General features: G+C 43.0%; 7 protein-coding genes across 25 annotated transcripts in view; 2 read left to right on the forward strand and 5 right to left on the reverse strand.

Annotated features, from left to right (window-relative positions):
• LOC306705173 (phosphatidylinositol-binding clathrin assembly protein-like) overlaps window positions 1–19090 on the forward strand; it is a gene marked incomplete at both ends in the record, with an annotated part of 22338 nt that extends 3248 nt beyond the window's left edge. Inside the window, 18 exons of the mRNA XM_079171875.1 lie at window positions 4242–4384; window positions 5687–5762; window positions 6166–6268; window positions 6579–6672; window positions 6759–6870; window positions 7590–7696; window positions 9034–9075; window positions 10880–10965; window positions 14204–14306; window positions 14821–14954; window positions 15156–15253; window positions 15446–15559; window positions 15679–15709; window positions 15925–16066; window positions 17235–17258; window positions 17610–17666; window positions 17804–17923; window positions 19013–19090. Of these exons, the coding sequence (XP_079028001.1) occupies window positions 4242–4384; window positions 5687–5762; window positions 6166–6268; window positions 6579–6672; window positions 6759–6870; window positions 7590–7696; window positions 9034–9075; window positions 10880–10965; window positions 14204–14306; window positions 14821–14954; window positions 15156–15253; window positions 15446–15559; window positions 15679–15709; window positions 15925–16066; window positions 17235–17258; window positions 17610–17666; window positions 17804–17923; window positions 19013–19090 (1664 nt within the window). The remainder of the gene's footprint in view (window positions 1–4241; window positions 4385–5686; window positions 5763–6165; window positions 6269–6578; window positions 6673–6758; window positions 6871–7589; window positions 7697–9033; window positions 9076–10879; window positions 10966–14203; window positions 14307–14820; window positions 14955–15155; window positions 15254–15445; window positions 15560–15678; window positions 15710–15924; window positions 16067–17234; window positions 17259–17609; window positions 17667–17803; window positions 17924–19012) is intronic.
• Window positions 19091–24775: 5685 nt separating this feature from the next.
• rbm14a (RNA binding motif protein 14a) lies at window positions 24776–30720 on the reverse strand. Of its 2 annotated transcripts, none has more exons than XM_079172100.1 (8): window positions 30687–30720; window positions 29839–30018; window positions 28561–28745; window positions 28161–28352; window positions 27955–28061; window positions 27451–27732; window positions 27153–27358; window positions 24776–26817 (listed from the first exon to the last, which is right to left on the reverse strand). In XM_079172100.1, exons 2-8 carry the CDS (start codon window positions 29997–29999, stop codon window positions 26343–26345), a joined length of 1608 nt encoding a protein of 535 aa, XP_079028226.1. In that variant the 5' UTR covers window positions 30000–30018; window positions 30687–30720; the 3' UTR covers window positions 24776–26342. The 2 variants fall into 2 exon arrangements, with proteins under 2 accessions (XP_079028226.1, XP_079028225.1); XM_079172099.1 differs by having other exon boundaries at window positions 27135–27358.
• A 702-nt stretch (window positions 30721–31422) lies between these two features.
• On the forward strand, window positions 31423–35942 carry LOC306705279 (uncharacterized protein). Its single transcript, XM_079171994.1, has 6 exons — window positions 31423–31543; window positions 32101–32301; window positions 32446–32566; window positions 32778–32850; window positions 33044–33135; window positions 33582–35942. The coding sequence occupies exons 2-6, from the start codon at window positions 32101–32103 to the stop codon at window positions 34907–34909; spliced, it is 1815 nt and encodes a 604-aa protein (XP_079028120.1). The 5' UTR covers window positions 31423–31543; the 3' UTR covers window positions 34910–35942.
• A 115-nt stretch (window positions 35943–36057) lies between these two features.
• Window positions 36058–45356, reverse strand: dpp3 (dipeptidyl-peptidase 3). 3 transcript variants are annotated; one of them, XM_079170966.1, is made up of 19 exons: window positions 45231–45356; window positions 43659–43817; window positions 43427–43571; window positions 43252–43341; window positions 43012–43149; window positions 42626–42700; window positions 42299–42389; window positions 41951–42081; window positions 41476–41606; window positions 41160–41218; window positions 40104–40298; window positions 39878–39990; window positions 39683–39775; window positions 39506–39568; window positions 39284–39408; window positions 38352–38472; window positions 37864–38043; window positions 37133–37295; window positions 36058–36902 (listed from the first exon to the last, which is right to left on the reverse strand). In XM_079170966.1, exons 1-19 carry the CDS (start codon window positions 45329–45331, stop codon window positions 36760–36762), a joined length of 2316 nt encoding a protein of 771 aa, XP_079027092.1. In that variant the 5' UTR covers window positions 45332–45356; the 3' UTR covers window positions 36058–36759. The 3 variants fall into 3 exon arrangements, with proteins under 3 accessions (XP_079027092.1, XP_079027093.1, XP_079027094.1); XM_079170967.1 differs by lacking the exon at window positions 45231–45356 and adding an exon at window positions 44932–44975; XM_079170968.1 differs by lacking the exon at window positions 45231–45356 and adding an exon at window positions 44917–44936.
• Window positions 45357–45755: 399 nt separating this feature from the next.
• On the reverse strand, window positions 45756–49737 carry LOC306704620 (uncharacterized protein). Its single transcript, XM_079171050.1, has 2 exons — window positions 48736–49737; window positions 45756–47586 (listed from the first exon to the last, which is right to left on the reverse strand). The coding sequence occupies exons 1-2, from the start codon at window positions 49190–49192 to the stop codon at window positions 45851–45853; spliced, it is 2193 nt and encodes a 730-aa protein (XP_079027176.1). The 5' UTR covers window positions 49193–49737; the 3' UTR covers window positions 45756–45850.
• A 6049-nt stretch (window positions 49738–55786) lies between these two features.
• Window positions 55787–58715, reverse strand: LOC306705174 (CAAX prenyl protease 2-like; the record flags this gene model as incomplete). Its single annotated transcript, XM_079171876.1, has 8 exons — window positions 55787–56007; window positions 56095–56157; window positions 56298–56369; window positions 56483–56650; window positions 56738–56816; window positions 57399–57482; window positions 58423–58525; window positions 58606–58715. 8 exons carry the CDS (start codon window positions 58713–58715, stop codon window positions 55787–55789), a joined length of 900 nt encoding a protein of 299 aa, XP_079028002.1.
• Window positions 58716–59218: 503 nt separating this feature from the next.
• LOC306704692 (EH domain-binding protein 1-like protein 1) overlaps window positions 59219–68290 on the reverse strand; it is a 26355-nt gene continuing 17283 nt past the window's right edge. For 10 of the 16 annotated variants that reach the window (XM_079171169.1, XM_079171166.1, XM_079171175.1 and 7 more), the window contains 14 exons: window positions 67422–68290; window positions 65090–65917; window positions 63871–64108; window positions 63624–63772; window positions 63170–63218; window positions 62719–63043; window positions 62339–62409; window positions 62136–62172; window positions 61971–62017; window positions 61458–61578; window positions 61204–61303; window positions 61039–61112; window positions 60564–60678; window positions 59219–60275 (listed from right to left, as the gene is read on the reverse strand). The exon at window positions 67422–68290 is cut by the window's right edge and continues 214 nt beyond it. In XM_079171169.1, the coding sequence (XP_079027295.1) occupies window positions 60188–60275; window positions 60564–60678; window positions 61039–61112; window positions 61204–61303; window positions 61458–61578; window positions 61971–62017; window positions 62136–62172; window positions 62339–62409; window positions 62719–63043; window positions 63170–63218; window positions 63624–63772; window positions 63871–64108; window positions 65090–65917; window positions 67422–68290 (3111 nt within the window). In that variant the 3' untranslated portion in view covers window positions 59219–60187. The remainder of the gene's footprint in view (window positions 60276–60563; window positions 60679–61038; window positions 61113–61203; window positions 61304–61457; window positions 61579–61970; window positions 62018–62135; window positions 62173–62338; window positions 62410–62718; window positions 63044–63169; window positions 63219–63623; window positions 63773–63870; window positions 64109–65089; window positions 65918–67421) is intronic. The other 6 variants (XM_079171168.1, XM_079171167.1, XM_079171171.1 and 3 more) reach the window with 4 other exon arrangements.

The raw sequence follows: 68290 nt of genomic DNA on the forward strand, positions 1-68290 counted from the left end.
TGTCAGTATAATGACCCCATCTTGCAATGCATTTTCATGTCGCGAAAATGACTCACTTTATCTAAAGCCAAGGTCTTGAAACATCTTTAAAAAAAAGTTTTTATTACATTTAAAGCAGTCACTCATACTTTAAGACACTGGTTTTACATCTGATCCTAACTAGCATTACAAATGCCGTGAATTTAACTTGACTACACCGTGTTGTCATCTTCTTCTTCTAATTAATGTTTGCACAACGTTATCCTTAATCCTATTTATAAATGTGTTATTGATGTACATTCTATCCTATGTACCGCAGCTTATCAATAATCCCAGTTGGCAGTCGATATTTCATCACATTCTTCTGGCAATCTGTCACACGTCTATGATTAAATCCTAGCTGATGTATTATCACCCAAAGGAATGCGTGCAGGTGGACCCAGCATTTGACTGAATGGCTTCGGCGTAATTGTATTTAAGTAGAAGCATGTGTGCTTTGCTATTACTCTGTGAAAAGTTAAATAATATATTTAAACAAGTTGTGATAGCTGCTCTGTAGGCTGTCCTTAGCCACAGCGGTCCTTTGTGCTAAATGCTAACATCAGCGTTCAAGACAGCTGGCCAACAGTGTCCAAAAAAAGACTTAATTCTGGAGTTTTTCACTCTTAACCGAATTTCTTGCATCTAATTGAACAAACTGTCACAACAAAAATAAAACGTGCCACATAAATACAGTCTGAATGCTAAATAAAAAAGGTAGCCATTTTTACAGTCCAGTCCTCACAAGCGTACATAATGTCATGACCGCAAAAACAATATTGCATGTTGGTGAGGATTTAAACTTAAACATAAAATACTGCAGCTAACATGTGAAGCTAGCCAATTTGTTGAGCGAGCTAGCATGAGCTGTTAATTAGCTCATGCGCTATACTATTCTCCATTAAAACAAAAAAATACAGCACAAAAAATAGACACGGATTTGTCAAACCACCCTAAACCAGACAAACAAACTAATATTTAGCAGATATAATATAATGCTAACCATGTTCACCTTTTTTAGTTTAGCGTGTTAGCATGCTAGCATTTGCAAACTAAACATAAAGTACAACTGAAGCTGGTGGGAGCGTCATTCGTTTTTCAGGTACTCTGGTCACAAAGCAAAGGAGCGGACAAGTTAAACTGATGATGGCGCACTGTGAAAAGTTAACATACATGTTTGCACCAAATTTCATTGGGATACATCCAATAGTTGTTGAGATATTGACATTGACATTCACACAGCGATGACGCTACAGGGGCTAAAAAGTGTGAAGCAGGTCCACCTTACTGGTGTGTCTGTTCACTTGTGACAGGAAACATTAATTAGCCAAAATCAATATGGACCCATTAATTATTAAGCCAGGAAGGAAATTCTCAAACAAACCATTAACAATGAGTAAAGAATGGCTGAACACTATATGTACCGTTTTGATATTAATGCCCTGAAATTTTATTCGGAGATGAAAAAAAAAAGTCCTTATTTATTTTTAGAGGGGATTCCAGGGTACTACAGAAGTAAAGCTTCATCGCGGTCGGGTATAAATCATGCTCCTTTTTTTATGTTAGCATTTCTGTATATGGATATTTACTAACAACGTGTTTGAGAATCATTTGGTGATGCTTAAATATTGTTTTCTACAGGCTTCACTTTCCACTTTCAGATATTGGAAGACCTTTATATTTGTCCTTCATGCAGGGAAGCAAATGACGTTAATGCAGCAGAGTGAGAGAGCCAGTCATGGCAGGCAAAGTTGGACGAGTCGATGAAGACTATAATCAATATTGTAGGAGTTATTATCGTCTGTGTTGTTGCCCCTGAGGTTTTCACACTACTGAATAACATAAGAAGTGAAGATGAACAGGATTGAAGCATTAGCTGCAGTGAAACTGCCGGTGCAACGGCTGCCTTTGACATGCATCAAAAACTTAACCGTAGTATCAACTGGCACTCTTTTGTATCCAGCGTTTCAGTGGGCGCAGAAAACATCAGAGAGCTTCCAAATAAACCCTGATAACCTCTGATCCTGTGGAAGAAGGATTTGCCTCAGAAACCAAACCTTGCTTGAAGTTTTCTCAGCACGCAAATGTCTCTCTCCGCCTCTCTTTGAATACAAGTTCACTTCCTCTCACTCCCCCAGTGGTTTCACTTACTGAATCTGTCTTTTTAAATCTAGTTTATTTATTTGTCATAATATATGTTGATGTGTTGTTCTTTTCCATGTTGTGCTCTGCTGTCAAATTCAAGTAAAATTGCTTCTCATCTTTAAGTTTTCCATCTCATCTGGTCATATTCCTGATTTATTCCTATTGTTGTTTGGTCACTTGGTTCCGTCACTAAATGAGGCATTTATTTTACACGAACATTAGTATTAGAGCCTGTTCCTGACCGGGTTTTAAATAATCTGCTCAGCCTCAAGTTTTTACAGTACTGCAGAGTCTAAACAGGGATTTTCAGAGCAGAATAGTGAAATAAATGTAATTGGTTTATCCAGAAAAAGATCTTTAACGTCACTGAACAGATTGTATGAAGCAGCTCTACAAGTGCACAATACGGTCCATTTACAATACAGTCCAAGGGTTTTTCTGTAAAACACACAAGGTCAGGTTTCAGAGAATAAATAATCTTTGTAATTGGAGATTTGAATCTTTAATTTTTAGTAATCCAACTGAATCACAGCTAAATAAGCTATGCAGAATATGCAGCATACAGGGCACATAAACATGTTTCTGCTGTTTAAGAGCTTGGTTCTTTAACGAGGGAGTCAGTAAATCTTTGAGATTAAACAGAGGCCGAACATATTTCACATTTTGATCTTTTGCCAGAGAAATCCTTGAAGAATTTAGGGCATTGTTCCACCAATCTGACCTCATTGTGTGTTTAGTGTTCACAGCTGAATTCTGAATGACATACCATTGTTCACATAAAACTGAAAACTTCTCGCTTTTGCATTTAAAATTGATCCTGTTCCTGAGTTAACTTGGCAGTTCTTCATTAAAAATACACGTCAGCTATCAGCCTGCCATCTTGTCGGACATTTTAAATCCAACAAACAGCAGAACGTTGAGCTATTTTACTTTTCAAATGTGTTCCACATTTGCTTTGAACAGATAATTTACACTCTAAATGAGAGTCCCCATTCGGTAAACATTTGAGTCAACTCAGTCTTTGTGACATGAGTTCATTGTGAACATGAGTTCATGGTCTCAATAACTAGTTTCAAGTCTTTATCAATACAGCATGATGTTCATTTCGTACATTATTGTCCCATTTAGTCTAAAATAAAGCAGAGTATGCTTTAGGGCGGGCTGCCTTGTGACTGACAGCTCGTTACCACGGCATTGTCCGGTCTGCTAGTTTCCTGTGTTTTCATCTTACAACTTTAACCCTTTCACAGTGTGTTTCATGAAAGTCATGTCTAAGTCAGCGTTGGTTGTCCTTAGCTCCACCCTCTCGTTTTTTTACTTCTGGTTGTAAAAAAACAAAATGGCGACGGTCAAAGATCAAGATGGCGACAGACAAAAATGCCGAAATGACTACGTCCAATACAGTCTATGGTTTTATTCCATTATTGTTAATGGAATAAAACTGTGACTCATTATTCATCATGGGGCTATTCATTTCACCGTTTTAGTTTTTTTCAAAGTATGCATCCATTGTTGATGTTGAGTTGACCTTGTAACATCATTTTCCATCTTCTTAGTTTCTTCTTTTTGGGCATTTTGGTGGATAGTAGGCGTCACTGTTGAATAGAAGCCACACAATTTGATTTTGTGATACAGTAGGTTCTGATTCATCTGTCTATTCAGGCTCTATCATTATTTAATCATTTATTCATTATACGAGTGCTGATATTGAGAGAGTCAAAATGAATGCACCATTCGATAAGACTGCCTTCATCGTGGAGGTTCATTCATTCCATTGATTCTCAATAACTCAACCTGTAAGCTCTCTAAGGTAATAAATTATGATGTTGGCATGTGGCTGGTGCTTTTATTCACAGTGACTTACAGTAAGTGAAAAATGCAGCGGTCTGAGTTGAAGGACACGTGAATGTTCATAGCAGTCAAACCTGCGACTTTACAGATGACCTCTAACCTCTTGGCCACACGCCTGTTTTCTATAACCTTTGTTTATCATAAACCAATACAATTATTGGTTTATTCGTTTACAGCTTTCTCTGTATGTCCAGAATAGTTTATGTTATTTGTTTTGTGTCCTCCAGACCTGATCCACTGCACCAATGAGCTGAACGTCAGCATCCCCCACCTGGCAGACACACTGCTGGAGCGCACGGCCAGCAACAGCTGGATAGTGGTTTTCAAAGCGCTCATCACCACACACCACCTCATGATGTACGGCAACGAGGTGAGCAAAAATTCTCAGGACGACAAGAAAGTAGTTTGGCATCTTGAATTAAAAAGCTTGTTTCAATGTGATCAAAGATGTTACGTGGCCTCAACAGAAAAAAAAAAAAGCTCTAAAAATGTTCTCATAGCAGTGATTTTAATGTTTTCATCAATATTGCTGTCATAATCCTGGGTGTTAGCTTGATTTATTGCTCAATACAATAGGATACACAGTCGTGAAGAAGAAACTGCCGTGCCCTGCCACAAGCTTGATGGTCAACTCCAATAGCGATCTATGCCGGGATCGTTCGTCCAGCTAGTTGTAACAGTGGGAAGCTGCAGAATATCAGCTTCAGGACGAGCTCACTAGTGCTGAATTGATTTGTCAATTTTCCATTAGTCAATGGACAGAAAACCAATCAAAAACAATTTAGATAGTCTATTAATTGTTGGGAACACTTTATACAGATTTATTGATAATGCAATTGTTAGTTGCAGGCCAACACAAGATGATGAACTATTAATGAAGCATTAGAAAAGTGCACATGGGAGTCAATGAAACAAAAGATATTTCCTGTTCAATCTAATGCTCCCTGAGCCCCCCGCCTCCATACACACAGACTGATTGCCAATCGGCTAGCTCGAGTCATTGATGTGTCCGGAATCTGACATTTTGCTCACAAGGCTGTAGCAATTTCTCTCCAACTCTTGCGGCGACTTTCTCTGAAGCGGGTATCTTCCACACGTGCAACAAGGACTGATGATGTATACCGCTGACATTTCAATGGCCAGTGTGACAAATCACCTCGCTCCGCTCGCTCACACTACAGGAGCAACATCCAAAACATCAAACATGTTAAACGATGAGCGTGTCAGACTAGAGAGAGGGATTACAGCGGGTACACTGACCCTCTCAAAAGTTTTCAAACAACAAAGTTTTCGCAGCACAAATAGTGACGGTATGTTCTGAGTTTACCTGCCCAGAAAAACCCATTAATTGGCACCTTTACTTCCTTCATGTGATGCTTTTGTTGTCAAAACAGGATGCTGGAATGGGATCATTGTTCAATTTTACACTGACCTTTAAAAACAAGGGCAGCTACAGTTTTGAAGGAAGTCAAAGTGTCCATTTCATGACTTTAAGCTGACAAACTCTCTGTGAAATGCTTTTAAAGCCGCAACTCCTGTCTAGAAACAAACCCTTCGCTTTGCGTGACATAGACACCGTTATTGTGTCTGAGTGGACTTGACTAGATGTTGTCAGGAAACAGCATCAGATAAGTCACTAACTCTTTCCTCTCTTTTTTTTTCCCCCCATCAGAGATTGATGCAGTACCTTGCCTCCAGAAACACGCTCTTCAACCTCAACAACTTTCTAGATAAGGCTGCACTACAAGGTGATTTAATGCTATTTGGCTGTTTGTAAACTCAGCAGTGCTGCACATCTAACATAATGACTTTATGTCAGACTCTCGCTGGCTCTGCAACACTATCAATAAGCCCATTTCAGAGCTGATTTCAAAGGAAAGCTACGGTCCGGGACTGAAACACTACAGATAAATGTGCCTGTTGTTGGACACAAGAAGCTGCTGAATGATACTGAAAATGGAAACACATGACTTTGTAATTAATTATACTATATACATAAACCTGAAGGTAAAATTGTGCAAAGGCCAGTTTGCTCGTGGAGAAGTTAGTCCACTTCTTATGAGGGGGGATTATAGCTTCTTAACACGGTTTTGAAAATATAGGCCAAGGTGATCCGTCTCTAACTGCAGCGCCCCCTCTGTGCCCCCGCAGGATATAACATGTCAACTTTCATCAGACGCTACAGCCGCTACCTGAATGAAAAAGCCATGTCTTACAGACTAGCAGCAGTGGACTTCACCAAGATGAAGAGAGGGTAACAGACTCAACACACACGTCACATATATGGAGAGGCATGGGCTTTTTTTTTACCAAAAAAAGTGTTTTTATTTTAATGTTTTACTTCAGTGGGTTGGTAGACACAGCAGATACCCAGTTGTATGTGCAGAGGCACTGAAACAGTGACTGCTTTGTGATATGTCCCCTTTAAAGTGTGTTTTTTTATGCTAATCCACAACAGTGTATATCTGAGGAACTTCCTTACACACCTTAGGTCTCCAGGCCTGATAAATCCTGTGTGTGTGTTGCATGCGTGTTTGTGTGCATGTATTCTTGTCTGCTACCAGAGCTGATGGCGTGATGCGCACCATGACCACAGAGAAGCTGATCAAGACTCTGCCAATCATCCAAAACCAGCTGGACGCACTGCTGGATTTCCAGGTAAAACATCTGACTCAAAAGACTCAACACTTGATGGTAAAATAGCGTAATATCTTGATCTCTCATTCATTTTCTCTTTCCTCCAGCCTAACTCCAACGAGCTCACCAATGGAGTGATCAACACAGCTTTCATGTTGCTGTTTAAAGACTCCATACGGTTGTTTGCTGCTTACAACGAAGGGGTCATCAACATGCTGGGTAAACCACACACACACACACACACAATACAGCAGATACAGTAGTATTTATGCAGTAATCTGCCTCTGATGATGAGATCACAAGACTGTAGTCTGACTCACTGGATGTAGACCGCAGGTATGAGCCTGCCATTGGCAGCCTATTTCAGCAGGCATTGTCCTTCCCACTCCGCTATCTATTTTGCGAGGATACCCAGGACTATTGTGATTGCTTTAAACAGCGCTGTTTGGAGATAGGTCTGGCTATGCGAGACTAACAAGACTCAATCTTTCTTTAAAAAGGGGAAAATCAATTTTTCCTCCGACTGCATCTAAAGGTCCAATTGAAGATCACCTTCTGTTCTTCCATTAATTACTGAGCCAGTGAGGAGTCAGGGGCTGAGAACAGACCATCAGACCTTTCAATGAGGAGTTCATGAAATGATTCATTACTTAATTGACTTGATCTACGGCTCTTCAACTATGGTTAAATAGTAACTGGGACTCTATGAGGAATATACTTTAGCTTTAATCTGCACCAGATGTGCGGGATTATCAGGAGAAATCAGTATCAGGTTGATTTTGAAGTCGTTTTTTTTTATTGTATACACTTTCTAACATCATCTAGCAACTCAATGGGCTAAAATAAGGTATTTACTGATGGCGAATATGTGGTTTTCCCTGATTTGTGAATAAACAGTGATTTTGTGCTGATTTTGGAATGTTTTTTCTGATACACAGAGAAATACTTTGACATGAAGAAGAACCAGTGCAAAGAAGCTTTGGAGATCTACAAGACTTTCCTCAACAGGATGACCAAACTGTCTGAGTTTCTCAAAGTGGCAGAGGTAACGTTCGTTTGTCCTGCTGCTCCTCCACGGAGGAAACAGAGTTATACGCCACTGGAGAGAGCGAGAATATCTGTCTGGGGCGAATCTCGACAGCCTCCTATGAAGGAACATCCATGTTCAATTATAATTTGATCCCGTTTCTCAGACGAATTTCACCTGCAGAGAAAATCCACTTAAACCTGTTGAGATTCGCTCCAAACTTCTGTTTCCCTTTGGATCTGATTTACGGTTGCTATTTTCGAACCTAAAACTGACCGTAGATCAGTGTCCAGGGGCTCTCCTTAATCTTCCCAAGTCTTTTTTTGCCTCTAGATTTTCCTCCTGTTTCTGTCCTTCTCTTGTCCTGACCAGGGGAGGGGGTGACTCCATGACAAGTGATTAATGGCTGAGTCTTAGCCTATCAGGGAGTCACTCGTGTAGAGCTTCCAGTTGAGGGACCCCTCGCGTGCTGCCTGTTCACATGCCTGCACTGCATGCCCAAGCAAGCTCTTTTTCTATCCCTATCTCTGTCCTCTTCCTCTTATTTTATTTCCTCTCTTTTCTTAAAAAACAACAACGTTATAATGGCTGTTATCCAATGAACAGTTGCAGTTCTTCCTAGACTGCACAGTGAAGATAAACAGTGTTATCCTGCGTTGTGTTATCCCGTGCGCCATCTTCAAAAGCTTTCTCTCTGCTTGGTTTCGTTCCTATTTGGAAGGTTTGGGGTGCAGCCACTCGATCCAAAGAAAAAAAACAACAACAGACTAACGTTGACTTTAAGGACCCATTCATTTTATCTGTCTAACAAAATGTGTGTTTGTCTGTTTGTGTGTCATCTGTGCCCCCCCCTTTTCTCTTTCTGTTCAAAGTCAACATTAGTTGAGTGTCTTCCTTTTGGATGTTTCTTACCTCGCAGTCACGTGACCTGTTGTCTGCCCTCTCTGCCCTGCCTGTTCAATCAGTCGGTGTGCTCAGCATTCATTTCAAACCAGTCTCCAGATCTCAGTGTGTGTGTGTTTGTGTGTATTTATAAGTGTGTGTACATAAACTGTGTATATATATATATAGGTGTTTGTATGCGTGTGCATGCTCCCTCCTCCTCTGTTGTCTTTTATTTGTTTTCCTTTCCAGCCACTGCATGAAGTAATGAATGCTTGAGTTTGATTCTTCTTTCTCCCTCCTCCTCCTCCTCTTCCTCCTTCACACGCCTCTTCCCTTTTTTTTCCTTCTTTTTTTTTTAACTCTGTTGGATTTTTTTGGTTTATTTCTTGTTTTATTATTACATTTGGTTTATTTTTTATTTTGCCTCCCTCCTCCCTCCCTTACCCCTCCCCTCCTTTTTTGTGACACAGCGAGTTGGGATAGATCAGGGCGACAGCCCCGATCTCACACAGGTCAGTCTACATCTCATCTCAATCAGTCAATCAACCAATCAGTCAACCAGTATTTAAATCCGTCAAGTCAATGCTTCATTCTAAACGCTCCCGTTCCCTACTCACCCTACAGACCTGCCCACACTGCAGCTGCCATGTCCTCCTCTCTTCTTCACTCTCCTTAACTTCTTCGCCTTTTTTCCTTTTCTCTAGAATAGAGAGGAAACAATAAATGAAGACCTGCATATAGCCTTGAAGCACATTTAGTTTTTCACAATTTCTAAGCATTAGCGCAGAGAATTTCATTTTTTTTCCATTATCTAAATCATTGCAAAACAAATTTTACTCTTCGGTGCGATGTTTTGAAAGCAGCTGTATGCAGCTGAATATCAAAAGTTTTTAGCCATTTCTATTTTAGACATCCATGACCGGGGCTTATTATTTCCACAGCCGTATTTCTGGCATTTGTACCCAGTGTAAATATCAAGGCTTGTCTCTTCATTCAAAGGCTTATCATATAAATAAGTCAGCACAGCTTTATGAAATAGGTTTTTGCCCACATAAGCAGTGTTCAAATCATTTCCCTGAAAAGATTATGTCCCTTTGCATTAGCTGTGGGGAGAGCAGCGAATGGTTTTTAATAAATAGGTCTCTGCAAATATGACTTGGATAGGTGTACATAATGCCATCATAAGCACTGCATATCATGGTGAAGGCCACACAAATGTAAAGTATCCTTTTCAATGGAACCATAATTGGATGTTTCCAATGTGAGAAATCAGGTAACACACTGACAAGGGAAGACTTTTTTAAATTATTGCCATGTCTGTAGTGCTTAAGAAGACCTTATATGCCCTTATTCAACAACATAGTGACCCATGCCTTTACTGAGCTCTAGATATGTGTCTGTTTTACTTTTTAAACCTTCAGCATATTCTAGATTTCTCTGAAGAAGGATATCCAGAATTCGCATTTTACTCTCTTTCCCCCTTAAAATAAGTATATGAGAAATCTTTTCTTTGCTTGTTGTGTTTTCGTTGTGATCTCTGGTACTGAAATGTAAGACTCTAGATGAAAAACATGGTATCACATAGTGGTTCAAATGAACCCATCCATCCTTTTTGTTTTACTATGAAGAGTGCTGGCCAGCTGCTCGATGTGTATACCTGGTTTTTCACCAGATGTTTACATTTCACTGAGTTAACTTCCCTGGCTTCCAGTGGGATACAATTGTTGTACTTAGCTTTAGCTGCTGCCTAATTTCCAAACTAAATAAATGAATAATAAATCAATTTGACTGTTAACCACCTAACGTGGAATCCACCAGTTAACTCTCAATTTTTGGACTGTGATTTTCTTTACCCGTGTGCGTGTGTAAGTGTGTGTGTTTACGATAGCGTTTGTGCACTGCTGGCCTCTGCATGGGCTCGTTAGACGGTTCAGAGACGTGTTTGTTGTGTTTCTACTCTGGAGCCCTGCAGATACAACGCTCCGCTGCTCTGTCCTGACCCGTCAGTCCCGCTGTGGACTCGCTTGCATGATCCAAAGGCTGATGTTTGCATGCCGGTGAACCAAACCTGATGAAACCAAATGCAAAAAAAAATAAATAAAAAAAAAGAGCAAACAGCTGTTGTAGAGTAGATAATGAATCTGAGGGTAATGTCTTAATTTTTTGCTGCCGCTTTGTGCGCGTATGTGGGTGAGTGGGATAAAATGAGGAGGTGAGGAGATGGGAGTGAGAGAAAGCGGTTTGTCCCATTGTGTCCACTTGGCTGTGGTTCTAATGAACCCCATCAACTCCCCTCCCATTTACACCCCCCTTCAGGCTCCCAGCTCTCTCCTGGAGGCTCTGGAGCAGCATCTAGCCTCTCTGGAGGGCAGGAAGCTTAAGGACCTCTCCGCAGCAAGCAGGTATGATCAGACCGCAAACAAGTTACTCAGATCTGCTGCAACAGCCACCTAATACTGCTGCTATTCCTACAGCAATTACTCTTGGTACTACTTGGTACTACTGCCGTCAGGGGGCTACTTCTGTAAAACTACTGGTTCTACTTTTATCACAAGACAAACAATGAACAAGACTTGGGCTGCGGCCCTTTTTGCTGGAAGGTTCCTAACTGGGGGAAATGACCCGGAAGTATCCAAGTGGCCACCATGATAAGAGATGTTTGAATTCCTTAAATGCCAAGGAAAGGTGCTTCCATGCTTCCTTTATTAGCTCCTTTAGCATAGGAGACACTGGACCTTCCTTTACGAAAGGAAAGTAGATAATTCCTCCCCACAATTCAATGCAGCAGCAACATTTAAAATGACGCACCATTCGGCCGTCCATGATAAACAATATGCTTATCTTACAAAAGGTATAACAATTATACTCAGTCATAAAGTAATGGAATTCATGTTGATGAATAGACAGTGACAATCCTTACAGTTCATATATGTATTTATTTACTTCGAACATGTAACAAATACGTGAATAAAATGAACAGTAAGTATAGCAAACTGTCAATGAACAAATTCTCAATAACAAGAAGCATCAGTAAAATACAAAAGCTAGGCCTATGATAGATTATTAAATTGTTAAAAAACTAAATATAGCCGCACCGTTGAATCAAAATTATTGCACAAAGGAAATATTGATATTGAACACGAGTGAATTGTCAGTTTCTACTGAAGCAGTGTTGATCTTTAAGCGTAACAGCAGCAGGAAGGAAGGAGCTCTGGTTCTCTCCTTCACACCACGAGTGAAGCAGCCTCTCACAAAAGAAGCTCTTTATAAAGCCTGCATGCATTGGGGGGAATACATTTCACGCGGTTGTGTTTTAGTAGAGCTTTTTTGTAGTCCTTGGTTGTAGTTTCGCCATGGCAGACCTACGTCAGTGACGTCCGCCGTTGCATCATAATTACGTAGCTTAGTGAAAGTGGAGTTGGATTCTCTAAACACCACGGTTGACTTTTCCGAACTCCTCATAAATTATCCTTCACATCTTTCCTTGACCCCGTGACATTTTCCGTAGAGGTCAAGGAAAAGCGGTTAGGAATAGACGTTAGGTCATTTCTTGACTTTTCGACCGCAGCCTATGTGTCTACAGCCATGTTAGGAGTTCTGTGTTGGCGTATTTAGACACAGTGGTGCTGTGAGCTAAATGCGAATTCAGCATGTTCACAGTGAAATTACTAACAGGTTGATGTTTTGCAGGTAAAGTTGACCATTTTAGTGTAGTGTGTTTATTAGCTCTGCAGGGATTTCATCAGACTTGTTTATGGCACTAGATGGAAACTCACTGAAGTGTTTCACTTGATTCTGAATGGGTCAGGGTTTAAGGCACAAATGGTAGCAGGGGATGGACCCAAACGCAGAGAGACAGGGGGGAACAGAGGGCTCAACGGATGATTTTAACAATAACGAAAATGTTCAGAACAAAACTTGCAGAGCAGGGGAGTCAAAAAATGTGTAACAAAAAAATCTAAGAAAAAACTGAACAGCCAAAAACAGGAACCGGTAAATTAGGAAAAAGGGATGGATACATACAGCGTAGCAGGGAACATCCAGGGACACAGAGCAAGTAGCATGAAAGACGAACTGACGTTGAGACACACAGGGTTTAAATACACTGCGGAGGTGCAGGTGATTAGACACAGGAGGATTCAATCAGGGGCGGGGCAGATAATCACACAGGCGGAAAAACATACAAAGGCAGGAAGTGAAGTGAACACGGGACACAAGAGGCAGGGAAATTCAAAATAAAACAGGATACCAACTAAACAAAACCCAAGATCGTGACAGAAGGGAACATGAATGTCTGTACTAAATTTTACTCCAAATTTTACTCCAAATTGAATTATACAGTACTAAAGTAAAGTACTTAATACTAAGAAGTTATATTTCTATAAACGGAACTCTGTGCAGCCTGTGCATACAACTGATAATCAATAACTGGTAATCAGAATTACCTAGAAAAGAGTCATACAATGAAACAAACCGACAATACATCAAAAGGCTATGGACACCAAGGAGGGTGCAAGAAGAAGAATTTAATAGAATGAAAAAGGCAAGGCCACACACACACACACACACACACACACACACATTCAAAGCAAAAATAGCCTCAGTATGTGTCCACTCAACCTCTTTAGGCTACATGAGAAGTTAGAAGTTTTGCGAGCGACGCAAAATCCCAGCTGGAGGACCACCTTGGATATTTTCAGCATTCAGGGCTTAGTTAGCCACACACAGCATTCACGCAGAAACGTGGGCGTGTTTGATTTGCATCGCTTCGCGTGCTCGCCTGGTTCATTAAAAAAAGGTCTCTCAACCTTTTGTAGGGCCCACTTGTGATAGTTACTTTTTTTTTTCGAGGATCACCTTTTCAAAGAAATGAGAAAAAACACAACATGACAAAAGAAAGGAGAACAAATAAACTGGGCTTTAAATCAGCTGCAAAGACCATAAATATTCTGCTCACCCATCACTGCCTCCCATTATGAATCCAAATGTAATGTCTTCAGGGTCATACTTCTTTGGAGCTTTTACTGGCACAAGGTTCTCTCTCGCATCACTTTTTCGTTTTAAAAAATGGATCCATTTTGTGTGACTGCATCAGAACATTCGCTCGCTAACAGTGAAAACAGATATGTCGTGATTGTCGCGGTGATATTCAAACGTAACTGGTCATTGAAATCATGCTTTGTTTGAATCACTATGTGTTTTATTTATGTGGATATTTGAGCACATATACAAATAACTAGCTTTGTAAAATAGCTACAAATACATTAAATAATTTCATCCAAAACATTTGTCAGTAACTCTGCGAACCACGAGACGCTCTGAGGCTCAAATAGGTTTAAAATAGCTGCATTGAATCACTGCTTTATTCAGGTTGATGCAACCTTTTGCTACCTACCAGAGGTAGCCTACCATAACACTAACCATGACTATATCTATCATCTAGTCATGATGTTTGGTTTTCTTAACAATGAGCATAACAGCCTCACAGAGCTGCAGGATTCTATCGCCTTATTCAAATAAAGTTAAGGTCACAAAGCATTATAGAGTGGAACTCAGTAAAAAGAGCAAAGACAAACAAAACAAAGCAATGTAGCAACCAGCATTCCAAAAAAAAAATATGTGTTTGTATATCAACTTTAGATCCAACACCTTGTCCAGTGCCGTGTCCTCTCTCTCCAGCACTGGGATCTCTCTCAGCCGCATGGACGACAAGACAGAAGACAACAGACTGCAGCAACACAAGGTGAGACATTTTCAAGACTCATCCATATACATAGAGACAGGCTGAGACAGCTACATACCAACAATACTGTACTCAATGAAACCACACTGTGATCGCGGTGAGTTCGCATACCTTTTCACAAATGGAACAGTTTTTGCTTTCATGTGAGAAAAGCACACTGAAACCATTTTAGATTGTGTGAAGTGTACATCAAGGCTTTTTGTCCTCCACACTGTTGTTGAAGTCGCATGGACAGGTGCATTAGTCCTGCAGTACAGTGAATTACACTGTCTGTGTTTGGCTGCTGGCCCGTAGCGTAGAGCTGCACAGAGAATGACAATGAAGTCACAATCTCAAGACCCTCTGCAGTGGATTTCTCACTCAAATAAAGAAGCACCCAGGAATAGACGTGTTTTAGATACATTTTTTTATCATTAGATTATTTTTCCAGAGGTTAACACGATTCTTATGTACTGCAGGGATATTTGCAAACCACAGGAATATCATATTATACTGATGATGCTTCCCATTGCAGGAGGACAGTCATAAGGGGATCGATATTCAGACACCCAATGTGTCACCCAGCACCCAGTCAGTGGGCAGTGCCAACAGCAGCGGAGGGGCCACAGATCTCTTCTCCAATTCATCAATCGTACCAGTCAGCAACCAGTGAGTCTAACATCTGCAGTGTCAAACTGCTTCAAAGGGAAAGTCATCTGTATGTTGCAGAAAGACTCCAGCTCTTCAACAATAGGCCGTTCGCCTGGTTGTCATTATAGATCAGGTTTTCTATTAACGGTTTATTCTGGTTACATAAAAATAAAATGGAAAAACAAAACTGTGCTCTCTTTCACATTTTCCTTCCTGCAGTGTGCCAAACCTGACCAGTGAGCTGTTCACCCTGCAGCCTAACTACACCCCGATCCAGACCACACACACTGTGCCCAACAACAACAATGCCTGGGGAGGTAGGACTCACACACACACACACACACACACACACATATAGAATCATGCAAACATACAAGGAAGCATGCAAATAAACACACACGACTCGGAGCTGGATATGCTGTGACAGATACGTCCAGTTGCTTCATGGCTCTTGACTCACTTCCCCTCTTTTCTCCTTTCATGTTACCGCGGTAACCTTTGGATGTCAGGCGACCTGCTAAAGCCAGCCCAACCCGCTCACATTCACAGCCCTGGAGTCCAGTTGCACTCTGGGAAAATGCTGCCCAATGATTTGGACTCTTCATTGGCTAACCTCGTTGGTAGTGAGTGTGCAGAATCTATTGAAATATTCAGTTATTATATTATATATTCATCTTTTATCTGTTATTCTTCTCCGGCTCTGTTGCTTCCAGCTGATATGTTTCTTTTTTCTTTCTCTCAGATCTGCAGTTTGGGGGGATGCAAGCTAAAAAGTGAGTGGGTTTTTCTGACATCTAAGACTTCGCCACAAGCAAATGATTCAGCTGTCTATCCAACTTTATCACAAACTCTTTTATGATTCATTAATTTCCTCTGGGATTTTGCATAAGCTGTGCACCTAAAAATGCTGTGTGTGTGTGTGTGTGTGTGTGTGTGTGTGCGTGTGTGTGTGTGTGTGTGTGTGTGTGTGTGTGTGTGTGCCCATCAGGCCGGAGCTCCAGTGGAGTCAGCTGGTGGAGAAGAAGCCAACAGGAGGAGGCGGCTGGCAGTCAAAGACCATGTGCACCAGCACCAACTGGACTCACACCACCCATCCCATGGCACCTGCACCCATGCAAGTCCCTCAGATGGTAAATTAAAAGCTGCATTTGCACAGTTCTCAATTTTAAAAAAATTGTTTGTCTGGCATCACGGATTAATTCACAACTCACTCATTCTCCTGTTAGTTATGAGCAGGACAATTTGCACTATTATCATTGGGTGTGCAACACTTTAAAAGCTGTGAAAGAATAAATTAAAGAATAAAAGATATTCAGTTCACGATGACGTAAAATAGAGAAAAACTCAAATCAGAGAATATTTGGCAGTTTTATTGATTATCACGATAGTTGCAAATTAATTTTCTGTCTCTCATGTCATGATACTACAAACATCAGCGACAGATGTCTTTTTAGTTTAGAGGGTATGATTTAAATTTTGTTTCATATGTATTCTCATAATCTACCCAAGATCTTCCTCGCTGCCAGTGTTTTGGTACATTTTGTAAAATGAAACAAAAAAGTTTCATGAAATCTTACGTAAAGAGGTAAAAATGAAACACCGACATATGGTTTACATTTTGTACTACCTCATCATTTGCAAGTGCCTTCATCATTTCAAGTGTTGATTCTAAAAATGAATGTAGAACTGCAACGTTTATTTTTACAGTCGTACCTCGAGGAGTTACAAAATAACTTTTGAAAATTAAAAATTAAATCAAACTGACAATAAAGTCTCTATATTATATAGGGTCAAGTCTGTAAATGTGGCCTTTTTTGTCAGGGAATCACTACTGCACTACTCTAGCTAAAGTTTTTTTTAAGAAGTATGGTATTGTGTATTAATTTGGTGCCATCCATCATTCTGTCAGAGAAGTCAGCTTCTCCTAATGGTCATATATCTCATTCTGAAATGAAACTCATTAAATGTACCTGTTTTGTAAATGTAACTTTCCGCTGCACTCAGGGCTTTTTAAAGGAGCTCCCAAATGTGTGTCTGTCCTTTGTGCTCCACTCTAATTATCCGCAAGTCTCTTCCATTCAATCTGGTTTCATCTTTTAATTTTCGTCTGATTGACCTCTCGACTCAAACTGCTCATTTATTCAGCAAATGGCTCGGAAAGCCGGTGTGGCACGACAGGAATTTAAAGTAGAAGAGTTTTGAGCATGAGGAATGGGCAAAGGTCTGGTTTATCTTCTCTGCTCATTTAGAGAAAAGGCTTTTATTGTTGTAACTCTCTTTCTCTGTATCTCTCCACAGAATGGGATGATCTATACTGGCTACGTAAGTGCATTTATTCACTTCACCTTCCCTTCCTTCCTCTTTATGCACTGGATTTAATCCTGACATCCTCCAAAAACCTCTCTGCTTTTTTTTTTTTTTAATGCTTGTCACACTTTTATAATTAGGCTCTTTGTGTTGTGGATGATACATGAATTATCAGAGGAAAAGGGAATTATTGGGCTTATTGTGCTGCCACGGCATTGTGTTTCATCCCTTGTGGCTGCCAATCTTCTACCTCAAGTCTACGTTGTAAAATATTGCACCTCTTTGTAATCAACTTTCAGGTCAAGATTAAGACTGTACCTCAGCCAGAAAGTCACTGTATTGTGATCCTCATCTTTTTCCATACAGGCTCCCGCACCAGTGGCTTATCCTATGACGACACCCCAAGTGCCTATGTATGGAATGGTAAAGAACAGCTTTAACCTCACAGTCATATATTCATACTCAGCTGGCATGAATCTACTCTAAATCTGAAACATTTTGCTGTCTCCTGTCCACTCCCCATCTATTGCCATTCCTTCTGCCACCTGTCCTCTGAGCAGCTCCCTCCTCAGATGAGTCATCAGATGGGGGGCGTTCCCATGATGGCCCCGCAAACTGTCATGTACAACCAGCCTGTCCTGAGACCCACCAACCCCTTTGGACCCATGCCGGGGACACAGGTAACACACACACACACACAAACATATATATATATATATCAGCTATTAAGCTATCTCTCAGGAAATCAGTTTATCTCTCAATATATGTAAACATGTTTAGGAGAAAATAAAGAAGGTGTGAGGCGAAACAATCCAAACCTAAACTTGACTGAACATGCTTTGGAGTGTGTACCTTAAAGGAAAGTAGTAGCTATGGAGCTATCGGCAGTTATCTCGGGGGTATTGAACACTTTTCTGGGAAGTGTAGGAAATAACTAACTTCAGCAGAAGCAGGCAAGGCGCAAAGAGTAGGACATCCTAATCTGATATATAACTAGAGCAGCAGAACAACAACCAAGATTGGATTTTTCCTTTAACTCTATGTGCTTCCTGTCTTCTGGCATAATTGAGGCCCTCGTTCATAGCTAGTTTTAACGACTGATAAGTAAAGCCAAGGAGCGGACACTCCCGAGCAGCAACAGGAATCACGTTGTCAGATAATTGAACAGAAAGTGGGAAGATAGTGCTTTGCACAGCGAGTAACCATCAGTTGGTACGTCTCTCAGGAGAACAAACAAGTATATTTTGACCAATTATTCAAAACATAACAGAGGAAAAATAATTGCCTACTGAGCACTCACGCCCATGTAAAGCTGTTTTCCTGGCACTGCGGCAGGTAATGTGCTCGTCAGGCGATGCCTGAACACTTGACGAGGTGTTTTGTCAAACTAAATTACTCTCCATTCTCCTCCCGTCCTCTGCAGATGCACTTCATGTAGGGATGATGTTGTAACCATGGCAGCAAAGCCAAGAGAGAGAAGGCGAGAGGAAAGAGATGGAAAGAGAAAGAGCTGAAGAAAACTAATCCAGAACCAAATCCAGTGCTGGAGGAAGAAAGAGGAAGACGGAGACGAAAAGGGGAGGGGAGAGGAAGAAGGAGAGAGGACCAGAGGATGGATAAAAGATGAAATGCTGTATCAGTTTCCATGTAGCCTCAACATCTAATCTCCTCTCCTCTCTCCATGTGGCTACTGATCTCTCTGTCTTTTAATGGGGTACCAGAGGCTCCGCATCAATCCCACTCATCCTCTGTTTGATTTGCCAATTCAGACGGCGATTATGACCTGCGATGACAGCTCTGTGGAAGTGCAGAGGCTCTACTGCCACTTCCCGACCTCCTCATCCTGATGATTTCCTGTATAAAAACGTACCCACTTCAAACTCGGAGGACACGCGCCTCTTTCTCTGATTGGATTGTTTGCTGGCACTTTACTCAATGTGAACTTTGCCAAGGGTGTATGTCCGTGTAGGTGATGTTAGCGTCTTGTTCAGATTGGTTCCCCGTTGTGTGTCATTCATCACCTGATGTCAGAAGTAATCGATTTGAATGTGTGTGTGTGTGTGCGTGTGTGTGCGTGCGTGCGTGTTTTCCTTTTTCTACATTTCAACGTGCTGCATCAACATTACCGTTTTGAGTCTTTTTATGAGCTCCATTTGTTCTTAATTGCCAACTTCACATCCAAAATCCGACGTGGAGCGATACTTTGTGGGTGCGCTTGAGAGTGTGTGGATGCACGTGGCTGTGTAGGGTGTGTACTGTATGTGTTTCTCTTTTGGTACCTGATGTCATTGCTGTGTTGCCAGGTACCAACGTGTTACTGCACTGGAACTAACTGATGAAAGCACTGAGCCAGATCCAGGCATCGCATTTGGATGTAAACAAACCTCTTACACTAACTTTGCTACTTGGGGTCGGGCTGTACACACTGTGTATTTTGTTCATTTACCCCCAACCCCCCCCCCCCCCCCCTACAGCTGTGCAATATCATGCAATCTCGTTACCGTCTTTCCCACCACATCTGTAGGCTGTTTAGAAAGCTGTTTCCTGCTGTAGTGTTGTTGTGTGTCCACATCAGGTTCCTGTACAGAATGCCGTTTTACTAACCTGTTCTGTTTTACACGTACTGCTCTAAAAGTAGTGACAAATGCACTGAGAGCCAGACAGAGAGTTGACTGGATGTTAGGAAGGCGGTGTTTCTCGACTCCCCAACTGTATGATTTCCTCCCTGTCCTGTATTCGTCCTGTTCAAAATGAGTCTCCCGTGATGTCCTTCACACTCCAGAAAAACTGGATAAGGGGAATTACTGCAGCGGATGTCTCACCTCCAAGTAATCAAAGACGCTGCAACCACAGAGAGGGCTTTGCTAATGTAGTGTTAACGTTTGTGGACAGGACAGCTAAAGGTCAGGCGGAGGAGTCAAACGAGGAACGGGCCGTCGTAAAGCGACCGAGGGCAATGTCTGTTGATCACGACCCGAGTAATGCAGTGACGACACACAGATTAATTCAGACAGCCAGACACGGGAGGCTCTAATGAGATGTTAAATGTTAATGTGGCTTTTCTGGCAGACCCAAGGTCAAGTTAGACCCACAGACAGACGGTATATACATTTATATATATATAGCACAAACCTTCGAAGAGGGGACCACGCTCTGCTGCACAAAAACCTAAAATCATTGCTGGGATGTACAGTTGAAAGGGGCAATAATCGATTGGGGATGAAGTCGTTTTCTATTGATTGTGTCTGTTCTATGTACATGTACTGTATGTGTGTTTGTGTGCACATGCCTTCCCGTAGAGATAAACAGGGTCGAGCTCCTCGGTAAGAGACGAAAGGTCTCTAGTGAGCTGGTAGTGTGCACAACTTAGCAGTGAGTGTTATTGTGGCCGTGTCTCAGTCTGTACAACCCCACATCAAATTACGGTGGTTCCAAGGATCACTCATCTGATGAAAACAACGCAAAAAAAAAGAAAAAAAAAGCCCCGAAGTCATCGGCCCTGGAATCTCAAAAGTGAATCAGAGAGCCGGAGCTTGCACACACGCTTGTGATTCCTAACAAAAATCGGCAGAGAATTGCAACTGTATGGTGGCGACGTGGCGTATGGTTCGGATTCAACCTTGAACTGTAACTGCTGGCTACGCAAAAACCAATCACCCTGCAGCTGCGACTCTACGACCAGCAGAGAGAGAGACTTCAGTTAGAAATCGTCACCAAGCAGGCAGATATTCTCTGAGCTTTCTCAACAAGAGGCCAGCTGACAAAAAAAAAATAGTCGTTTCACTCTCCACCGTTACTCCTCATCCCAGTGGTTTGTCTTTCTCAAGTCAGCTGAATGCTCTTTTCACTGTGCACTTCACTCGACGCAGCTCCATCCATCCTGGGCCAACCTCTGACTGTTACTGTGTCCTCTGTATATAGGAAATGCCGTTCATGTGTTTTTAGACGTGCTCTCTCTGTAAGTGATCGAAGCCCCATTGGATGACGTACTGTACGTGGGACAATTTATTGCTGTATCTGTGTTTGAATGGTTGTATTTTGAAGGTGTCATCATCCAGGGATGTGCGGGAGGGTGGGTTTGATGTTTGTGATGTTTGTGTCCATCTCGAAGGAGGAAGTGGGTCGAGGGGAGATGGGAGGTCATGGGTAAACTATCACAACTGGTCTATACCAAGAGTGTCTTCATCGAGGAAGTGGACAGGACAGGGTCTGTCCTCTTCGAAACAGGAACATTTTTTTGCACCAAAGTCATCATCAAAGCGCAGCTTCTTCTTATTCAAGGCCACTACGGATGGATGATATCAGAACTCAAAAGATTTTTTGTGTTCTTTTATTTTTTAGAGACAAAGAACTTGTCTTCTTTTGCATGATTAAGTGTCGTCTTTTTATTGGCTTGTGTGCCCGGTAAAAGCATGACCATTGTGTGAACTCTCACTTACCGGTGTGTTTGGAAAACGTTAAGGAAATTTCTCCATGAGATTTTTTACTTACCTCTTGACATGAACGTTCATTGACATTCATAGTCAACTGTTTTACAATGTAGGGTCCCGTAACTGTTTGAAGGCTGCCTCGCATGCAGAAATGCAACTTGCAAGTAACCCATCAAACTTCAAACCCAGTTACCATAACTGCACCTTTGTAAAACACCATGGATGTCAATGCCAGTTATCACCTAGCTAGCTAGACATTGCAGTCTTGTAAAATCGCTCTTTATTAAAACGTTGCTATTTTCAATACGTGTTCGAATGCTCGCTCCTTTTTCATACTATGCCAGCAGCATCATGGGAGGTTGTGATTGAAAGTCAAAGTACTGTAATATGTGTTTGGTCTGGTCAACATTGTGTGGTGTTTTTAACGTGTTTGCCCAGTCTTGTCCCTGTCTGTTGCCATCAACTGGACTTATTCTTTCCCAGTCATCCTCTCAAAGCACAGGCTGGTTTCCTGAAACCAGGCTTGGATTCACCGGAAGCTTCAACTTTATTTTTTGAGACAATTTCGGCACACCAGGCCCAGAAAGAGTACAGACTAGGACAGGAGTTTAGAGATCTATGGCATCTTTTTTTAACCTAACTGCAGATGGGTAAAAAAATGGAGTTTCCCCATTTCTGTCAGCCATGTCTCTGTACACTTTATTTTTTGTACCTCAGTTTAATTATCCTTAATTTTAACCTACTAAAGTCAATAATAGTCAGTAAGAGACACAGCATAAAAGCTATGAAGCAAAACTAAAAGTTGTAGTTTTTTAAATCTGGGGTTGGATTTCCTAAAAACATTCTCAGAGTAGTTTCTCAGACTTTGAGAAAACCTGCTTCATCAGTTCAGTCTGTCCAGGGGAAGTATTTTTCACTCTTACACTGAAGTCTGATAAAAAGGGACAGAAACAGCCCCAGTATCTACGTAAACTATCTACCTGCACTCTAACTTTACAAAAAGGACACGGGAGGTTAGCTTCAAAGGGTCGCTTCTAGTTTTATCCACAATGGAACACTCCCAACACCATTATCAGCCGTCTGTCTACAAAATAAAGACCGTTGTATTCACCACTGAAGCTACTTCACAGACTAATCTGGCGGCTGGAAACCAGACTTGCGTGTTCCGAGTAGAAACTGCATTCCCATGTTTTGCCAGTGAAAAGGCGCACGGCGTCTTTGCAGTTTCACGCTCGATCCTTCGTCCATTTAGGTGCATAGGCCGACTTCACCACATTACCTCAGTATACCCTCAGCATTGTGTAGACTGCATTCACTCCACTCACCCCGTGCTCTAGTGTCCATCTGTAAACTGTTCATTGTTGTTGAGGGCATGAAACTCAGCAGTGTCCATGAAATGTCTTGTAAGCAGGGAATGAGGTTCCATACATTCAATGTCTTCTCATTTTATTTTTTTGTATTATCAACAGGTTTGGATTGTTATCAAATTATTGTTTTTTTATTTTAAAAGCATAGGTTGATGTTTTAAGAAAATGGAATAAAACGTCATCTGATGCTGAGCTTTTAAAGTTATTTGGTGAATCCTCCACAAACACTAGACACCGTTATAATTCATCTTTAAATATTCACACAGAGAAGCCACAGTTCAATTCAAATTCATTTATTGATAATTAAACATTTCAAAGAACATAGGACAAAATGTAATTTAAAACAAAATGATATTTGTGTTCATCGTCATTCATACAAGTTGAATGTGGCATCAAAAATCGCTGTTTGGGGGGAGAAGGGGAGTCGAGCGTTGAATCAGCAACCGATCCTGAGCCAGGTTATTCAACTCTGAAATGAAGGGCCTACCGATGTGCTCTTACGCAAGGCACTTTATCCCAAAAGTGGCCCCAAGGGCACATTTACAAAAACTAACACAACCCATCCTACCTAAATGTCCCACGTCCAGCTGTGGCTGTGATTGCCTGGTACTGTTGAATGACAGGTTATTAGATACGGGTAACTAACAACATGCCTGCTTCAGATTTGGACTAAAAGACGATATACGTGTCTGCATCTGGTGTGTGTGTGAGCGGTCAGTATGTTGGGAGCAGGAATGTATGAGCAGAGTATGTTTGGGGGGGGGGGGGGGGGGTTTGATTGAAGGGATACGACCAGGAAAATCAAAAACAGGAAAAAGTTGATCTCCCCTCAAAAAAAAGGATGAGAGATTAATTTCCAAAAATCTGAAATCCTGGCAAATAAAACTCCCTGAAGACAGGGGAGGAATAAATGGATATAGGTGCGTGTGTATGTGTGTGATTGTGTTTGAGAGTGTGTATGGGTGTTTTCAGGGAGGGGCAGGAGTGTGTGGTCTGAGTGTTTACCTTAGTGGGGGGACACCCCATCGTCCACAGCAGTTTCAGGCCTAACGCTGCTGTTTTCCCCATCCCACGCTACAGCTGCGTGTGCCGTACGTCCAGGGCAAGGGCTCAGTTTGGCTCCCTCCCACTCTAGCTGCAATAATCAGCAAGAGGAAGAAGGTGGCTGGAGCAGCAGCAACAACAAGGCATGCAACTAACAGTTCAAATGGAGAAGGTGGAATAATGTGGACATTTAGAGAGGCTATGTGTCACTGAAAACCTACCACAGCACTACCAACTCAGGTGGCGAATTAGACATAAGATGAGGAACTAGGGTGTGGTACAATCACGGAACGGAACTTCTACTGTCAAACAATACTGATGGAGTCAAGTGTGCATTAGTATCATTTGCACGTGTGGCCTGCTTTACATGAGCAAAATGCAATGAATCCAGTTAAAATACATCTAGATATAAAGTGTGGAGATGGCGTGGTGTGAATGCAGAGAGCGTTTGTGATCCTAGTGTCAAAAAGAGGCGTGTGACTCTGGAGAGATCAGAAGAGGGGAAAGGAAAGGTCATCGGCCCTTCTCACGGCTATTCGGAACAATCAGCGGCCTTCACTAAATCCAAAACCACCCTCATCTTCACCTGCAGCGCTGTCACCTCGTGTCCACTCAGTCAACAACCCTACGCTGTTCACATCAGCAACACGCCGCTGCATTTAGAAGAAAAACAAAAATGCACCTGCTCTCAGCTCAAATGGTGAATCACCGATAGCTCCCTTTTTTTTTTCTTTTTTTTTTTTTAGGAACCGCACTTCAAGATCGAATGCCATGTCTGATTTCACAGCACGTTAAGCTCATATAAGCTCACATGCCACGCCGGTTCAATACCATTCAGTGCACGGTGCAAGTACGACCGCACCCGGATAACCATCGGGCTTCAGGGTTGCTTCACAAACGGCCTGATTCAATACAATATGAAATAGAAAAAAAGAAATTTGGACGACTACAGGTGACTTAATGATTCTGTTCTAATGTTTTAGAAGTAAACACCGACTCACCCTTTAATTTAAATCGCTGAAAATGTATTTGTATCCTTTTATCGGAGTCATGTTCACACCCGGCTAACCCTTGAGACTATGAAACGTAACGTCTGCATAATCAGACTGGTAATATCCTGGTTGACTACAAATTTACTCTAATAATTCTTCTCACCTTGAAAACAGTTTGCCTCAGGAAAACTTGAATGCCATCTCCAAATCACCCAGAGTTCATTGGGTTGCAACAGAACCTAAGTGACCGTCTAACGAATTTGCGATTATCCGTCCAATACTTTGCCGTATCAAAGATTTACATGACCCAAAATAGAGGACAAAAATGATACATAATCACGTTGAGTGAGAGCCAGCCTGAAACACAACACAAAGCCGCTCAATTAACAAACATTCTCGATCTTCACAAACAGAAGGTTCTACAGTAAAGGCAACAAAAAACCTGGCTGAAGCACCGCTCGGTTTCACTTCGGCCGTCTCTTCTCGTCGACGTGTATTAACCAATCGGGCGGTTCAATGTCTGGACGAACAGACTGGCTGTTATAAAAAAAAAGGTCAATGCAGCTGAATTCAAACAGAGGCCTGTTACATACTCCACACAGGACGTTCCTACGACCACACTAGTGCGCGGGTTTGGATTTCTATTATAAAATTGTTGTCATAAGGACATGTGGACCTCTGAAAAATGAGTTTTAAAAGAATGCTGCAAGACCGATGCATCTTGTAAAGAGGCCAGAAAGGCCGATGGATAATTTTCTCTTTTTGCAAGTTCATCCGTTTAAATGATTGGAGTATGTTTTTTATAGCTATTTAGTAATTTATCAGCGTATTACATTTGAAATGTGTGATTTGGACTGCTTATTTCCCTGCACATGTTCATGTAGAGTATATAAAAGGCCTCGATTCAGTACAAACAAAAAGCTTCTCCTACGATATCCTACCCTGGCCTCGGAGAACAACTTTGTCCCAAGAAACATTTAAGCCTCTTTGAACATCCAACCAGCTGTGCCTCATGTCATCGAACAGAAACTGTGAACGCTTGACGCTATTACAAAATGAACTGTCCCACTACGCCACACAGGTATCCACCGACAGGCCAGCTAGTTAGAAACTAGGTTAGGATGGAGAAAAAAGGGGAAATGCGTCAGACTTGAATTACATTCGAATTACAACCTTGCTCCCTCACTGGTTTACACTGTCCCTTATGTAAATACACATGCACACGCACACATCTGCAGTGTGGAAGGAGTGTGTGTGGGGGTGGGACTATCGATAAGGGGGTTCTGGCGTGTGGTAAGGGTAATCATGGCGCTGGGGCATGGGTTGCCCGTGTGCGGGTGTCTGCTCATACGGTGTGGATGCGGAGTAGCTTCCCGCTGCTGCGTAAGCTCCCGATGAATCATATGCTCCGGGTGCCCCATAGCCTCCAGACGCGTCATAGCCTCCTGACGAGGCGTCGTAGTTCCCAGATGAAGCATTGTAGCTCCCGGATGAGGCGTTGTAACTTCCGGACGCGTCATACGTTCCTGGCGGCGCGTAGGCTCCCGGTGCTGCGTACGTCGGGGGCGCCGAGTACGTCCCCGGGGGCGCTGTGGTGGAGGCCTGTGCCTGTGTGGTGGCAGGTGGAGGCGGGGGAGGAGGAGGAGGATTGGTGTAGGCATACTGGAGGTACTGGTACTGCTGCTGGTACTGTTGATACTGTTGGTATTGATGCATTTGCTGGTAGTACTCTGTGTAAGACCTGGAGTGCAGTTTACAACAGAAGCGGTAAAGAGAAGAAAGAAACAAAGAAATGTTAGCCGAAAAACCACATCTCGCATGAAATAATGAACACAGGGATGTGTATTTTTTTTTGTTTGATGTTAATAAAGCATTCTACAATAATGTAATGATTTATTGATCAGTGCTATGTAGTGGTGTAACGGAGTTTTATGATCCGTTGCACCACTAGTGAGATGTAAATAAACTATTATTATACAGTATGTGCAAGTGGAAGCAGGCGTAACACGCTTAATTTTCCTTCTGCTGCCACCTTTAATCAAAATGTATTGTGTGTACCTAGCAACAGGATCTGACCCTTCAGGTGTGTTGGTGGCAGCCGGGGCATCTTCAGGTCCTCCAGGTGGCGTCGGCAGCAGGGCGCGGCGCTTCGGTCGTATCTGACCGAAGGAACCTGGAACCGGGTCAGGGAGGAGGGGGGCTCGGTTTCCTCTGATTGGACTGCGGTCTCGCTCACTGTCTGCAGACACCGCCTTTCTCCCTGCCTGCTGCTCTGCCAGAACCTTTATTTAAAAAAAATATGTCAGAAAATAAAACGTACACGAAAATGTACAACACAAAATAAACAGAGGAGAAGATTATACAGTTTTACTACCTTCTGTCCCTCCTGAAAGAACTTTGCCCTCGCTGCCTCGAAAAGCGTCGTTGGATCTGGTCCGCTTTGTGACTCTACTTCTTCAACAGTGGTAACAGCTGCGGGATTGTGATTGGCCATATCTTGATACACCTGGTCAGCAACTGTCCCGTATACCTGGCTGGCTAGAGCGCCGTATATCACCCCATCTGCACCTTTAGCGCTCGTAATGCCCTTCAAAGCAGCGTAGGTGGGGTCAAAGGAGGTGGTGTTGTAGAATGAGTTATGGACACTTTGTTGAACCTACAAAGACAGATGGGAGATGCCAGCATTTAAAATAAAGCATTACAAAATATACTCCAACCCAATTTCTCTATAAAACACTACGGGTAACGAAAGTGTGAGCGTCAGGTTCAAACGAGTCTAGTCACAAATGCGTGTGACCGTTCATAAACTCGGTTTTTTCAGAGATCAGAAGTTAGATGTTTTCCGGATAGCGGATGCCCTGCTAGAGAATTAACTGACTTGTATGGGTAGTCCAGCCGCGGCTGCTGCAGCTGCTGCTAGCACGGCTGCTTGACTCTGATGGTGCTCTAGCGATGGAGGTGGTCGCGGAAGAAGACCCTCCCTGCCTACAAGGCAAAGGGAGAACAACACATGATGAGAACAGGAGTTGTTTTCAGCATTTAATATGATGCAGTTAAAACACAAATGGATAACTTCATCTTTACCTCCTGCTCCACCACCGTGGTTTGAATTTCCAGCCATTGCAATCTGGTTGATCAAAGGTTGAGCTTTGGACAGCTCTACGGCCAACTGACGGCCCTTGTACATGGTCCCGTTGAGTGCGTCGATAGCCACCAGGGCCTCCTCCTTCCTCTCCATATGCACAAACGCATAGCCAACATTTGAGCATAATCTGGCTGTAGAGTACACAGGAAGCTCAGCGTTAACATGAGACACCGATTAAAAATAAAACACATCAATCCCATATTGGTATTGTCAAAAATGTAACTATTCAAACTTTCTAGATGACATAAGATAATCTGAAGATTGTTGTTACATTACAGATCAGTACTTCTACTAAATATTTCCTCACAATAAGTATTGGTGACGGGATTTCTAACTCACCTTTGACTTTGTCACAGTCTAAAACTCTTCCAAAGGTTGAGAACAAACCGTGCAGGTCATCTGCTGAACATGTTGCGGCGAGGTTCCCCACAAACACTTTAGTGGAGTTGGGTGGGCGCGCACGGGACTCCTCGACCACCAACGGCCGGCCTCTGTACTCTTTGCCATCGAGATGTCGTATGGCCCTGTAAGAGTAGGAATGAGAAACATCTTTATATCTTTGTATCATCATCATCATCATCATCACCGGGTGTACTGCAAATATTTTAGCTGAGGTTAAAAATTCATCAAATAAACTAAAACCAGCCAAATGCTGCCTGCGTGTTTTACGACGGATTATATATTAATTGGATTTCTGATTCTGCAGGGGTCCAGTTCGTAATGTTTTTTTCAGCCCAACAAAGCCTATAAAGTCATATACTGCAGCACTAAACCCAACCAGCCCATCAGTTTATTATGTAAAGCAGGGGTCCCCAAACTTTTTCCTGTGAGGGCCACATCACTGAACATATCGTTTGACCTAGGGCCCGATTATGGGGGGGGGGGGGGGTGCTACGCGCAGGTGAGCGACTGTTGCATCGTGCGCGCGGATCGGGGCGGAACACCGCCGTGCGCGATACAGAGAGCAGGGGAATTGAAAACGCGCGACCATGTAGTGACAGACATGACATGCCGGCGTGTAAATAAATTAAGCACAAGTACTCGTCCTTCAAGCTCTCATCTCTCGGCTCTTCTACTTCTTCTACTCTTCTACTTCTACAGGGTGCGCGCATGACAGCTCTCATCTCGTTCGCCCCCTGGTGGTTGGCTGATTCAGGAAGCGTTTGATTTGATATGTAGCAGAGCACGTATTTTAAACGTTAATATCGCAGACGATCATGCTCATTTAATCGTGGCAGCCAAAATCGTGATCGCAATTAAAATTCGATTAATTGTGCAGACTGAAAAAAAATCATAATGCGTCTCTGGTATTGTTCAGGGGGCCGGACCAAATGTGGAGGCGGGCCGCATCCGGCCCGCGGGCCGTAGTTTGGCGACCACTGATGTAAAGCTTTAGACCAGGGGTGTCAAACTCATTGTCGCTCTGGGGCCACATCAGCATCATTCATATCCATGTTTGATTTTATCCCCAGCATAAAGCATATTTCTATAATATCAATGAATTCATGCTATCTAATAGTGGTGATGAACAGTTACTATCTAATAGTGGTGATGAACAGTTACTATCTAATAGTGGTGATGAACAGTTACTATCTAATAGTGGTGATGAACAGTTACCTGTCTGCTGCCCCCTCCCCCTTCAGGGTAACGAAGGCGTACTGTCTGAGCAAAGAGCAGGTGTTGATCTCTCCATATGGAGAAAAGAGCTTCGTTAACTCGTCGTGAGTTGCATCTAAAGGAAGGTTCCCGACAAACAACTTCACGTTCTCACCGCTCATCTCTGTATCACACAGGCATCTGTAGAAGAGAAAACATGGTGCTCTGGTTTAAATGTCTCCTTTTGATGTTGGTAACGTTGCTAACTTTAGTGAATCTCCACAGAAAAATCGGGTTTTCCCCATGTGGCTAATCATAGTTAATGATGTTCATCCTAAGTCACACTGACAGGTGGGGTTATTTAAAACTAAAGTCATTAACTGGTTACATTGTCACCTGCCAATAAGCATATTGACGTTAGCTAACCGGTTATTATTAGCTTTACTGAGCTAATAAAGCCGTTGACTTTCTCGGCGAAAGCGGGTCAAATGAAGCCTGTGTAGCTGCAAAATTAGCTAAACTGGCTAATGCCAGACAAATTACAAATAATCGGTAACATACAACTGGTTTTATGGTAAGATGTACGATCAGTTATACGACCACCAGTTAGCTAAACAACTACGACACTACTGGCCATTTTGTTAAACGCAAACATTAACGATGTGGCTAACGTTAGCTAAGCTAGCTAGCGCAGTGGTTTCATCACAGTGTTTAAAAACATGTGCTTAAGCTACAGCTCCATCACTGGCGTGTATACTATCATAGCGTGTATTAATCACCGTTAATCGTGTTGTGCATCCATTTTAGTTTAAAAGGGAGGGAAAGCAACATAATCATGCTAGCATAGTAACGTTTCACGGACTTCTTACCCAACGCGGTCCTGGAGCTGTATTTCAAACGTCACATCCGTTTCCGGTTTCTTGACGTTCACTGACTGGAAGCCACAGGGGCGCAGTTACATCAGATTTGCACCAGATGGCTGCTTCGTATTTCTGACTGGGGCATTCTTCCTCTTTTTCAGTTTTACGGCCATGTCTACAGTCTAAAATCTCTTACTCTGACGCATAAACAACACAACACATGATCTGACGTCAATGTAGTTAATTGTGGAGTACTGTGTCTCCTGAAAGATCTACAGTGCTTCAGAGGGCAACATTACCACACTTAAATATCATTGATTTAGTAGTTTCATATCAATGGCGGGTAGTGGGGAATAAGTAGCAGTTACCCAGATCCTTTACTTAATAATCCAATATACAGTTTTCTGGAAAAGGCAACAATGCATACGTCTGTTGTATAAGTTTTTTTGATATTTTGATCATAATATTTTAATAATGTAAACTTCTGAATGCATTACTTGTATGACACTGCTACATTGCTTTTTTATTTTTTATTTTAGTGGAAGTTTGAGTACGTCTTCCACCACTATAACACTATAAACATAGTTATATCGGGTTTGACTTTTCTACGCCTCAAATATTTCTGCTTCGGACAGGCGCGTCTTTCTTGGCCCGTGGCATATAGGTATCACGTGTTTGTTTCCAGGTGAGGGAGAGGGGGAGGAGCCAAAGAAGAGAGACGTCTCCGGATCTAAGACCACACGTCATGACAGGCCAAAGTGGAAGAGAAGCAAAGTTTTCATCCCCGTGAATTTGATGGAAAAAATAGCAGTGTGTCAACATAAAGTGGACCCGGAGGGGATCAAAAGAAGTATCGGGACAACGAGGTAAACGACGAGCCCTGGTAATGTTAAAGTTAGAATCCCACAGTACACACAAGTGGTGTAAATATACGGCAGGAAGACTCTTGGTTTCAATAGGAAATGTGAACGTTTTACAGGAATGCGCGCTGCGGATCCAGACAGATGTTGACATGTAGGCTGCGGTGAGACTTAATAGGGCGACAGACCTATATGTTCAGAAAAATAGCCATAACCAACAATATCATTGCTCGTTTACGTGTAATTATTGATGTTACATCGCCGTCTGTGCGTCGTGTTTCAGTGTCGTGTTTCTCTTCCTATTTCATTTAAGCTCTGTCTGAGCTGCTGCACTTTACCAAGTCTGGACTCGCTGTCCCAATCCAGGCGGATTTATTACGCAGTCGTGTGTGCGTGTGTGCGTGTGTGTGTGTGTGTGTGAGGGCATCCTTTCCATCTTCCTGTTGTTAATGTGAGCCACAAGGAGAGATAATAACCACCTGTAGCCTGCACACACTAAGGGAGTGCATGGTCACTGGCAGGACATCTAATAGCCATGGGTTTACTTTTCGTTGCATGTGTAGATGGCACAAGAAGAACCGCTGTATGATTTCCCGGAGCCCACCCAGTCGTCACAGCAGAAGCTGTTGGGGCATCAGAGGGGACGGGGCTCTCTGAAAAGCATCAGCGTGCTGGACCGTCTCCTGCTCACAGTTCCAGTCTGGTTCCAGCTGTCCATCAATCCTGCCACCGCACTGCACATACTGCAGAGGGAGCCTCCTGGGGTGAGAGCCGCATACACTCCATCGAAATAAAATCAGGAGCACACCATATGTCCACATACGTGTAGGCCATACCTCTCTTGCCTTCTCTGTCCATGTCCTACACACTCACACATGCACTCAGTAATCACTTGTGTCCTCCCGCAGACCTTCCTGGTGCGCAGGTCTCGCACGTCCCAGAGAAATGTGCTGTGTATCCGCTTGGCGGATGACAGCGTGCCATCCTTTGTTCAGCAATTTGGCATCAGGGAGGAACAATCCAGTAAGAGTATGTGACAACAAAACAATTATATTTCTGTGTCTGACCCATCAAGACTGAATCTGCCTTCTTTGGTAAACAAATATGTAGTCATGCCCGTGTGTGCGCATCATCAAGATGTTGTCCAATTGCACTAGGTAGTAGTGTTACATAGTTTTAACACACGACTACATCTCCCCCTCCAAAAATCTCTGCAACTTTCAATTTTCCTCACCCCCAGCTCTGTGTCTGGAGACGTCAGCCATCAGTTTCCCAGATGTCCCAAGACTAGTTTCCTTCTACTGTGTCAGCAGGTACCATCTTGCCTTCCTCATTATCATTTTCCTCAGCCGTTCACCATTTGTGTCTTTTCTGTTCGTTACCTTCACTTCCTATACAATATGTTCACAGCAGTTTTCCCTGTTTTTCTACATGTGTCACTGTCCATATTTATTGATCTGCAAGAGCAAATGCTGGTGTTAATATTGTACATTTTCTGTGTATCAGAGATGTATTACGCTTCCCTTTGGAGCTTCCTGAGGCCATTGCAAAGGCGACATCCCACAAAGAGCTCGAGTCCATCTCACATATGGGAATAGGTTGGTAAACACAACTCCTTGTTTGCACGCATACTACATTCATTATTATTACCTCCCAGCTGCTGGGGAATAAACATATATATATATATATATATATATATATATATATATATATATATATATATATATATATATATATATATATATATATATATATATATATATAAATACTTGTTAATTGAAGGACGAATGAGTAGAAAGACAAAAGTTGTTCAAATCAAGTTTCATTGATGAATTATAATATAATCAACAGTATATGGCCTATGGCCTTGAAATATACTCTTTGATACTTCAGGATGACATCATTCTTAGAGGATGGTTTCAAAGTCATCAAGAGGTTATGTTTTTGCACATCTTTGCACAAAGGAAGATGTGGAAATTGTTTAAAGTTGACCAATGAAGCAGAAATCCGGGTTTCACTATAATGAAAACATCATATTTTATAGAATTCTGGAATTCCCACCTAAACGTCCGTGGGCCTCGGGAGGCACCTATGCCCCAGAAAGACAAGAAGAAGAAGCCAGACACAGTAACCTCAGTCCCGCCCGCTGCTCCCCCACAGACGAGCTCTGCAGCTCAGCCGGATTCAGCTCCCCAGCCCGACTCAGACAACCGGCTCAGGACGGTAGCTAATGCTGACACGGACAAAAAACAAGCAGGTTCAAATCCCACCCTGTTCCACGAGTTCTGTCCAATCGCGACACGCAGCCCCCGAGAGCTGGACTGTGGCTCCGGCCAGGGCGCTCTCTGTTTCGTCAACCCCCTTTTCCTGCATTCCCACAATCCTTTGTCCAGACGCAACATGTTCAACCGCAGCCGCAAGATTCGGATTTCCACAGAGTCTTCGAGCCCGCTTTCGCCCCCACTCGCTCCTCCACCTCCACCGCCGCTAATGCCCAAAAAGAAAGGAAAATGTAATGCCCGGAAACAGGGACAAGGAACCGCCCAACCCAGTAAAGGGCTGTTACGAGGTGAGGGCCCAAGTGAAGTCGCTCAGATTGATCTCACAGTTCAGGACACCTGGCCCCTGCAGAACAACCCCAGTGAGGCCAAAGTTCAGCTTCCATCAGCAACTCCTCACTTCCAGCCTGGGATGCAGGAGCGGGGCCAAAGTGAAGCTGGAGTCATCGGGGAAGAGGCTACAGGTCAGCTATCAGCAGTAACGGAGAATCTTCCACCCGAATCAGACTACATGCAGCCCTCTCCAATGATCAGTTTCTCCAGTTCGTCCTCACTCCCTCCTCACCTCTTCCCATATGGTTCTCCAAAGGCGCCTCCCCTTTTCCCCAAAGAATCTTCGTCCCTCTCTCCTTTTGACTCTCCCTGGGCTTCTCTCTCCCCTCATCAATCCCCATCTCTCTCTCCCAAGGCTACCATTTCACTCTCTCCATACGACTCACCCATCGCTTCACCTTCCCTTTCGCCGTACCAGTCCCCGTCTCCTTCTCCTTCTCCTAAGGCCCCCTTCTGTCTCTCTCCCTTCTGCTCTCCGTCCTTCCTTCAGCTGGCGGAGCAGGCCTATCACATACCTTCTACTCCTTCAAGACCAGATCAGCAAAGATCAGAGAGAGAGGCGGAGGAGGAGGAGGGAGCAGGTGGGGATCAAATGAAGGAGGAAGATGACACAAAAGAGGAGGAGAGGGGTCTGGTTTTACAGATGAATGCTGCTTCTCTAAATGGCACAGACAGCTGCAGTTTCTTCAGTAGTCTTGAGGGAGCAGCAGAGACTCCACCTCACTCCCCCCACATACAGGACGATGCTGCAAGCCTCTAGCGCACAAACATTTTAGACTGTAACTGATTTACATTATTATAAAGCAGTGTAGAATTACTAAATGTGAATGTGGTGACAGTATCTCAGGGTCTCACCCCGAGATAATCTTCAGAATATAGCAACACTTTGAATTAAATACGTTTTTCAAAACCAAAGATTTTATTCACGATACTGGTTGTTTTTCGTGTTTTAACTGCAAACTATGTGCACTTTTTATTATGCTCTATTGCCAAACATTTCCTTAAACACACCAACACATTTTTGACTGTTCTGCGAACAGACACGAAGAAAATTAAGAACTTTCACACTCTAAACTTTCATGAGTGAGGAAGTCCATCACTGTTACCCTGTACATGCCTTTATTTTGCTAAATTTACATCAGACGTGGCCATTGTGGTTTTTTTGGATGTCTGTCTATCATTCCGGAACGTCTCAAGGGAATTTCTTCAAATTTGGCACTAAAGACGACTTGGACTCAAGGATGAACCGATTAGAATTTGGTGGTCAATGGTCACCGTTAGCTAACAAAACACATTTTTTGGCCATAACTTAAGAATTCATATGCTATTCATGACAATTTCACACAATTGTCTGAAAGGATACAACTATAAAGTAATAACATTTTGGACATACACGTATGTAAACGGCAGCTTGAATGGTTGGTGGAGGTTTACAAACGTTTGCAATCAAAGGTAAAAATAAAAATGATATTGTCAAACTGCAATACAGTTACAACCGCTTTTGAGTTGGCTACCAGGAGTTGCTGGATTTCTTTGGGTAAAATCAGATTAACAGATAAAATAGGATCACTTACAGGCGGTCTTCATTTAGGGGGTTCTTGTAGACATTATTCTGGTTCCTTGTGGAAGAAAACTTGATTTGTGGTTGTTGAGTCTTCCTTCGATAGGACACCACCACAGGTGCCTTCTACTGGGTTCAGTTTCTGACTGGATTTAATAACTCCTCTCTGCAGACATGTCGACATAGACTTAGACTATGCATGTGCATTAGCGTGATATCTAATGTTATTAATTAAAATTATTGAAAGTCAATCTCAGATTGTGGGTGAATTTCATGATAACGAAATGAGCAGCTGTCTAATGTTCTGGTAGAAAAAACAAAAAGCCCACTAAGATCTTATCAAACAAATTTAATTTGTGCAGATTCACCGAGTCATCCGCACGTACAGTGCTTCCATAGGCCTTCCTGACATCAATATGTTATACAGTCACGTAATCAGTCATGACTTCATTCTGCTTTTCTGTCAAAATGAAGCTGTCATCGCAGTGAGTTAACAACCTTAACCTTTCAACTAATCAACACCAAGGCTGGACAAACCTAACCGAACAGACACGCTGTAAACATGGAATTCTTTTTAGCCAAAGGTTGGCTTTAAAAAAAAAAAAAATTCACAAACATCATTTTAAGTACAGACAAAACCTGTCATAACGAACATTTTATTCACTTAGATACACATTTAGACCCAGAAGCCATTTTTATTATCAGGCAGCATTGGTTTAATGAACCGTTCTCAATACTCCTCATTGGGAGAATGTGTGTCCTAAATACTTTTAAAAGAGTGATTGTGTTATTTGTAGTTGATTGTGTCACAAAGACAGCACCTGACATTAGATCTGAGTCATGTCCAGAAAAACTGTGGCTGGTGTCTTTGGCAGATCTGTTGTTATGGCTTTACTGTATAGTATGAAACTTACATTTGATATCGTCAGAAGTGCCTCACAGTTTGGTGTGTTTTAACATCCATTAAGAATCAATTTGCTTTCACATACAAAAAAAAAAAACGGCTGATTTCAGTTGGTATTTTTGAAGCCTATGGAGCAGATCATCCATCAACACCAGCAGGGAGCGTCTCTTTTGCACAGCTTCAACAGGTCGGCCTCCAGCTGCTCTGCGTCGTCTTGGAAGCGCTCAGTGAAGGAGCGAATCAAACCTGCCGCGCTGCCTTCGTAGTCAACCAGCTCCACACTGTCCCCTGGAAACCACACAGTAGGGCACAAACTGAATAAATAGTAGGCTCTCAAATAAAACTTTTAAAAGACTGAAGTTCGTATGACATGCTGAAAGGTAGAAGTGTCACAGCTGTTCCCAATGACCACAATCTAAAAAAGATAGTCACATTACGAAATAGAATAGATGTGAGAGTTTGTATACGAGCATCTGTCTTAACGGACCCTCATAGCAGGTACAGATGCAGCTACATACCACTGATTCTGGTGTTGGCCTGAACAAACATCTTACGAGCTTCCTTCCTCAGCAGCACCGTCTCCCGGAGACGCAAGAAGTTGTGAGCGCCGCTGTCGCCGACGGTGGAGTAGCAGTCATAGAGTGCTCTGCCTCCTTCCACATCAGCTGTTGCCTTTAAGACCTACAAAAACAGTGGAATCCGGTTAGCAACATGTTGGGGAAAATCAACATGGTTATCATACAGAGAAATGAATAACAGCATTAACATTTACACTTGTAAAATGTGTACATTTCTTCTTTGGTGGTTTAATTTTATGTTTTACTTTAATAAAACAACAATTGTTCTATTTATTAATTGATTCATTCATTGTTTGGTCTATAAAAACATACCCAAATATATTGAACTTTTGAAATAAACCAGCAAATATTTACATTTCTTTATTTTATTTAAAAAAAAGAAGAAAAAAAAAAACACTTCAATGTGACTTTTGAAATTGTTGCAGATTTTTGGGATTGATGAATCACTCTAAATGATACCATGTAAAGTTTTTGACCGCCAACAGCAATATAAAGCATTTTTTATTAATGCACCCCAAATGCATTTGTCTCTTGCATATGTACATGTAATACACCAGTAGTGCAATCAAGCTGACATGTATCTACAGTATATGGATTTGTTGTACTTGTTATATAGAATCTGCTGTCTGGGCAATAGTGATGTCAAAACTCAACCATGAACCAAAACATACCTGCAGTTTACAGAGGAACCTGTGGATGGCGTTCTTGCCCACAGTGTGGATCTTGCTTCGGTCCAGTGTGATTCGAGCGTCAGGCTTGCCGTCCTGTCCCGCCACTTCTTCCAGGCCCACCAGGCCCTCCCCGGCCTCCAGCAGAACACGCAGGATCACAAAGCGCGCCTGCATGTGGGCCTGTAGACGCACAGACATACACCAATCACACCTCCTGACACTCATCTAAACAGAGACAGTCGTAGTGTAAACCGAGTTGTAATACACAGACCGTTTAAACTGAGCCAGTCAGCTCAACGGTCTGTTAGTTGACTCGTCTCATAAACACGGTTCATCAAAAACTACGCATCTCTGAAGTTCTATATAAATTAAAGTAAGGTATGTACTGTATAAAGCTATGATCAATCATTACAGGTTTCAAGCCCAAGTAAAGAGTGAGAGAGACAGCATGTTATGGAGGAGAGCAACTCGCTGAGCAGACAGATTACCTGTCTCCAGCTCTTGTTCTCAGGCGTGTAGAACTCCAGGCCCAGCAGTCCCGCTCGGACCATGCTGAGCCAGTTGATGTACACCACGTCCTCTGCATCCTGGCCCTCGTGGCCAAAAATACTGGAACATACAAACAAAAGCGGACAAAGGCAACGTTTAGCACGCTTCACAGCCATAAATCACCCGGGCCCTGTTTTAGAAAGCAGGTTTAACAAACTCAGAGTTGATTAAACCTGAGATAGTAAACAACAGCTGATCAGAGTTCGGTCAATCAACTGGAATTATTTAATCTTTAAAAGAAAAGAAAAAAGAGATAGAGGGGTGATTGTTAACTTGAAAAGGCGTAGAGTTTAAAATAGATTTTCAAATGAGACAGACTTTTTGGCTCAACAGCATTCAGTGGCTTTATTTCAGTTACTTTGACAAATGTAGTCAATTTAGAAACTGTCACTCAAATGATGATAAAACATGTTCAGACTATACGCAGCATATTTTAAAAACTGCTCACTATGAAATACAAACATAATCTCCAATACTGTAGAAATTCTGTTCCATCAGAACGACCAATCCCATCATGAGTGATAAAGACAATTATTCTTTGATCCTTCTCCACTATTTAAACTGAGATTACACATTAGGTGCAATAAAGATTTTAGTGCGCCTGCTTTGACAAACAAAGCCGTCTTGTGTGCACAGACTCACCGTGTTATGAAAGAAGGACGTACATAGGTTTTATTCTGAGCTAAAGGGGACTTGAAGGTGTGGTATATTTAAATGAGGAAAAATGAACGAGGAAATAAAACAGCACGTCTCGCTCAGTAAGGGAGGAGCCAGAAGAGAGAAACTTCAGTGAGCAGCTCAGGTTCACAGAGCCGGTCACTCCTGTACAGAGACATTAAAAGGAGTCGGTTACATGCACGACATAATGTACCTGAGCGCTTGCTTGTGGAGGCACAGATAGAGTCCGACACACTCAGCGCGGCATTCTTCATAAGAGGACGCAATGGTGGAGAATTTACTGTCCCACGTCTCGCTGCCCCGATACCAACTGGACACCTGAAAAAGAAAAAAGAAATGCAATCACTTTGTACCTTTTTTTTTTTTTCTTGCTAACTGAACACAGAGTTAAAAATTGGTTTACACACAAACTCACCGGCTCTCCAGTCTCTGGGTTGGTCACCTTACTCTGGTCAAAGTTGAATTTACCCTCGTCATCCTGTGGAAAAAAACAAAACTCAAAATCAGCTTTTATTTCGTCACCGATGATTCGTCAATCAGATAGCAGAAAATTAAACATGTTAACAGGGAGAGATCAATACGTTTGACTGACCTGGACAAACAGCTTGCCACTTCCATGACCCAACAGCTCATGAAGTCCAACCTGCACCTCGAATGATGGGCCCTTCCACTTGATAAACAAATCCTAGCACACACACACACACACACGGGAGAACGTATTATTATATTATAGGTGTGTGTGAGGAGAAAAGAGCGTCTGTAAGAATCAGGAGGCTGCATGCGTTACCTTGTCCTCCTCCTCCAGGAAGGTGAGTTTGTCTTTTTGTGTAGCGTAGGCTACAGACAGCACGTTGCCTAGTGACACGTTTTTAAAGCCCTCCGACTGTCTGATGTCATCATCTACACACAATAAACACAGACAGTGTTTGTAAGTATAATACTGTGAGACTTAAACCAACTTAAGTGTGTGATTCGACATAGCGTCGAGTGTAAAACTGCATCAGTGTACATACAGTTGGGGATGTTGATGCCAGCTGGTATTCCGCTGCCAGCGAAGGTGAGAACGTCCAGCGAGGTGAAATCGGGTTTCAGGAACGTGTCTTTCTCAAACTCCCTCGGCCAAGGAAGCTCAGGGAGCAAGACTTCTGCTGAGCTCACCAGTTTGGCAAAACGCTCACTCATCGCCTTGTTCACGACCGCTATGAAACCTAGAGGAGATACAACAAAGTGAATCCATAGAAAAAGGAAAGAAACAAACAATCTGACTAATCCTAAAGAAAAGCCAGCAATATAAACCCTGCTGATATTTGAATTCTTCAGAAACGGATACAAAATGTTAGTGTTAATGTTAGCAAAGTTTTAACAGCAACATGTTGACCATGGACTTTAGGATTGATGGCAGAGTACCAACCCAATAAACAGTGTAATGTTGCATCATTACAAGCAACAACCTTCTTTATACCATGTCCCTCTAAACTTAATCATTGATTGGATGAAACATTATTTACATATTACCCACTGGAGTTAAAAGCTGCGCTTATCGACTTGAGTAACCGTTTTAAAAGTAGCTCAACCGCAATAGCATTGTTGTGCTTTAGAGCATAACCGCTGTGAAACAAACTGAATTATTCTGTCGTTCACAGCTCTGCCGTCTCTCTATTCTACTGCCCGACCTCTCACTCACTCCATCTTTTTATATGACTTTAATGTTATCAAACAAAGAGAAATGCTTTCCTCGCATCCCGGTTCGACATCAGAGTGCTTCCTTGTTTTATGACTGAAGCGGTAAGATAAGACTTATTGTCCCGCGTCTTTGACACATAGAGTAGAGTATCTGCTCTGTACACGACATGAAGCATTGCCGCTGTGTGCGTTTGACCAATCAGCGACAGTCATCTTAAATATAGACTCTGGTCCCTGCGGTCAAGACGCAGTGAGCTCCTTTAAAAAAAAGGTTTCTAGTCCCTGAGGAAAGTTCCTGCTGCTAATGTTAATTCCCCCCAAAATAGTCTTCAGCAAAGAAACCCGGAGAGGTCCGGTGAACACATTGATCTCACGGTGCCAGTTACCTTCAAACTCTCCTCTGGAGCCGAATGGGTCTCTGTAGCTCTCTATGAAACCTATATAACTGAGAGAAGGGGGGGAGGAGGGGGAGGAGCAGAGAGAGAAAGGTTTCAGAGATTACTACAGCAGGAGAGCAGTATTCAACAGCCACAATGGAAGCCTTTATTACAGCTGCAGACTTTAAAGAAATAAATCAGTCAGCTTGGACCAGCAGCAGATGTGCTCTGTGTTTTATACATCCGATTAAATTCAAGGTTAGCAGGATTTTACGTCACAAGCAAGGAGCTCATCTTGTGTTAATTTGACATTTTTGTGGTTCACCTCTCAACAATTGGTCCCTTGTCTTTGATCCAGTAGCGCGAGCCCTCTTTATGGGCGTCGATTGAGCCGAAGGTGAAGCTGCGACTGTACTCTTCCAGCATCTTTCTCTGGTTCTCGTTGGCAGCGTAGGCCTGTGGTCATTATTTGGAAACGGAGGAAGAATTACAAGCGGCACAAAGTTGCAGGAAAGGTTATTTTTAGGCTCAACTCATCCAGTCACAAAGAAATCTGTGAAACTTTACTTCACATCCATGACATTAGACCTCTGCATTTAACCCATCCTGAGCATTTTAGCAGCAGTGGGCTGCTGTGAAGTGCCCGAGGAGAGACTCGGGGTTCTGTGTCTCGCTCAAGGACACGTCGCTGCTGTATCAACTTCCTATTCGGGAGATTTTCTTTCTGTTGTGGTTCCTAACAGCTAAAACAGCACAGCCTGAGGATGGACTATAATCTGCGCCGTATCCCTCCCTCTCACCTGTGCTTTTTGGAGGTAATAAGAGACTTTCTCCATGAGAGGCGCGTAGTCTCCCCTCTTCACAGTGAACTCTTTCTCTTCAAAGTTGAAGCTGCCGCAGCATGAGGCACATTCCCCCTCCACTGCGCAGTCTGTGAAGCAGGAGAGTACATTTCATTGCATTAACTGACTGAAGCAAATAGAACATTTATTGCATTAAAAAAAATAAAAAATTGTTGGAAAACAATTTGTTTCACAAGCTGGAATTTGTCTAGCAGAGTCTACATATTACATTCTGCCACAAGTGCAATACGGTTGATTATTGATGTAAATGTTTATAACGTTTTCATGTAAGACTGTAGCTCTGACCTTTCTGCACAGCCGAGGCTAGGCGCACCTCAAAGCAGGCTTTACCTCCGTTGTCAGTCTTAAACAGACGGGTGTTGTAAGCGGACAGTTTCTAGAGATAAAACACAAGAACACAGCTAAGAGTCAGCCAAACCAGACCGAAAGACACACGGAGGAGTGAGAAAAGACACAGAAACGGGATGAACCATTGAAATGGAGGGCAGAGGTGAAAGAAGATTAAGGAAAACGTAACAAGAAAAGAATGCGGGAGTCGGAGTAGAGCACAGAAGAAAAGAAAGCGCAGGTTATTACAAGAGGGACACAACAATGGAAATACAGTTTACTTACTTTCGAGTCAAGAAACTTCTGAGCCAGCTCAGCATCCTCCAGACCGCAGTTTCCTGAGAAGTAGGTGGTCACTCCCTGAAGAGAGGAACAGCAGAAATACTTAAAGAGCCACGCAGTCTTTCATCGGGGTCACCCGAAGAACTCACTGGAACTTTAAGTTCAGTGGCTTCCTGAAGGGTTATCGGTGTTTGCAAACAATCTAAACACACCAAACTGCAGACCATTTGACTTGCTACTATCTACTTTTATATTAAACGCTTATGATGCAGAATAAGAAAAGTCAAATCTTCCGTGCCCTGACAACACAATTGACATTTTATTAAATACTACGAGGCAAAATAGTTTATGGTCACAGCTGACCTGTATTAAATTTTACAAGATCCCACCTTGTCGCCCAACCCCAGCTGTTTCTGTCTGTCTTCCAGGGAGTAGAGGAGACACGAGCAGCTGTCCCACAGAGCCTTCATCTCAGTGGGCTGCTCCTGAAATGCCTGGCTGGCCTTCACCAAAGCTTTCAGCTTGTCCTGGGAGGACAGACGCAGACGGCTTAAAATATGTCGCAGCCGCTTGACAAGTGTTAAAACCAAACTGTGAAAAAAACAAAATCAGCTGAAGTGGCTTTTTACCTTGGGTAGATTTGGGATGAACTTAGTGTCTCCAAAAGACTTGTAGTTTCCCATGTTGGCATACAGACCAGCTGCATACACCAAGAATGCCTAAAATATCAAGAAAGCAATACAATTAAATGTTCATCCTGTGTATAGCATATGGGTGAGTCAGCTCCAGAGACAGACTGTGTACCTGGTACTCCTCAGAGCTGAGTCCAGTTGCTGTTGCGACCTGTTCCAGCTGAGCAGGCGTCTGCTTCCTGAAGATTCTCTGCAGCAACACAAAGATATCTGCCGACTCTGGGGAAGTCTGCAGCAGCACTGCCAGACCACCGTACCTAACGCAGCAGAGGACGCACAGGCTTTCAGTTAATTGTTTATTAAAACAGGTGAGAAATTGCAAAGTCCTGTGATTTGTAGCGTACCAGGCTGCGCGTGACAGGTAGTGGGAGTACAGCTTCTCCTGAGGTGAAAGCAAACGGAAGGCCTCGCTGCAGTCAAGAGCAGCTACACCAATCTCATTTGGGAGGTAGTACTGGGAGTCCACCATCTTAAGTCTGAGGTTTAACACTGACGATGAGGAACTGAATTTAGAGAGGAAGAGAAGAATGAGTGAGTGAGAGAGTGAGTGAGAGTGATGAGGTAGGAAAAGTGTAAATGGGATGAGAAAGAAAGGAGGAAGACAAATAAATGAGATGAACAGAGGGTAGTAATGAGATAAATAGAGCGGAGGATAAAGAGATAAAAGAAAAACTGACATTTAGAACCAACATCGTTGGCTTTTTTTTACATAACCATGCGCTACAGTAAGTATTTGCGCATCTAAGCTTTATGCAGGTTAAGCAGATTGTGTACTGTACAAACTCACAAATGCACATTTATAACAGTTCTAGTGAAAACATTAACTTGACTTTAAAGTCATACAATCTGCAGCTTGTTTTGCTCAGTATGATTATTGTATAAATGATATAAGTTATGGAAAAAGGCTACTTCTTACAAGTACTTCCACCAAATACTCTATTAGTTGACATATCAAACAGGGCTGCCACGATTTATCTGTTAATATATATATCTTTTTTAACTATCGTTTAGTCTATGAAATGTTGTGATTAATAAATCACAGTAAATAAATAGTAGTGTGGCCTGGCAGCTGAAGAGGTGCCAGCGTGCCTCCTGGGCACTGCCGAGGTGCCCTTAAGCAAGGCACCAGACCACTGAAGAGCTCACCGCCCACTGCTCCTTATACCAGAATAGGTTAGATGCTGAAGCAAAATTCCACACGTGTGACAGTGAACTTTGTAACGTTACATTCCATCTTCTGTTTCACTTTCAATTAAAACCAATAATCATATAAATGATCAAATAAAACGAGGCGCAAACATGCAGAATCCCACACGTCTTTAAATGTCCCTTTAAAATGAGCAAACTACTAACCACTCACACCTCATATTTAAGTAAATAACGTTACTGTAAATACGTTTAGTACCCAGGCTACTGAGCTAACTCAACGTTACCGTTAGCTCCTAGCGCAAAGCTAAGCAGATGCTGAGTGCTATGAACATTTAAACGTGCTGCCACAACTACTGTAAGAAAATTATTACGTCGAAATATTATGCAAACTATTTCTATGCATGATTAGCAACTAAACGCGTCATTTAGAGAGGTATAAAGGTGGGTACATACTCAATAGCGTATTACCTTCTTTTCTTCAACAGCTCCGTCAAATTGCAGTCTCACGCTCGGCTCTACACTTCCTGTATTTATTCAACGTAAGACCCGCCCCTCAACCAATCACAGGTTGTAAAATTTGATTGATGGGAAAACTAACCAATCACAAAGTACGGGCACCGGACTTTTCGCTGTGCTTCAAGTCGTAATTCTTTAAGCAAGGGTAAGCATGGAAAAGACGTTATCTGGACCCAAATAAAGCACACAAGACTGTAACACCACAAAGAAAACAATCAAAAGAACATATTCACGTACACACAAATAATTACCAGTATTGCCTCCAAGTGCAGACACAGGACGAGGTGGCCGAGTGGTTAAGGCGATGGACTGCTAATCCATTGTGCTCTGCACGCGTGGGTTCGAATCCCATCCTCGTCGGAGACCTTTTCCATAGTCGGAAATGTCTCAAAATTATTTGGCCACGGTTTACGGTGGACATCGGCAATAGCAGAAGTAGTACCTCACACAACCGGAACTCGTGGCAAGGTGACACTCTGGAGAACTTGTTCCGGTTTGTGGCAGATCTCGACCTGCCCCCCTCCCCCCTCACTCCCAGCTCCCTGTACTCTTTAAAGTGAATCAACCAAGTTTCTTTTTATAAATCGTGGATCCATAAAATCGTAACCACACATTCTTTTCAAACACACTTTCATTTGTTCATCCTCTTTAATTGGACATTATTTTCTGTTATAACCCAGATAGGCTTATAAAACCACACAGCATTCCATCAGTTTATTGGTTTTATTGAATTTTAAAAACACAATAAGAAAGTGAATTATTTACAAGGAGTGTGCAACAGAAAGTAGTTGGCTTTTATATCCAAATGGTAGGTTTAAACACAAGAGAAATGTGAAAAAACATCTGTGTGTGTGTTTGTTTATTTTAGGGTTCATGCTTGGGTTTTGCCGTCCCTCCTGTCAGGAGGCGTTGTAGGGAGTATCCAGCGATAGCAGTTTGAGAAGCTCAGGCTCTTGTCCACAGCACAGCTGGTGCAGTAGACGATCCCCAGAGCCAGCATCACTACGAGGAACACACACAGAGGCACCAGCAGGGCCACCAGCAACCAGCTCTTGTCATGCTTGCCTTCACCTGCAGCAGATCCGGCCCCTGCCTCCTCCGTGCTATCTACTTCAGATCCATCTCCCTGCCTTGTTCCAGTGGCTGACCCGTTTGCAGTTTCAGCCCCCTCCGTATCTCTAGCTTCACTACCTTCATTCTTAGCTTCAGCCTCATGATCAATTTCATTGCCTGTGTTGTCTTTTTGCGTTGGGGATGGGACAGTCTGATATCGCTTTGGTGATACGGCATCCCATTGGTTCAGATGATTGTCTGACCCATGAGCCATGTCAGGGGAGGGGGCTTCAGGGGCTTCTGTCAGCCAGTCAACGTCAAAGTTAGTGTCAGCTTCAAAGTTTGGGTCCGGAGTGAATGAGGTGGCCCAGAGGATATCATGGTCAGGGTCCAATTCGGGCATGTGAGCGAAGTCACCGGGGTCAGGGGTCAGAGTGGAATATTCTCCATCATCAGGCGAAGGCTGGCAGGTAAGCCCATCTGACTGCAGGCTGTAGCCATTGTCACAGTAACACTGGTAGCCTCCCATGTAGTTGAGACACTGCTGCTGGCAGGGCGACTCCCCCACACACTCATCTACATCCACACACTTTTCCCCAGTGCCCGACACGTACCCGGGGTTACACAGGCATGTGAAGGACCCCGCTGTGTTTTCACAAGGGCCTTCACAGCTGTCCTCATAGACGCACTCGTCGATGTCCACGCACTCGCCCTCGTAGTCTGGCTGGTAGCCGGAGTGGCAGGTGCAGTGGAAGGTGCCTGGGATGTTGACACATACTTGCGTGCACGGTTGCTGTTGACATTCGTCTACGTCGGAGCATTTGCGGCCATCTGGACCCATTTGGTAACCGTGGGGGCATGTGCAGCGGATGCCCCGCAGTGTCTCCACGCAGTCGTACTCACACCCCATCTCCACGCAGACCTCTTTGACGTGGGGCTGCTCAGTGGCACCGGCGGAGTCAGCGGATAATTCTGGTGGGTCAGTTAGGCTCAGGGGATCGGGCTTGCAGGTGTACCCGTCCTCATCTATCGTGAAGCCCTCAGAGCAGTAACAGTAGTAGTCTGTGTCTGTGTTCTGACAGTACTGCTCACAGCCATGGTCTTCGCTACACCAGTCCCGGTTCTGCGGAGCTGCACCGGATGAGCACAGCGGGGCGTCCCTGGACCAGCCCACTGTCTCGTCGTCTCTCTCCATGCACAGCACTGTCTGCTCAGCACGGGCCTCTGGGTCTGAGGCGTCTGCAGGGCACGGTACAGCGGCTACAGAGCCGTAGGGCACGTGGGTCAGCAGTGTGCTGACAAGGTGAAAGGGGGTGGTGTAAAGGGCCGGACCACGGCCCTCGTCCTCCAGCGGTGAACACATCCCTTTGTAGTTGTACTGGCAAACGTATCCATCCAACGGCAGCGCGCAGGAGCCGTCGAGCCATCGGAAATTGTCACCGCTCTCACGTCCACTCTCTGACGTGTGGACGGTCATGGCCACACAGCGAGGGGCCGCACAAGTCCCAGGGGTGTCTTCACGGAGCCAGTTGGTGAACTGGCCGTCCTGGTCTCCTGTGGGAAGATAAAGACAAGGACCATGGTCAGTAAAAGGTAGAAATTCCCTCTTTGAGTTTTCTCTTCTAGTATTTAATTTGCTTTTCAGATCTATTATGAAATATTTAAGAGTTAATCCTTAAGATTCTGATTAAAGCTGCCATGTGTAGTATATTTTATGTGACTTTATGAAAAAAAACAACCTGCAGTCTATATGTTGATGTTGCCTTATTCATTGTCGTTTCTTCTGGGTTGGGGTGGGGTGTTACAGCAGCCTGCATTGTGGTCTGCCACAGTGTTTTTTTTGTTACCACCACAAGGAGTCGCCAAATAGGCGACTATATATACTGTATATATATATATATATATATATGTATATATGAACAGGAATAAATCTCTATATCAAACCCTCCAAAACTATCCCCGCATCGCTAATACTCCCAGGGATAAGTGAGAAACATGTTTTTTTATAATTTAGATAAACAAACCCTTTAAATCATGGCAAAAAAAACAGCTAAGTTGACCACATAACTCTTTAAAATGTAATGTGTGTTCTAACTCAAAGACCAAGGCAGACACACAAAAAACAAAACAATCTGGCTTTCAGTGGGTCAGGTTTTCTGTAACGACTAAATCAGGTCGAGCAGTGAGGTCAGAAGGGAATTCGACTTCTCCTGTCGCGCCAGCTCCGTCTCTGTGAAACACAAGAAGCTAATGTGATAACCATCCAGTCGGCGCAGAGCTGGAGGCTGGCCCGGGTACCAAAGTCTGACAGAGAGGTTAGGGTCGGGGGCCAGCATAATCTATTCATAAACTCTTGTTACAAATGATGTGTCTGTGTCTGTGTCTGTCTCTTTGTGTGAAAGTAATATTATTGAAGTAAGCCTAATGATTGTCAAGGCTGATTTAAGTTTAGGAAAGTCTATTGTTGTATCATCACAGGTCCATATTCACTTAAAACTGGGATGTATGGTAAAAAAAAAAAAAGCCTAAATCGAGTATTGGTAAATTTTGTTCTGTACATGTACGTCTGCAAACACAGCTGAACCAACTTAATCTGGTGATTCACTAACTAAATCCTTTTCCAACAGAAATTATCAAAATCCACTAAAATGTCTCAACTGAACTGACACTGAAGGGTGAAATGTCAAAAAGGGGAGACTTTGCCTGTGACCCAGACGAATCCTCGGAGTGGTCGGGTGGATGAGCACTGGCGTGGCGGTCTGTGCAGCCCGATCCAGAGGCGAAGCCTCGACCTGGTTCCCTCGATGGCCGACAGCAGCTCATGGACCACGCCCGCTGCCTCGCGGGTGTGCATCGTTGCCAGGGTCCCACCTCGCTCCCGACAGCTCCGCCCAGCCTCCCTGAAGGTTCTCTTCTGGAGGAAGATGGTGTAGCATCCCTCCTGGTGGCAGAGCGCGTCTCTCTCCGCCAGCTGAGCGCTGGCTGCTGGCTGCTCCCCCTCCGTCTCCCTCAGCCTCTGGCCTTGGCTTCCAGGAGCCAGACAGACCATCAGCAGCCACAGGACACACAGGAGAGGCATGCTGCTGCTGCTGCTGCTGCTGCTGCTGCTGCTGCTGCTGCTACTGCTCTTTATGGGCTTTTGCATCCTCCACCAAGACATATAGTTTAAACTAGGCCAACATTCCAACCCCGCTGTCAAAATAAATAACCTGATAAAGAAAATAATTAGAAAAATGTCTGATCTCCCGTTCAAACAAACCTGACCCAAATTCACCCACTTCAGTCAATTTAGTCAAACTGCAACTAGCCAATCACGACTTTTTTAAAATATCCTTTTAATGTATTTGAATAAATAATCTGGTCTAATTGACCTTTTTTACTCAAAGTAATCTGAGGCAGATCAATCCAAAACTGCCCAAGCCCCAAACAAAAACCCCTACGGTGCAGAATCGGTCAAACTAAATACTGTACATCAGCAGACTTTCAGCACTGCTGCCACAATGAAGCAGATTACACCAGATCCTATATACATCTAACAGAAAACCAATGCAGTCCAGTGAAGTCCAGTTGAGTCCAGTCCAGTCCAAAATAAAGTCCAGAGAATTATACCAGTATAGTCCGGTGTTCAAAATTGTTCAATGGAGCAATCTGCCTTTCAAGTGAGTCCAAAAGAGATAAATAGACTCCAAATATGAAAGTGATGAATTTCAGTGACGGAAACCGTCTCCTGTATCTGCAAAGTTGTCTTCCTGACTGAACCTCAGAAAGAGAGAGAGAGAGAGAGATGGGGGAGGGGGGTAAGGGGGGAAAGGCTACGTAGAGGAAAAAGAATTGTGAGTTTTTTGGAAGAGGGGGCTGGTAAAATGTGTGAGTAGGGGACGGCAGGAGGGGCTGACAGATTGTTGTGTGTGTGTGTATGTGTGTGTGTCAAACTTGAAAAGCCTCAGAGAGTTATGAAAACCATACGGCACCACTGTCGTCCCCCCCCCCCCCCCCCCCCCATCTTGCCTATGGCTTCAGACACACACACACATGCACTCTCATAGTCACACACACACATAACCTTCAACTAGTGCATGCTGCACAGCATCCACAGGAGTGGAAAGAGTTTGTCAGCTCTGAGAGATGCAAAGATCGTCTCCCCCTTCTTCTTTTTCTCTTCCACCTTCTTTCTTTCTCCCCGATTCTCCTGCTCCTTGTCAGCATTTGTTTTTTTTTTGCGTTCCTATATTTATTTCTCTTATCCTCATTCTTTTTTAATCTCCCCCATTTTTCGCTCTATTGTCTCTTTTTCTGCCACCACCCTTCATTCCCTCTTTCTACCAAGCACACATACCAGCTGGAACCTTTAACAGTCCAATGGAAACATTTGAGTATGGAAAGGGAATACCTGTTGGACTATGCACATGTGTGTGTGTGTGTGTGTGTGTGTGTGTGTGTGTGTGTGTGTGAGTGAGTTCATTTTTATGCTGTTATACAATAACTTCGTATTGGCACATATGTCTAAGAGTATAGAGTTTTCAGTGTGTGTGTGTGTGTGTGTGGCTACCACTCAGGGGCATATGGAGGAGAGGAAACAGGAAATGCCAGATGTGCATCAGCCTGACCTCTCAGTAGCTGGGGAGCAGGAGGGTAGAATGGGGGTACCTCCACTGTCACATGATCCGTCCACCATGAATGGTACACCTGGTGCAAAGTCAAAGGTGAGTTTGGATTTAAAAAAATAAAAAAAAGGAACATCAAATGAAGTCATCAGCTGATGGGAATGTTACAGATTTAAAGCTGCCGGGGACAAAACAACTGGCCGAGAGACTGTAAATTAAGGTCTACCACACACAAGCTGAATTGTTAAACAGTACAGCAACATAAGTGGAAGAGTGCAAAAAACAATAGCCCTTCTCTGTGGAAAGTGTGACCTGCCACAACACAATTTAGGGCAGCTTGATGTCGTTATCATAATGTCGCTGTAGCGTCTCAACGCAGGATGATGAGATGGAAAAGTCATGCTATTTGTGTAGTTGACTCCGTTATCAGCTGCAGTGTTCTGGGCTCTCTCTGAGTTCACCAGATGCGTCGGCTGGCTGTGGCCTGTTGATTTTGGCAGACGGAATGTATACAATACATTCAAACAATTCAGTAGTCTTTTCTATGTAACAACCATTGGAACTAGAGGGAAGTAAAAAACATAAAACCTCAGGATCCTGGAGATCCTAAAGAGCCTTTTCGTCTTGTTCCCCACCTCTTTCTCCTCCTCCTCCACATCCCTCATCCACTGCCTGTTATCCTCTAATTTTCTTTTTCTTGGACTACCCCCATCCTCCTCTGTCTCCCCTCTTCCTTTCCTTGTTATTCTTTAATCCCCCCCTTGTTCCTCCTTTATCCTCTCCTCCCCTTCCGTATATATTCTCCCTGCTACTCCTCTCCCCCTCTTCTCTTTTAGTCTTATTATTTGGGCTCCCAAGTCAGCAATCTCTCCCCGAGACCCCCAGCTTTTGCCCCAAAACCTCCCACTCTTGGTCTGTTTATTCTATCGCACAGGCCTGGTTGACCCCTCCTCCTGCTCAGACTGCCACGCCCCCAGAGACACATTCCAGAAATGTAATTGATGGAGCAGACAAAACTTCTCCTTTCCACAGTCCTGCGCTCCCAATTCCCCTCTTTAACATTAATCTACTTACAGTACCTCCAAACCTGCTCTATCTCCCGACCCGAAGACCTCTAATGGAACATACAGATCTTCTGACTCTCTTCACCTCCTAGGTCACAGCCTACTGTCTAGCTCCTTGACTCCTAACCACTTGCCACATGTCGTTACTGGCACTGATATATTCTCAACGTCTAGTTTCCAAGCAGCTGAACTGTAACTTCCAGCTCCAAAGCCTCTCCATTTCACTTCAACCACTAATTCTATTTTTTTTAGTGCTGAATAGCTGTTCTTGATTTGATGTTCTGTCTGGATTGCTGACACTTGAATATACACTTGAGGCTATTTCACTCAAAGACCATTGTGACATGTATCTAAGAAGACTAAAGGCTGGGTTATGCTAGAAAAGAACGTTTGTGCAGTCACGTTGAAATGCAAAAAGAACAAAACAGCCACATTCAAAGGCAGAGCCATGATGGAGGGATAACAGTGCACAATTCTACTGTATGTCAATCACAATTCATTGCATATGTGGAAAATATATTTCTGGTCTGTCATTCTGTTTCTTTCCTGAGGTCACCAAGCTTCCATCAAGGAAACTGCATTTCCTTACTGCCGTGGGTCAGTGGAGTTCAGACACCAGTGAGGCCTATTGAACCGTGTGCACCAAATCAAATACAGCAGGACACGTCAGTTGTTCATTTTTCCCAACCGCCGGTGTCTTATGTCATGCACACTCACACACACACACACACACACACACACACACACACACACACACACACACACACACACACACACACACACACACACACTGAAGCAATTAGCTGCGGCCTTGTGGTTAAATAATGGAGTGGAGGCATTCCTGGTGATTTCTGTGGAGTGGAGGAAAAAGACGATACTTTTATCCACTTCGTCTACAAGGTCCATATGTTTCATCTCTCATAGCAGACATCTATGTGCTCTCCATCCACACCCAGACTGTCAACAAATCTTCACCACAAATTTCTGAGCAGACTGGATGAATCCAGAAGGAATAATTCCCTGCCAGATGATGTCTATACAGTTGCTTGGACGATCAGCTAAAAGAGCTAAGAGACACTTTTAGAGGAAGCTGTAAGCTCGTCGGTAACTGCGCTCGCAGCTATACGTCTATATGCCAGATGAACTTTATTAACCTTTATTTAACCTTAAAATAGTTTACTAAGCAGGATTTTCATCCATGTCCTCATTCCTTCATGCTCAGTTTCACACATGTCCACACTTAAAAGCTGCCCAGTACCATCACAGATTCCTCTTGTTATCCAATGAGCAGCTCCACTGGAACAAGTTGAGATTTTCAGATTGTAAACTGGCAACAAACTGAGCACCGGGAGGGTTTGGAAAATCTGATTTGTGTCTTCATTTCTCATTATCATCTACAAGTATTCTTGCATTGCATTCTTTAAACTGGCAATAAAAAAAAAAAATGGTGAGTGGAAACAATGAATATCAATGAACAGCTGCTCCTGAATTTCCGGTTAGGAATCATATGGCAATTTTAAAACAAACTGCAGTGATCGAGCTCTATCTGTCCAAAGCTTTGCAGAAGCAGCAAAGGCTCGGGTGATACTAATGCACGTTGGAGTTTGCTGCACGTAAAAGAATCACACATGTTTAAACAAACCTCAGACAAATAGAAACTCTGCTAAAAAGAAACTGTTCAGGTTAAAAGAACTGCTGAGAGGCAGAAACAGAGATGGAGAGAGCACTGAGAGCATGATTCCCGACAGATTATTCCTTTTCCAGATGATAGGCTCAGTTTTTCCATAGGCACACACACCATCACACACACACACACACACACACACACACACACACACACACACACACACACACACACACACACACACACACATCTTAGTAGTGTCTTTCATGATACAGTCATATTTCCATTTGTGTGTGTGTGTGTGTGTGTGTGTGTGTGTGTGTATAGTGGTAAATGGATTAACAGTGGGGAGAAAGGATGACGACTCCACAAGAAAGGGTCAGGACACAAAGGCTCAGACAAACAGACAGACGTCGGATGTGAAGGACCTTTGAGAGAACGCCGCCACACGTCTGACTTCTCTCTGCACCATTTCCTTCTATTCTCTCTCGACTTCTCCTGTTGAAACTACATTTGTACCCAACATCCACATCCCTCACGTAACCTGAACTCTATTTTCAGCGTGTGCTTCACAAAAAAAAAAGAAGCTATTCTGAAAGAAATGGCAACGAATCAGTAAACGGCCCGAGTCAGCATCAGAGAGAGGAGGTAAATCATTCCCTGACCACAATGCTAAAATATTCTGCAGGCCAGCTCTGTGCGGGGAAGTCAAATAACAGCCTGTTTGTCTTTGCTCTCTATTATTTCTGCTGTATTCTAATCACATGGCTGCCAAATCGGAGGTTGTTACATTTAATCTCAGTGTAATTCTCCGGGAAAAATGTAGGCTAAGGTAAATAGGTAATACAGTTACTTCTGGCAAATACAGCTGACAAGCTTGATCCAGAGCAGCAAAGTCCGCCAAATCCCCAAACTCTCATCGGCCAGCAGCTGAAGACTTTGTTGTTCTGGAAAGATCCCAAGTTATGACTGAGTTGAAATGTATGAAAGCGAAGCAGCGAGAGAGCATGATGAGAGGTCAGCAGTATTTCCTTGGGTAAATAAAGATATGAAAAAACTGTCCTTGTTCCCTTTAAACCTTCCAACATTTCACAGCAATGAGCAGAATATAAACCCCAGTTTTTTGGACCAGTTGTTATTAGAAGTAATGGGGAACTGGTGCTGTTACACACTCCAGCTAGCTTAGCATAAAGACAGGAAACAGCTAGCCTGGATCTGTTCAAAGGTAAAAAATAAAATCTGCCTATTACACTAATTAACTCTTTATATCTGACTCCTTGAGTCACCACTGGCTTCCTAGCAATTGCTTCTGGCCAAGATTTAACTCGGCATATAATCCCCTATAAACCACGGCATTGTGCGAGTTTTAGAGTTGCCAACATTCTTTTTGCTTTCGGTCAGATCCGGGCTAGCTGTTTCCACTCTTTATGCTAAGCTAAGCTAACCCGCTGCCTGTCCAGCTATAGCGTGGCATCGCTCTTCTCATCCAACTCTCGTCAAAGAAAGCAAATAAGTACATGTGCCAAAATGTTTTACTATTTCTTTTATCTGTCTTTCGTACTACAAAAAACAGCCGAAATGAAAAAGTCTAAAACTGACGAAAGACATGAAATGTGTTTTGGGTGCTTCACATGCAGGGAAATGAAGATAAATTAAATACATTATGCATGATCTAACCATAGTCTGGAGCTCTGTTCCTCTGTGTAAACCTGCTTTGCCTTTCGTGGTCTGGGTTATAGACATTGTTTTGGATAATCAGCTCATCAGTCTGACTCATAAATCTTAATTGTCTGACACAACCTTTCACCTCTCAGTCGGAACCCTCTCCTCCTCAAATCTGCTACTCCACATTCTAAATTTCCTTGGGGACACACGAACGTTTCCCCTATCCTCCCCCCTCCATCTTTTCTTTTTTGTTCTCCTTTATTTTTCTCTTCTCTCCTCTTAATGTCTGTTGGCATTGCCCGTGTTGCTTCTGGCTGTAACAGTTTTTTCTCACAAGCCCGTCTTTCATAGCTTTATTTGTCTTAACAAAGTGACTTGCTGTTCCTCTCCATTTTGGTTCCTTTGGAGTGTTACTTGGCCTCTGTGTCCGTGTTTCTGTCTGTCTGACTCTCTCCATGTGTCTTTCTCTGCTGCTGTCTCCTCCGTTGCCTTCCCTTCTCACTCATTCACTGTCACAGTTCATCTGTTTTTCTCTGCCACACACACACATTTTCTCTCTCAGCCACTGAAAGTTGTACTGGTGTTGTGTTTCAATACAAATATGTCCAACCATGCAGGAAATGTCTGACGTGCTAGGATCATTCTCTTCTCATGCACACATCCACACCCACACACCCATAAATGCACACACACTCTATATAAAAATGCTTTTTTTTATTTGAAAACCCAACCCAAAATGAAATCCATCGTAATAAAAACAAGAAGTTTTAAGAGGAGTATATTTAATTTAATTTAATCTAGCATGCCGACGCTGCGGGGGTAGCCAGGCTGCAGACAGGAATGGCACCATAGAAGAAGGGGTCTGTCAGCGTGAAGAGAAGCAGCAGAAAGAGCAGCAGCCCCGTCAGATACGAGAAAAGTAGAGCAGACCGCTGAGGGTGTTGCAGGGCCGAGCTGATGTCAGGCAGCCCTTGACTGTTACAGAACGAATGGCACAAAACTGGACCCACAACATGACCTTCAGAAAGAGATTACAGATTGACTGTAATGAGGTGTGTACTGTACGTGAGCATGCTGGCAGGTTCACGTGCTGTTCTTCTCTCACCAGTTCTCATGAATATAAAGGAAGTGAAGGCTCCGAACACAGTTGTGTACAAGAACTGACTCCCTGCAACAGAACAGCACAGAATTATGTGTTGAAACGTGTTGAATTTAAAGTTAAATCATTCATGCACTAAAATCCCCAAATAGAATACGAACTTCATTTGAATAAATTTGCTTTGAGGAGAGTTTTGAGAGCCAACTGACCTGACACCAAGAGGATGACGCTCATACTGTCCTTGTGGAGGCGCCGTTGCTCTACGATATGGTGGAAGTGGGCTAGAATGACGAGTACAGTAGCTTTGAATTGAGGCAAAAATCTATGTAAAATAAAATATAAATAAAGCCCTTGCTAACATGTAAATATAAGCATGAAATTCTGGTTGCCATACCAACACCGAAGAACAGAGGGGCCATGAAGATGGCAGCTGTGGGTCCTGTGCAGGGCACCAGCATGGGCAGCATGGCCCCTCTGAACACCAGCTCCTCCGTCACCGGTGCCACCACCTGGTTCCTGAGCCACACTGCATCTCCCACACACAACATCCATGATTGAACATCTGGGAAAATAAAGTCTTGACTTACACATCTAATGCATGCAGGCACACATGTAAAACTACCCAACCGGGACGTAATATATAACTCACTTAGTGCAGACTGCAGTTCCCCTGAGAAGCCGTCGGGGTTGTCTATCACAGAATGAACCAGGGGGCCGAGATAAAATACCTGATGTTCAAAGGAAAATCAAATTGTTTATTACATCCAGTGGAAGTACATAAAAAAAAGATTAAAGGAGAGGATATTGAGGCTACAGGGCACATTTTTTTAGACATGTGGTTTAAACATGCACATGGGAATTTTAATGGAGGGTGTAAAGTCATGCTGTATCGTATTGGGAATGGAAATTGAATCTCTAAAACGTCCAAACTGCTTTAGTGCAGCATAAATAAAACATGCTAAGAGGCAAACGGGATCCACAAGGTAAGAGGTTCTCTGGTTGACTTTACATGTTAAGAATATATGGTAGTAAAAGCAATTTTAGAAAAGTGAATGTTGTTTCACGGGAACTCTGGATATTAAGCTTTAAATCTGGTCTTTTTTTTCTCAGACACTGAATTGGATCTAAGACTTCTCGCGCTCTTAGCCAAGCCTTGTGATACCTTCATGAAATCAACTGTGACAAGCAGGTGCTCAAGCTGCGTATCGTTGAATTATTGTACATCTAACAGCTATTCTCTATAAAAGATTGGTAAAGACAGAAATGTTTTTTTGTCAAGGTTTAATCTGGGTTGAGACTCTCGGACATACCACGGTTAGAAGTAGTGGCAGTACGGCTGCAGGAACCAGACCTTCCAAACGAACTCCCATCAACTGCCACACAGACGCGTCGACCTGGCGGAGCAGAATGCAGCTTTATTAACATAGTTTGTAACCTTAAGCGATTATGAAGTTAAGCCAGTGTCACCCCAGGCTTAACCTCACAAAACACCTTATGTACATAGTGAATATGCCCCCAGGAGTGAGGACACTGTCCTTCACCTGGACGGTTCAGTAGTGACTTTGAGAAAGACCTAAATCCCTTGCAGCTTACTGTGTTGTTTTGGTATAAACTTAGCACCGACAATAATATACACTCAGCTGTCAGTTTATTAGGGACACCTAGATACAACTAATGCAGTCTAAAACAGCAGTCATGCAATAAATCCTACCTCCATAAAGGCCATGTTTAGTTTTTGTTTAACGTTCTAAAGAGGTGTTGAGTAAACCGTTTCATTTTGGAGGATTTAGTTTGAGAGCGTCTGAGCCTAGCCTCATTGATATAAATGGGCCGGACAAAATAATAATTCAGTATAACGCAATAGAGTGAGTGCATATCACCTGCTGTGCTCTGTAATGTTCACTGGACAAAGCCTGTCAAAGCTCTGCTAAATGTATTCTTATAATCAGTACAGGGGGCATATTTTATGTGGGATTTCTGTTTGTAGATCAGCAATGCAAAACTCCATTGTAAGTAAAAGTCTGTCATTTAAAATGTCACACGGTGCACCTAGAAGATGGAGTTTGTGGTGATTCCATGGTTTGGTCATTTTTTTGAGGATGTAGTTTGTAGCTCTACTCAATATTTATAGCACTTCACAGAATGAAATGGAAATATTCATGTATAAATGCCTCAAATTTGTGGCAGCAGCCAGATCAGATTGTCAGTGTTTAAATGGAAGGAGTTTGATTCTCAGCGGTTTGCTAGGACACATTGTTTATTGCATTAAACTAGTGCCGACTGGAGAATTGAAGAGAAGGGAGATGCAGATCATTTTTTTGTTCACGTACTCACCTTGACATCGTTCCAGTGCATCCATGCCTTCACCACTGCAGGTGACAGTGCAGCGACCAGCAGCACGCTGGCACAGCGACGCTTTATCAAACTGGGATGATCCCTGTGCACAAACACACATAGAAACAGTTTAAATAGTCCAGTCTAACGGCACTGTCACAGCTCTGCTGGTGAGTTATATACCTGGGTAAGCTGCTTTTCCAGAAGTACAAGCTGCCAACGTACAGGCAGGCGAGCAGAAGGCAGCTCAGCACACACACCCAACACCTTGTATGGGTGTGCTCCACCTGCATCATAGGGCCAGGTTCTGGTTCGAGCATGACCGAAACTGAGGGTTTGCTATCAAGAGCTTCAGGAGGTTCCTACTGAGCTACAGCTAACGCATTGGTTCTGTCATTTAAGATTAGCATTTCCCTATAAAGTGGAGATCTGTGCTGCAGAGTCAAGCTGATTAGCTCTAATACTCTGAGAGGGGACAGACCACAGGTGACACAGACACAGACACACACACACACACACACATACATACAGACTGTAATGATTCACTTCACAGATATATGTTACAGTAAAATGAGCGGAAACAAGACTTTCTGTAAATTACGTCCTATCTAACACCATAGCTTACATGAGCCTATTCAAATGTTTCCACTGGGTAAGTTTAACCTGAGCTGGTAACCTGTCTTCACTTTTTTATTGTTCAAAAACATTGGTAATTTAATTAAAACACATATTTAGTGTGTGTAACAAATTGTGTTATATTTCACAGCTTCATGTTGTGTCCAAAAAAAAACAATCAAAGTCCTGACGCAAGCAAGCAAACAATATTTCTTGAACGTATTTATCAATATCATTCAACATCAAATCTTCAACTCATAAATATAGACAGCATCTGGTATACAGTGTGTGATAGATATACAGTAGTAATGTGAAGCAGACAATCACTTTATCAGTGCAACTCAAACAGCATGCAGACAGTAGTACAAGGACACAGAAGTGAGGAAACGGGTTCATTGCTGTGATTCAAGCAGGCATGAACATCACATCCCTACACGTTACTGAAGGCGTTCAGGGTTTGTGCGCACACAAGGTTTAATAACTCCTTAATAATATGAAGAACACTTTCAACATATAAAAAAAGATAATCAATATTGCAACAAGTGGAAATGCTTTTTGGGTTTATAAAAATGTCATGTTGGAGATCATCCTTAAGTTTAAAACATGTACCCTGTACTCTCAATATTGTGAATTTGAGTCCAGCTCATGACTTGTCACCTTTTTTTTTTATATCTAATATGTTTTGGCATATTACGAAAGGACAAGGCACATTTTGGTTTTAGTCCAGCAGATTCTGACAAGCTCTAGTCGTGTCAAGATGGGTACCCTATTCTTTTGTAATGAAAAAAAAAGAAAAGGAAAAGCCAGTGTTCAAATACTGAACAAACTCACACATGAATACACACAAAACACATGTCCAATAGACGTACAACAACCTGACACATCATTTCAATAAATAAGAATATGTGAACTGAACTCAAAATAATACTTAAGACGGATGGAAACTTTGACAAAACAACAGTTATTCATTTTCAAGAAAACATAGAAGACACAGTTTGCAGCCCATATCTTTCCTCTTATAATGGGTTTTAACAGTTCTTTGGGAAAATAAAGGCACTCAAAAAACAGTGAAATATGGAGCCCCAAAAGTCCTGACAGATCATCTTTTGCTAATAAAAGCTGTGTGTGTGTTTGTGTGTGACCTCGTATCTCACTGTAGGACACATTTGTCTTTGTTGTTAAATTTTTGCCTCCTCATCTCCAGACCGCGCTCTAGACGCTCATCCTCCTCCATTGCCCTGCAAACACAAACACATATATCAATACAGCGCATAAGACATCTTAGCCATCTATACCCAGACCTGTATCAATTAATTCCTTGTAAATAAGGAATACAAATAATTCATATCACTGAAGTAACTACATTTTATGTTTTGCAGGTCAGTATCACAAGCATTAACCTTCAATATGTTTTTACTTTTCAATGCTTTCTCTGTAACCTCTTGTATTTTAGGGATTTGCTGTCTCCCTGCGACTTGTTTTGTCTTTTTCCACGCAACCATACACACACACACACACACACTCACCCTCTCTCCTTGGCGTCAATGTCTCTGATGATCTCATCCCGCTGGTTGACCAAAGACACCAGCTCTTGGAGGAGCAGCTGCTCCCTTTGCTGCTGTGTGGACGACTTCTGCCAGTCTGCAGGACAAACGGCAGAACTTTACGTAACGGTTCCTATAATCATGTGCAGTTCACCAATTTCTGTTTTTTTCCTTGTATTAAACGAGGGTTTACCTCCTCATTCACCTTTACTGAATAAAAAAGTGGTGTTGAGCAAGAGGCTTAACTTCCAGCTGTTTTACTGGTGCTGGTGGCGAACAGCAGATGGGATGGCTAATTGGTTCCCGGTGGTGGAATGTAATGAAATGCATCTATTTTTTAAATACATTTTATTGGTTTTAGTTATCAACATGCCAGTCATCTGTAAATCCCTTTGAATTACTACTTTTACCAAAGTTAATAATCTGAATACTTCCTCCACCTCTGTTGGTTACTCACCTTCTATAGCCATCATCACCCGAAGTTCCCTGTTCAGGAGCTCAAACCTCCTCTCCAGATCTTGCTCCTCTTGTCTGTAGACACAGTTGATAATCAGCAAAGTATTGTGTATACCGTATGTGTGCGTACATGTGTGTGTATTGTTTGTGCGTAGAGAGGTCTTACAGCAGCTCCAGATTGTCCTGTCTGCGTATCAAAGCGTTCTTCTTGTTCACCAGAGTGAACCACTCCTGGATCAGTCTTTCTTCTTCACTACGGTCGCTTCCTGTATGAACAGAAAAACAAAAGGCAGTTTAGTTTGTATATGAGAAAACCTACTCCGTTCACTGATGCTTCCTGAGTCCTTCCAGTTGATTACTTATTGATTATATATATATATTTTCCACGTGTGTGTGTGTGTGTGTGTGTGTGTGACTCACCTGTTTCCATGAGACTTCGCAGTCGTCTCTCCACCACAGCGGCTCTGCTGTCGATGTGCTTCTGCTCCGACTCCAACGCTGCCAGCTCACTCAGCACATACTGACTGGTGTCCTGCAGACACTGACCACAAGCCACATCACACACACACACACACACACACACACACACACACACACACACACATACACACACATACATGCAAACACACACACAATCACACATGAACATACAGAAGAGAGGAAAAAGGGGAAAGGAGATCGAAGGAAAGAGGGAGTTGCGGGAAAGAGGAAAACAAGTAGAAGAAGATGGTCACAAGATTAGAGAGCGGCCTAAAGAATGGAATCGATATGAACAGATTTGAACAAAGTTAAAGCAAATGTGATTTGTTCTTTCTGGCAGCCATCAGTCATATTCATGATGTTCATTTGATTTGATGTGAGAAGGAGAGTCAAAGATAAAAGAAAAGATTAAGTAGAGAAGAGAAAGGGTTAACTGAGGAACACATAACTGACCATGGTTTCCTCTTCTTGTTTGGGAGGCTGGGTCTCAGCTGTACTCTCTGCACACAGGGACACACACAGGACAAATCAAAAGTGTACAAAAAAAGAGAAATACATCTGAATGGGAAGTTGAATAAATACTGAAGTCTTTGAAAGGCTTGGGCTTTAGGTACTCACCTGTATTATTAGTGATTCCTGTCTTTGTGTCTTCATCCTGGACAAGAAAAAGATGAAACTATCACGTACAGTAACTAATACAAGGCTGACACATACAGCAAATGAAGAAAATACAATTTAAAGTGTTTTTTTAAATCCTGTTTTAGAAAATGACATTACAGTTTAAACATGAAAGTCAGTTCAAGTTAAATAGAAAGTGTCACCTGAGTCAGTCCAGATTTGACTGCTTTATTAATCGACCTTGGTGGAGGGACTGGGGTTATTGACTCGTCCCCTAAAAACAGATATAAACAACTATTAGAAGTTGGATTGGGGTGAACCTAATAATTCACCCCAATTTCCTGAGTAAGCTTTAAACAATTTCCTCTTTTGTGTTTTTTCCTGACATTTGTCTTTTGTCAAATCGTGACAACTGAACCCATCATGACTCAAGCAAGAAATACAATATGGACGGGACTCTTAAGTGAGTTTGACTGCACGATTTGTTAAGATGAACCCACTAAAAAGGGTCCATGAAAATAAATGAATGAATTGTGGTAAAAATAAGAGAGCTGACATGTTTAAACGTGGCTACAGAGGCTACCTTTAATCAGTCGTTTGGTCCTCGGTGGTGGGACGACCAACGCGCTGCTCCTTCCTTCCTCCAAGCTCACTCCTTCGTTCAGTCTGGCCATGCAGAAAGCAGCGGCATCGACGTTAGTGGGACCGGGACCAGAGAGGACGGGGCCGTAGCTGGACTGGCTGCTGTTGTGCTCTATCTGCAGCACACTCAGCTCCTGGTTGGTGAAGTGTGAGCGGATCTGGCTGAGGTAGGTCATGACTATGAGCCTGTCGGGGACGGACAGAAGAACCATGTCGGACGGCTCCAACAGGCGAGAGATGCCCAGCGCCTCGAAAGCGTCAAACGCCTGATGTGGTAGGAAGACAAGCACAGAAACAAAAAGAGAAATATCTGTTAATAAGTAAACTATCAACACATCTGATGGCACTTAAGAGCTGATTATAAAATTGATCAACATGAGCCACGTCTTTACCTTCTTGTTGTTCAGCTTGATGTCGTTAGAGACCAACTGGTCAAAATCTCTAATGGGACAAAACATGGGAAGCAGGTTACAGGTTAACATTTAAATTCATGTGGGGCTGACACCAACAATTACTTTCATTATTGATTAATCTGCTTGTTATTTTCTTGATAAATCAATCTATTGTTTGGTCTATAAAATGCCAAAAAATAGTGAAAAATGCCCATTACAATTTCCCTGAACACATGACAAATGTGTAGTTTTGTCCAAACAACACCCCCAAACCAAAAGACATTCAATTTACTGTTATATAAAATGAAAAAATGAAGCAGATATTCACAGTTGCAAATTGAATTGACAATTGATTGTTTCAGCTCTAAAATATAAAATAACTAATGAAAAACAAAGATCAAACTAGAAAGAGGCATGAAGCTGAAAAGCAGGTTATGTTTCTTGCAAGTCGTACATTTTGTCTGGATGGAAATGATGTAGGATGGAACAGAAGGCCAGGCCATTTCTCCAGGAAGTGCTGAAGTTGGTGACCTTTATACCCCGGTACCCGTTGGTGATGTCCTGACACCACTGGAGCAACGACTGGCTGGAGTTCACCAGGCCCTGCAGGAGGAGGACGAGAGAGGAAGAAGTTCAGTTTTTGTTTGTGATTTAAAAAGCATGTCAGAGTTCATGTACACATCAGCATTGTGCATATTTACCTCAGCTGCATCGTCCTTCCCGTCAGCCTCCTCTCGGACCATTGAAGTAGGCTTAAGGTCAGAGGTTTCTTCTTCTGGTAAAGTAGGAAGCCGAGATGCGGTCATCTCACAGTGATGGGGAGGAGTGATGTTTGTGTGAGTGCGCTGATCACTGGTGTGTCTGCTTGAGGTGTCTCCAAGCTGTGATGGCGATTTCTTCTCTCCACCATCAGGGAGGTCAGCACATTGGCCTTTTAGCCTACGAGGAGACAGGACATAAACAACGGGTCATGAAAGACACTTTTTTTTGGAACAGAGGAGATCATTCAAACAGCGATGAGCGAGAGACATGCAAGCTTGCTGACACGGCAGATGGCAGCATAGCCTTGGTGTTACAGGGCATGACAGGGAACATAGAGCAGAACGTTCTGCATAGTTTCCTCAGCACAGGTCTATGCTGTTCGGCCAATTTCAATCACCTCAGAACAAAGCAGATTCACCAAACACTTGTCTATACATATCATACACAGCAGCAGTTCTTCAAACTTCGCATGCGGCCCGGTGGCAACACACACACATGTTGCCAGAGCTGTTTTAAGTCTTTTGCGAGTCCAAAAGAAAAGCATTTGCTTGCTAAGCTGTGTGGCTGATTCTAGAAGCAAGGCTTTATGGATGCCGGACTGATGATCTGTCCACCACCACAGTCCAGACTGATGTGGTGAAAATGAAAAATATATCCATGGCCAAGAGGATGAATCCGCATTTCTTTGGATTGGAGAGTCTCTGACTTTACCGCTAGTGCCTCCATAAGGTTGACATTTTGTGGTATTGAGTGAAATTTGGGAGAGACCTCAAGCCCGTACCAACACTTTGGTTAACGACCAAATAAAGATTCCCATCAGCCGCCGCTGTACTTGGTAAGATACTATACATCTGAATGTTAGTATCGTCTTTTAGCATGCTGATGTAAGCGTTCAGCTTAATGCACTGCTTCAGCCTCACAAAACCGCTGGTGAAAAGAAGGCTTTATTCTTATTAATGATAATTAATAATACAAATATTATTATTTGTATTACAAATATATATTATAAGATTTAACTTCAAGTCAAATTTAACTTCAAGTCAAATCTTTAGTGTCACTTAATTCCGACTAGAGTCTGCATTTCTGCATATCACATGCCCAAACAAACACAAGGCTTCGGTGGCATGTCATTTTCTGGAGCAGCACAGGCTGACTTACACATCCTCCTCTCCTTCTTGATTTTGCTCCAGCTCATTGGCCGGTGGCTCCTCTGCCTCAGTTAGGGATATTCCCTGCAGGGTGTCACAGCAGCACTGACTGTAATCAACTAGCTCTGTGGTGTCACTGTCAATATCACAGGGGTCGGGGATGAGGAGCTTCATACTGCGAGGGCCAGAGGCAGGTGATGAGTCACCTGTCATCATATTGATTTTAGCCAACAACCGCCTCTCCTCCTCTTGGAGCTGGTGGTCTTTGGTTTGTTGGTTGAGATCAGGGGTGTGTGTTTGTGTGCGGGGGCTGTTGATTTGTAGACTGTCACTCTTTGTGGTGTCTGTGTTCTTGTTTTCTTCATCATCCCTCATTTCAAGATTCCTGTGTGCCTCTGTAGCTGTTTTGACCATTTTTGTGTCATCGTCAATCTTACTGACGTTTGTTCCTGTGTGCATCTTGTTGTGTGACTGCATGCTGGCAGTGTTTGTGCTCAGAGGAAGTGGCCAAGGCACCACAGACGATTGGACAAATTCTCCCTCCTCATTGGCTGCTACCTCCAGGCTGTGGCCAGTGTTTGTGACATCATCATCTCTCTGTCCTTTCATTGGCTGTTTTTGTGCTCCACTATATTGGGGAGCAGATATGGCTCTAGTTTTCTGACTGTTTCCTTCCTCTTGATAAGACCCCGAAAGAGGTTCGAGATGAGGACGTTCTGCCAGACTGGTTAGAGATTGTTCAGGTTTATTCGGGTGACCGGCAGCAGAGTAAAAGGTTTGTCCACTGGAAGAGAGTAAGGGGGGCATCTGGGTAACAGCGAGGGATTGGTGGCCTGGGCTGAAGACAGAAAAGAAGATTTCAGAGCTGAACCTGAAGGCCGAGGAACTTTTGAAAACACTGACCAGCAACAGATCCTTCGCATGCTCCATTCCCCTCTGCAACATACAACCATTTCTCTTACGCAGCCAGAGATCAAGTAAAATTCAAGTAAAAAAGGCACAGTTGGTTGTTGCAATACTTAAAACCAATGAACAGTAAATTGATGGTAGAGCAAGACGTTGTTAAAGAAGGACACTCCAGCTAAATCTCCCAACTGTCCCAAGATTTCCAATGGTCTTTATATCCCCATTGTTTGGAAAAGATTTTCCCCAGACTTCCAAAAGCAAGATTATACCAAAACACCAATTTAAAACATGCTCCAGCCTCCATTGTATTGTAATATCCAATGACCAAACCGATCCACTAATCCATGCTACTTGACGTGCTACAGCAGCAATTGAGTACTGGACAAAATGCGAGGAACCTGTTAACATTCATTGATGACAGCTGTGCAGACAGCAACATTCATAGACAGGAACATACAGTCGATGCAGATACATCCATTATACAGCTTCCCCTTTTCTATGCACGCTGCACTACTGCTGCATCTTTGATTAAATCCTTCTTTCTCCACGTTAAAATGACTCCAACAGCAATAGGACTGACTAAGTTTATCTACATGGGAAAAGCTAGTAAACTCTGGCAAATTGGCACCATTAAAAGCATGCAGAATTAGCTATTGGCAGTTCCTGCTTGCAGTTTATCCATGGATAGCCAGACAGCTGTCACTGGATTACTTGGATACTGAAGATGTGATGATTCTCAGGCAAGGTCTGGAGTTTTAAGGAGTGATTTGTTTTTCTATTTCTCAGGAGATTTATGGAGATGATGTCTTCGGAAAGTGTTAGTTACACTGAATATAAAAATATGTGTATCATGTGTTCAGATTGAGTCATGACTCTGAGAAGGAGTGAGATATTTCAAACAAGATGTGCATGAAGGGTTTTAAAGTACCTTAACCGTGTTGATAAGCAGGCTTCCCGTTGTTGCTATATTACCGGAAACATCCTTCTTTCACCTGACGCAGTATCTTTGCCATCCGCCCCGCCCCCATGCAATCTCTATCTCTCAGTCTGAAAACCTCTGTTTTAAGTCCTAACCAGAACAAGATGTGGAGAGGAAATTCCAATTTCCTTCACAAACAACATGCTCATTATGTTGTTTGGGGGAGGACACACATACAGTACATGACTCACATCAACATGCCGACACGCAACTTTCTTGAAAAAGCCAAACCCTGAGTAAATTAAGGGGAAGTAGTGCTTAGTAATTATTATTTCCCTGCAGATATAGCGTGCGACGGCCTTGATTATAAGACGAGGCATACACCACAAATGTACAGACAGAGTTCTCTGATCCACAAGACGCAACAAGCAGCTCTCTTTCGCATAGACAACTCTATCCTGGTTACTCATTGCGCTCTCCCTGCAGCTATCTGTCTCTCTCACCCACCCTTACTCACCCTGCTTCCCTTTCCATGTACAGCTCAGCCAGCCAGATGGAGCCAAGATCTTCCTGTCCTCTCTCATACTCCACCTCCTCGTCCTCCTCCTCCTCTCTCAACCACACTGGGATGGCGCCAGATTTCAGGTTGGATTTGCCCTTTTTAACTGATCTCAGAACAGTATTATCCAGGGCTTTCTTAACAGCAGTTACAGAGTCCTCGGGTTTAACTGATTGGGAGTCAACGTTGCTTGTTGGTCTGGGTACAGGGACAGAATCAGCAGGTCCGGTTGAAACCAGTTGGACAGTATTTGTTGTCACTAATTTGGGATCAGACTTGTTTTCTGGCTGCTCTTCATCAACCTGTAACACCTCATCATACGCAAGCTCATCCATCTCCAGTTCCCTCAGAGGAGGCCAGTTTTCTGATTGGTCGTTCATGACTTCCTGCAGTGACGTAGAGCCAGAATTGATCTGTTTCTGTTGTGGTTTCTCTCCTTTGCTATCCTCTTCCCTTCGCCTCACACTATCCTCCTCTCCCCTTCTCTTCTTTTCCCTTTCCATCTCTCTCTTCCTCTTCTTATTTTCATCCTCAATGTGCTGCTTCCTTTCCCTCTCTTCCCTTTGATTGTTCTCCAGCGCTTCCTTCTCTTTTTCCAGCCTCTTTGTCTCCTCCTCCCTTTCCCTCTCCATCTCTTCTCTCTCCTTTTCCAACCTCTCTGCCTCTTCTCTCTCCTCCCTCTTCATGTTTTCTACCCTCTCCTTCTCCTGCTCTCTGTCCTTCTCCTGCTCACTAGCTGCCAGTCTCAGACTTGCCACCAGACTTAGCCCGTGTGAAAGCTTCTGAGGCAATCCAGTCTGTTTACTAATGGTCTGGTTTTCTGTTGT

This window comes from Pholis gunnellus (assembly GCF_910591455.1).
Source record: "Pholis gunnellus genome assembly, chromosome: 13".
In the NCBI taxonomy this organism is placed as follows: Eukaryota; Metazoa; Chordata; class Actinopteri; order Perciformes; family Pholidae; genus Pholis; species Pholis gunnellus.

What these genes read in the sequence shown, in the direction of transcription:
- dpp3 (XM_079170966.1), bottom strand. Translation starts at nt 45,331, where the DNA reads ATGGGATTCGAACCCACGCGTGCAGAGCACAATGGATTAGCAGTCCAT. An exon ending in AGAAGTTTCTTGACTCGAAA is followed by an intron (nt 42,390 to 42,625) that starts GTAAGTAAACTG and finishes TTTTATCTCTAG; the next exon opens with AAACTGTCCGCTTACAACAC. An exon ending in GGCCAACACCAGAATCAGTG is followed by an intron (nt 36,903 to 37,132) that starts GTATGTAGCTGC and finishes TGTGGTTTCCAG; the next exon opens with GGGACAGTGTGGAGCTGGTT.
- rbm14a (XM_079172099.1), bottom strand. Translation starts at nt 29,999, where the DNA reads ATGAGCGGTGAGAACGTGAAGTTGTTTGTCGGGAACCTTCCTTTAGAT. An exon ending in GGGGAGGGGGCAGCAGACAG is followed by an intron (nt 28,746 to 29,838) that starts GTAACTGTTCAT and finishes CTACTCTTACAG; the next exon opens with GGCCATACGACATCTCGATG. An exon ending in CGGCTGGACTACCCATACAA is followed by an intron (nt 27,733 to 27,954) that starts GTCAGTTAATTC and finishes CTGTCTTTGTAG; the next exon opens with GTTCAACAAAGTGTCCATAA.
- LOC306705279 (XM_079171994.1), top strand. Translation starts at nt 32,101, where the DNA reads ATGGCACAAGAAGAACCGCTGTATGATTTCCCGGAGCCCACCCAGTCG. An exon ending in TGCAGAGGGAGCCTCCTGGG is followed by an intron (nt 32,302 to 32,445) that starts GTGAGAGCCGCA and finishes GTCCTCCCGCAG; the next exon opens with ACCTTCCTGGTGCGCAGGTC. An exon ending in CATCTCACATATGGGAATAG is followed by an intron (nt 33,136 to 33,581) that starts GTTGGTAAACAC and finishes CATATTTTATAG; the next exon opens with AATTCTGGAATTCCCACCTA.
- LOC306704620 (XM_079171050.1), bottom strand. Translation starts at nt 49,192, where the DNA reads ATGTCTTGGTGGAGGATGCAAAAGCCCATAAAGAGCAGTAGCAGCAGC. An exon ending in AGGATTCGTCTGGGTCACAG is followed by an intron (nt 47,587 to 48,735) that starts GCAAAGTCTCCC and finishes ATCTTCCCACAG; the next exon opens with GAGACCAGGACGGCCAGTTC.